Below are 70,341 nucleotides of genomic sequence, written 5' to 3'. Positions count from 1 at the left end.
GAACAGCCTGTTATGATGATAGCAATAATAGAACTATAGTCATTTTCAAATGAGTAATCACACAATCTGGTAATTACACAAATACCAGTGGCAACAATGTAGCGTGTTTGCTTTGAGTTGCACTGGTGATATGCCGGCCAGTTTGACTGACAGCTTTGTGTCTGTGTGTTTGTGTGTATGTGTGGATGTGTGTGTTTGTGTGTGCATGCATGTTTTTGTGCATGTGTGTGTGTGTTTATGTATGTGTGTGTATGTGTGTGCATGTATGTTTTTGTGTGTGTGTATGTGTGTGTGTGTGTGTGTGTGTATGTTTGTGTGTGCATGTATGTTTTTTTGTGTGTGTGTATGTTTGTGTGTGTATGTGTATGCGTGTGTGTGTGTGTATGTGTGTATGTGCATGTTTGTGTGTGTGTTTGTGTGTGTGCGTATGTGTGTGTGTGTGCGTATATTTGCGTGTGTGTGTGTGTGTGTGTGTGTATGTGTGTGTGTGTGTGCGTATGTTTGTGTGTGTGTGTGTGTGTGTGTGCGTATGTTTGTGTGTGTGTTGTGTGTGTGTGTGTGTATGTGTGTATGTGTGTGTGTGTGTGTGTATGTGTGTGTGTGTGTGTGTGTGTATGTGTCTGTAGCATACTCCTCGCCAGGCTCCACAGCTCCCAACAGGTTTGTCAGCATCGGATCACGGGACAACAACTTTCTGAACATCCCCCAGCAGACGCAGGTAGGCCTCTCCCTGTCCCTAACACTCTGATGCTAAAGCTTCTGTGCAGCAGCAGTCATTGCCCCAGCATCTTCTCCCTCCTCCTGCTTTTACAGAAATGTGACCTTTATGTACACAGGGCAGGCAGACTGAGCACACACGCTTATTTACAGCAGCTCCCGGCTACACCCTAACCTGCTCTCTCTGCTGTCTTATCACCTCAATGCCTTTCTCCTCTCCCTCCCCTCTTTCCTTTTCACCCCTATCTTCCCTCTGTCCTCTTTCTCTCCTTTCCCTCAGCTCTCTCTGCTGTTCCTCTGCCTCTGTTATCTCTTTCAGTCATTATATTGTGTTCTATATTCTAGCAGAGGGGGGATGCTTTCGACTTCTGTTAAAGAAACGCCTTGTGTAGGACAGGGGTGGGCAGCCTGTAGCGTAGAGGTTAAGGTGCATGACTGGGACCCGCAAGGTCGGTGGTTTAATCCCCGGTGTAGCCACAATAAGATCCGCACAGCCGTTGGGCCCTTAACCCGCCTGGGGGGGATTGTCTCCTGCTTAGTCTAATCAACTGTATGTCGCTCTGGATAAGAGCATCTGCCAAATGCCATTAATGTAATGTAATGGGTGGTAAGGCCATACAGTTTCTGAATTGCATGCCAAATATAGCTTTTATTTCATATAAATGTAATACCCAATCCTTCGTTTAAGTCTACATTTCAGTTACAGTGCGCTCCTTGATAAGCTCAGCTAGACCTAGATGTGTTTACCTGTATGAAACCTTTTAGACTGGTCTAAATGGCATTTGACGTATACAGCTAATTACCTAATTAAGTCAAGGTAATCAGTGGAATTGAAAATCTGCATACACAGCTGCCCACCGCTGTTGTACAGTGTGTTTAAGGTTCCAGCACGTTTATACACCCAAGATTGTGAGAGAATTAGGGTGAGTAATGATGGATCTGTAAAACCTGTGGCAACATAAAACAATGGATATTGCCATTATAATATCCTATACCAAAAAATAATACCAATAATGCCACATTCCAAATAGAGATACAGTAGTAATCATTGAGGACCAGTTGGAGATGTGATACAGTCCCTGGTCCGTTGTACACTGTCTGGGAATGTGCTGTGGAAACACAGCTAAATGCATTCAAAGGAAGACGTTTAGCTTTAGACTATTAAAAACATCCAGAGACTGTAGCAGTGGATAGGGCTGTCTGTTCTGCAGAGGGGGAGTCTGTGAGCCCACTGTTTGATTTACTGTGTTGAGAGGAGTGATTAGGTGAGATTAAATTAGTACTTTATTGTATGTTTGACTGTGTGGGAAGCATCCGGTTAAATCTGATGTGGAAGTTTTTGTTGTTTTTTGGCCTTGAGTTCTGCTACAGGTAATGATACATGCTGTTTGATCCTTTTCTTTGTGGTGACATGGGTGTATTTAAGGGTGTAAAATCATAATCGTGGCTGGTGAGGTCACAGGTTGATGGTTTGAGAGTTTTAAATGTCTCTGCAGGCCTTTTGTCAGCAGGTCAGGTTCTGTGTTTGATATGTAGCAGAAATAAATCTCTTAGTGGGCAGTTAATTGTTTTAAATCTGTGTTAAATATTTTCACCTCAATTTAATCCGATTTAACCAGATTACCAATGGAATTTGGGTAAAATAAATTAAGTAATTATGTTTTCAATTATATTGTTCTACAAATTATTTTAAAAAGTAGTCAAGCCAACAGTGAACTTATACTTCCCTCTCTCTTTATCTTTTTCTGTGTGTCTCTCCCGGTCTCCCTCTTTGTGTGTGTGCGTGTGTGTGTGTGTGTGTGTGTGCATGCATGCATGTGCAGGTGTGTCTGTGTGTGTGTGTTTGTGTGTGTGTGTGTGTCTGTGAGTGTGTGTGTGTGCATGTGACTATGTCTGTGTGAGTGTGAATGTATGTGTTTATGTATGTGTGTATGTGTCTGCAAATGTGTGTGTATGTGTGTATATGTGAGTATGTGTGTGTGTGCATGCATGTGGAAGTGTGTCTGTGTGTGTGTGAGAGTATGTGTGTTTGTGTGTGTATGTGTCTGCAAGTGTGTGTGTGTGTGCGTATGTGAGTGTGTTTGTGTGTTTGTGTGTGTGTAAGTGAGTGAGTGTGCGTGCGTGCGTGTGTGTGTGTTTGTGTGTGTGTGAGTGAGTGAGTGTGTGTGTGTGTTTGTGTGTGTAAGTGAGTGAGTGTGTGTGCGTGTGTGTGTGTTTGTGTGTGTGTGTGAGTGAGTGAGTGTGTGTGTGTGTGCATTTGGCAGCCCTGCTCTCCTAGGCTGTGCACTTGTGGAGTTGATTTGGGAGCGTTCTGCCCCAGCTCTGCATTGTCTTCTCCCTCCTCCATTACTGACTGCACTTTTCTCATTACGCTCCAACCACACTGCCTGGAGCCAGCTCAGCTCCAGCACACATGGAACCAATCTCAATTCCTCCCCACTCTCTCGCTCTCTCTCTCTCTCTCTCTCCCACTCTCTCTCTTTCTCACCCTCTCTCTTCTTTCTCTCTCTCTCCCTCCCTCTCTCCCTCTATCTCCATCTCTCTCTCTCTCGCTCTCCCTCTCTCTCCCTCTATGTCCCTCTCTCTCTCTCTCTCTCTCTCTCCCTCTCTCTCCCTCCCACCTCCCTCACTTTCACTACAGCCGGACCACAGATGTGTCTGACACTCAGGGGGTGACACACAGCCATGCCAACTCACTTGCATTTCCCCCCCTTCGTCTAACAAATCTGTCATCTTGCAAACCCCGAACGCAGCCACAGAGCTACTTTAATACACCGCATACCCTGCCGCCCACCCTTTTGAAATATTTGCCTGCTGAAAATCCCTGGAGATAAGAATGTAATTCCACTTATACACCGCCAAACTATACAAAGAAAACACCTATACACACTGTCCTTTAAAGTGCTGTGTTTTATGTGCTGCATTATCTAATGTTGCTTGAAAACCATTAACTCTATGAGCATGTGCAGTTGACAGTGGTGACCTCTTCACCCCCGTGTTCCACCGAGACACTTATTAATTAGAGTCTATGGAAAGGTACTGGGTCTTTAAACGGCCCGCACTCTTCACAGCACAGGCTAGTTGTGAGAGCCAGGGAGGGCTTCGCTACTGGAACAGGCAGCCGGCCAAGCGGGAGCGAGAAACGCTGTGCAGAGGAGCCCTCTGCTGGCCGGGCTCCGGCCCTGCAGCGGCCAGAGAAAGACAATTAGGGAAGGAGGGAGAGAGTGAAAGAGAAGTTTAAGCTGTGCGCTCCTCAGAGAAGTCACGTCCCGACTGTCTGGTTGCCCACAGCAACCAGACATGATGTCATAGCCAGTTGAACTTGAACTTGGAGTGGGGGGGTGTAAGAAGAGAGGGTGGTCACTACTGCCAAGGATTACTCTCAGAGCGAGAGAGAGAGAGAGAGAGAGGGAGAGAGAGAGGGAGAGAGAGAGGTTTGGAAGAGAAGGAGGAGTTAACAGTCCAGTGACTGCTGGGATAGAGAAGGCGAAAGGGAGGGAGGGAGAGACAAACTTTTTTTGTGACCTACAAGAGTCAAACAAAACAAAAGCTGTTTCTCCAGAGTTGCAGGGTTTCCAGGACTTGACTTCTAGAATGTTCATGTGTGCCAGTTGAGAGAGGATTGGAGTTCTCTACCCTTTTCGTTTTGAGTTTGTACCGAACAGGAGAGAACTAGAATGAAGAAACGGGTACAAACTGTCTGTCCACTCGGTGAAACAAAACCCAGAAACACAAACTGAGTCTGCAAATCTTACCATTCTTAATTTTAGCTATTTCGCTTTGTGTTAGTTGAATAGTTTTATTTGAAAAAAATACCAAATGTAGTTGTCAGCAATGACGATGACATAATTTCAAGTACCTTTTTACGATTACAAAGATACAGGTTTTAATAGGTAAAAAGAAGAGCATTTGACATCAGGTCTTGTGAGAAAGTTGATTGACATATTTGAATTTGCCAAGAAGGAAATGGGCCAAGTCTATTTTACACACTGCACCAGACTCCTGATGCAGGACCGCCCTCTACTGACAAAATAAGAACTGTTTGAAATAATTTAATTTTAGCATCAATAAATAAAATGCATATTACATCAGAGAGTATTAATTTATAATATTTTATTTGAATTTTTAATTCATACAAATACTTCACATACTTCCAAGTACCTTGCTCTAGGATGAAGTACATTTTACTCTACACAGAGTTCATATTAGTCCATTAAAAATGTATTTTTCATTTAGATTATTTTGGGAAAACTGTATTATCGTATATAGTCTCTTATTCCTTGTACACTAAAACTCCAGTTGTAATTGGTTGATTCAATTGTTAAATTGTTTTTTTTTGTTTTTGTTTTTTGTTCTACAGTCTTGGTTCCTCTGACAAGACCTGCGTGAAGCAAACCACAAAAATTCTGTATGGAAAATCTAAAGATAAATTAAACAAACCGCTCTCCTGCCCTTCTAGCACAGATGAAAAACAGAAAATACCTGCATGATTTTAACAGGAAAATAATCTCAGCTCCATGAACAAAGCAAAAAAAAAAACCCCAGAGGAAAAAACATTGTTATGAGAAAAATGTCATTCAGAAGAGGAAGAGGAAGATGAGGAGCCATCTTGGAGAGCAGTAAAAGCAACCGGAAAATCTCCCCGTTCTTTTCCTTTTAGTAATGAGGCACACTGGCTGAAAAATCCTGAAAACCCGCATGTGCAAAAGATAAAACAATACTATGGTCTGAAATACTACTATTCGAGGTTTTAAAAGAACCTCGAATTGAGAAAATCAGATAAGAGATAAATCACACAGTCAGTATTTGGGTAGCACCATTTTAGCTGTTCACTGTCATCCCTTCAAATACGCCACCGTCCAACAACCAAGTCCTGACGTGATTGGTTGGAGAGAATGAACAGCACGTCATATTTCGCTGCAGTTGAGAAGAACTCCTGAACCCCATTTTAATCAGCCAATCACGGCGGCATTTAATGTTGAGACACCTGCACTAATTGACAGATCTCTGCTTATCCGTCAAACAGTGATTGGCTGAATTCAGAATAAGTGACTGCAGAGGCATAGCCAACAAAAGCAGGAATGTGCCGCCACATCCACAACCCGCCACAACAAATCATGTTAACACTAATCGTGTGCAATTACATCCCTCCTCAAATGCACTATTGGAACAAATGAGGGATAGAAGCAATTTTGCACATCAGTGGGGGGAAAAAGCGATGATGTTAAAAGAGCAAACCTAATTAAACAAAGCTTTTTTTCTGCAGCGACACGCCTCCATAGCAACATTCACTCCAACCAATCAGCCGAGCCGCGGCCAGCCAGGTCTGGCACCTCCCCCCTCTCTGGGTGCACTCAGCAAGCACACAGTCTCACCAGCAGCAGGTGAGGCTCTGCTCCCATCCCCACCACTCAGGGCTGCCCTGCCAAGACCACCACACACACGACCCCCCGGGCCTCAGCCACACGCACACACACGCACACGCACGACCCCCCGGGCCTCAGCCACACGCGCACACACGCACACGCACGACCCCCCGGGCCTCAGCCACACGCGCACACACGCACACGCACGACCCCCCGGGCCTCAGCCACACCATGGAGTTACACCTCCAACACAACGTTAAACACACACACGCGCACACACACACACACACAGGCACGACCCCCCGGGCCTCAGCCACACGCACACACACACACACACACACACACGCACACACACGACCCCCTGGGCCTCAGCCACACCTTGGAGTTACACCTCCAACACAACATTAAACACACACACACACTCACACACGCACACACAGACACACACACACTCACACACATACACACACACACACACTCACACACACACACAAGCACGCACACGCGCATGTCAGAACACTAACCCAAGCCTTGCATTGCACTCAGATCTTCTCTCCTCCCACCAGAGTTGGTCTTTAGACGTCAGTACAGTACCACTGACTTCTAATAACTGGAAAGCAGTGCGTGTGGTGAGGCAAGTCTCGTACTTGCTTTTCCTCATGTAGTGTCGTGCCGTTGAGTAGGGCATGGCGCGGCTATGGTCAGCAGAACATCTATCTCCCAACATTACACAGCAAGTAGGGCATGCAGGAGAGAGCCAGGAGCAGTAGCGGAGCCCGGCTCCCCTCTGCTGCCCAAGCCCAGACTGGAACAGCAAGGTGTCCGCAGCTTCCTCACACAGGTTCTCCTTTCATTCGTCCTGATTGGAGTTTTTCTTCTTTTTTTCAATGCTGGATTAGGTTTTATTTTATTTTTTGCTTGGTTTATTGGGTTTATTTCACCTTAGATTTTCTCTTCACCGTAGTTTTATTGTGTTCTTTTTTTGGTTTAATTTGCAGGATGATACCATACTCTAAACTCACTTCAGACATCCATGTTTTGGTTTTTTCAGTTCATCTGCTCAGACTCCTCCCACATGCTCTTAGGAGCACCTCTCACAGCTCTGGGATTGGCCGGGGGTCAGCGGGACGCAGGGGCGACTGCTCTGGCAGCCAATCACATGTGTGACACAGGTGGGGCTTGTGGCAGCCTGACCGGGGGTCTCCAGGGCTGTGTGCTACAGAACACAGAGGGGGGGTCTCTGCTCTCACGAAGCCCCCCTCCGCCCCTTCTCCCCAGTAACGTTTACACTTGTTTACATTCCCAGACGCCCACGTTCCAAGAACTGGATGAAACTGTGGAACAAAAGCCTGTTTTTGATTTTTTTTTTTTTTTCCATTTTGTGAGGACAAAGTGGGAGATCTCTGAGTTGAATCATAGTTTATTTTCGGGGGGTTGGGGGGGGCTGTCTGCCGCTGCCCCAGGCCACACAGCGATTGGCTGTCACCGCGGTGATCCGCCCGTGCCCCCACGCCCTGCCCTGCCCCCCTCCATCGCTGTGTTTCAGAGAGAGGGGACCCCAAACTACCCTCTCTTCCTCTTCCCCTGTCGCCACCACTCACCCACAGAGCAAACAGCCCAACACAATCTCTCACAAACACACCCACCTCTAGCACAGCCCTGCATTGACTTGCCTTTCTCATTGTACCCAAACCACACACCGGTCACTACACACAGTTTAACTCACACACAAACCACACACTACACACAGTTTAACTCACACACAAACCACACACTACTGTTTCCAGCACAGTTTAACTCACACACAAGCCACACACCGGTCACTACTGTACCCAGAACAGCTTAACTCACACACAAGCCACACACCGGTCACTACTGTACCCAGAACAGCTTAACTCACACACAAGCCACACACCGGTCACTACTGTACCCAGAACAGCTTAACTCACACACAAGCCACACACCGGTCACTACTGTACCCAGCACAGCTTAACTCAAGACAAAAACAAAAACAAAACAGTCACAACAGGAAAATCAAACATGCGCACACACACACACACACACACAGACGCACACTTACGCGCACATACACACACACATAACCCTGAATCACAGTAGGGAAGCCTTGATTTTATTTTCAGTTCTCCAAACTGCCTTTTTCATTGATTTGAGATTTGTTGTTAGTGTGAGAGAAATTTTGAATGCTTATCTCATGAAAAGCAAAATAATCAAACCACTGACCTCACAAAATAACTGGACTGCCAAGCCGTGGGTTTTCATTGCAGGGACAGACTGCTGCCTCCTCAGCATCATAGAAAATTAGCTCCACTGCATAAGGATTATATTGACAATGGTGATTTCTTTTTTAATCTATGGAAGTGCCTCTGTATTCCCTTTATGCAATTTGTTAACATGAATTCAGGTTCTTTTTCACACATAAGCTATAGAGAATGGTCAAATGTTATGTCTCAGAATCACTGGTTAAACCAGTGACTGATCACTAAAGGAGATTGCAAACATCTTTATATATACATATATATAATATACATATATATTTATGAACATATACTCTTTTCTTTCGCTATATAAGCTCTACGGCAGTCTAGTTATTTTTTGAAGCCTGGCTTTGTCAGTCAGTGACAGCATCTCTCAATATCTGTTCAAATGTACCAGTACTGACCCACTGATACACATATCCACAATCTGCAGAAAAAGCAAGAAAATTCCATGGCAAATAAAAAACATTTCTTTGAAAAAAATTGAGGGTAGAATTGAAGAAAAAGAGTAAAACAGCCTACTTTGTTTTGTTTATTCTTTTTTTTTTGGATGGAAAGTATTATTATTGAAAAATAATGTATGTCGATTGAGCCATGTGCAATGCATTGGGTAGATAATTGTGTTTGTCTGTTAGAGATTTTTAAGAAAGTTAAAAGAAAAGAGAGAAAAAAAAATATTTTTGTTTCAAGTCCACAAGCTCCGGGACTCTAAATACGAGAGCGGAGAAAAAAAAAAAAGAATCCCAGTCTTTGTAAGTTTGGGGGAAAATTTTTTGAATTTTTGTTTTGTTTCATTTTTTTTCCTTTTTAATGTTTTATTTGTAATAATTTGTTTTTAAAATGTGGGAGGGCTGAAGGAACAATTTTACAAAACATCAAGAAATTATATATTGCTAGACGAAACTGGTGCTTTTTATGACATAAAGTACATTCAAACTCTATTATACATAAATAATAAACAAAAATAAGCGTTATCATAAAGCACATTTTAGGAAAAGAGCATTATTCTTCTTCTATTCCTCTTTTTGTATTTACTAAGGGGGGGAGGGGTTCATCTACTTCTAGGTTGTGACAAAAGGCATTTTTCCTCAACCTTTACCCAACTTAGAGAGAGGTCAGGAGAGCTTGCAAATTTAGCGCTATAATCCCCCATAACCACACAATAGAACAGAGAAGACTGTTTCAATAGCAAGCTAAACGTATCCTCCAGTGGCATGAGTGAACAATCCCAGAGTTCAGTGGGTCAAGTGTCTGTGATGAAAGCCAGGTCAGCATAGCCCATGCGTTGTGCTGCAGTGTTTGATGATCTGAGCTGTACCCAACCCATCAGTCATTGTTACCAGAACTGCCCTCCTCATATCATATCATCCACAAGAACACTGCCTGTCCATCTTTTTTTTACATTTGAAATGGTCCCCCAATGAAACACGCTGAGACACAGACAAGAGCTTCCCTGATTAGGAAGATGCATCAAAAAATGTAATCCTGTTTAAAATGTGCCAATAAAACAGAAAACTGATCTAAAGAACACATGCTTGGAGAGATGGGAGATGTGAAACGTGAACTGAGTTTTGGTAGATTTTGTAGACTCCCATCTCAGAGCAAGCATTGGCAACAAGCAAAAAAGAGAGAGATAATTGAATTTCACATTTCACATTTGGGAACTAAAAGCCCAAAAGATTTATTTTAAAAAACGGAACCCCCCTCCCTTCTCTCTCAGCCTTTGAGTGTAAATGAAAACTGAACATAAAGTTGTGTTTTGTGATGTAGTGTAGATTCTGAGCATTTAAAGGTTGTCCCTTAAAAGTGCCTTTTGTTCACAGACTCCATCTTGTAATCCAGAGCGCCCTTCTAAAAAACCAGTCCCCTCCTTCTTACTGTCCTATATCCTCTCCTAGCTTTTCAAAGCCGTATATATAGTACTAAAGGAAATTGGTGTGATTTAGTTCTTTTTATTGTTAAATGATAAAAAACCTAAAAAAGCAAAACAAAAAAAAAATGTATCTGTCCTTCCTTTCTTGCTTTCTTTCTTTCCTTCCTTCTGGCTTTTCTCCTCTCTTGGACACTGGAGTAGTCTGTAGCTGTGTGTCTGTCTCTGTTTCTCCCCTTCTCTGAACGGAGGGGGTTTTAAAAAAATGGCAAAAACTTTGTCTGAGCAGAATGCAGTTAGCTCACATGTTATTCTTGTCTGTGCGCTTCACAATGTATACCATACCAATCTCTTCAGCTTCTCCATTCAACAGCTAAAGTACGTGAACAAGTTACACCAGTGGGCTCCTGGGGGTGGCATGGGGAGGGTGTGTGAGGGGATTTTTCTGTGTTCGGGGTGGGGGGGGGCGGGCGGGTTGAGGACATATTGTCTGCTTTCAGGGGACGAAATAACACACAGCGATACTCCTCTGGTGGAGGGAAGGGGGTGAAGGGGCTGCTGGGATAGGAGACGAGAGGACAGCTTATAATTTCAGTTTGTTTTTATTGGGTTTTTTTGTTGCTTGTTTGATTTTTTTATCTTCAATTTGTTACTTTTTTTGTTTAAAGATTTTTTTGTTGTAATATACTTTTCATTTGCAAGATGTCGTAATGAGAATCGGATGCTAAAACAATGCATGGCACCTTTTTAGTGGTTGTAGGGAAACACCGATTTTATTTTTGAAATAATCTAATAAATGAAACCACTCTAAGCACCTTATGACAGACTGACCAAATGCCTGGCTGGGTGGAAGCTCAAACCAATACAGTCACATACAAGGACCTTTTAATGCCAGCCCCCCACATTACAATTTGAACAAAAAATATCCTACTGTCCTATCTGGTCTTACCGCCTGCAGCTTTGATCCGTGGAGTTAAATCCGGCACTATATACATCTACCTGCAAAACAACAGCTATAATTCTCCGGTTACAGGGGGTGGTTTACTTTGCTGTGATTGACTGTGTGAAGCCAGCAGCAGTATTAGTCGTGAGAGGCGACTGGCTCAGTTAAAGCTGCAGTGACCGGGCCTCTCGGAGGGTTGACCTCTCCTGCTGGGCGAGGGGCTTGGAAACGGCCCTTTCCATGGTGAGCAGCCCTGTCCTAGCTTTGTGCCAGATGTCCATTTTTCCATTTGTTTGGTATTTTTTTTATTTAGCGTGTAGCACCGCTGCCTTCGGGTTCTGTTTAGCACCGCACAGACTGATCCTCAGCCAGCCCCGGCCCCTCTCTGCCCAGAGCAGTGTCCATGTCTCAGAAAGCACACCCCCAGGGCTCAAGGTGAAATGCATGTGTTAATTACAGTTTCTTTTCCATAATAATAAAAACAGTTTGAAAAGAGCAGCACTTTTAACTGATTAAATAAAAGGATGTTCTTGACTGTAATGCCCTGCTGTCTGGAGTCTTTATTTGGCCTTTCCCTGATATTGGGAGTATACTTTTCTTCAAGGTCAATGATTCATACATACAGAAAATACACTCTTTATGAACTTCACCTTGACTTGATGTAAATACACCAATTCTCTCATTTAACTTCACATTGCCGTACCAAAAAATCCAATTAGTGGGTTATTTTGTTCTTGTTGCTTTTCTTCATATTATTTTTATTCATCTTCTTTTGCTTCTACCTCAACTTCCTGCATCAAACAAAACCAGTACACTTCAGCTAATCACAACATATGTACACCGATGTTAGCCAATAGCACATTAAAAGAATTTAATGAAAACTATGGCTGCCATTTTGTCTCCCCCTTCAGTTGGCAGGCTGCTGCTTTCTTGCTGGCAACAGGTAACTACACAATGAATACTACTGCTTACAGATGGATCATATCTGCATCCAAGAAAAATAAAATAATTTAGCAATCATTTTCCATGTAAACCTGCACCATATGGTTTCATGTCTACTCTTGAACCAAAAAATCAGTGTAGCCACCTGTAAAGACTCCAAGCTGATAATGTTATCGCTGGTATAGGTCTGTACAGCAAAACTATTCTATTGCTATCTTTTCTGATTCTCACATATGGAGGTTATTAGCATGTTATGTCTTGTCTCGTGGATAGTGCACAGTAGCTACCTATCATACATACATATTGTCAGCTGTAGCAGTATCAGCTTGATGCTGGTTTGCTCATGTCTTGTCACACACAGATTAGCTCTTGGCTCATGGCTCTTGTCACACACAGATTAGCTCACTAACTATATATATATATATCTATATATATATCTGACATGATTGAAAAAAACATATATATATATATATATATATATATATGTTTTTGATTGAAAAAAACATATATATATATATATATATATATATATATATATATATATATGTTTTTTTCAATCATGTCAGATACAACAGTGTAAGGCTGGACTGCCTCTGCCATGCATAGGCTGGTAGGAAACATTGATAAACACTGTGCAACATTTTCCCAGCCAGAGGAGACATGAAAATAAGATTATTAAATTCACCACTCATTTGTATTAAACATGACATGAGAAGATGCCATGCTTTGTGTTCAATGGGTTATGCATAATTTATTAATTTACTTGTTTTTTTCTATTTACTGTAGGTCAACTCAGTTGTAATTTGGAGTGTTAATGTGGGGCAGCAGAGAGGATAGGGAACGCAGAGCAGTGTGCTACCAGTAATGTTCTGTGGCCAGATGTAGGGCACAGCAGGATAGCACATTCAGTTTAGCTCTATTCCTGATTATCAGTTACAGCGCAAACATACATTGAGTAAGGCTGCACAGACACATTACGGATGGCTGTGCTTCTAGTACATGACAGAAAATGAGCAGTTCTTTCGCTGGGGCGGAGTATCAGACCCTGCTGGTGAGGGGCCCAGCAGGGTGCGTCTCTTTCCCAAACGGGACCTGATGTATCCGTAGCCATGCCAAAGCCCTGCTGCGCTTGGGGAGTGTCCTGACCAAGTTGCTGATAAACTGAGCAAACAGCTCCTCTTTGTGGCTCTCTTTCAATCTCAATTTGCTCCAGGCTTTGGAGGAAAGATTTTCCCCCAGCATGTCCTCTTACTGCTGCCCTCTGCCTCTTCTGGCTGGAGGGTTGCCCGGGCAACCACAGCCCGGATCTGCAGCAGAGCAGTGAGGTTTGGGTGGGCTGTCACGGTCCAGGACTGTCCAGCTGGTAGGCCTCTATGACATCCAAACCAAGTTTGTAATGTTTTCAGTCTTTCTGCCCATGTTTCTGTTAGTTTTTCTTCATTGTTTACACACATTTCCTTGAAACTATGCCCTCTTTTTAGGAACTATAAACACAAAACTCAAGATAGGCCTACGCAAAGAACACATGAACACAGATTGTCTTTGTCTTTTCGAGTTGCAGCACTGTTGGCTGTAGGTAACATAAAACAAAAATAAACATGAACAGTACTGAGAGACAAGTTTAAAATAAAATAAGATCAGGGTCCTGCCTTTGCTCATCGTCTGCAAGCTGTGTTCTCCCTGGCCATGTACCAGAACTATAAGCTGTGTTCTCCCTGGCCATGTACTGGAACTACAAGCTGTGTTCTCCCTGGGCATGTACCGGAACTACAAGCTGTGTTCTCCCTGGCCATGTACTGGAACTACAAGCTGTGTTCTCCCTGGCCATGTACCGGGGAGATACAAGCTGTTCTTGCATGAAGCATGCTCTCCTGATATGACTGGCAGTATATACCCATGCGCTTCCTCCACTGTGTAGAGTAATATAAAATATAATAATATACCATGCTGAGAAAAACTATTCTATTGAGCTTAGGAATGGTGAATATGGAGGACACAGAAAACACTGTGTTCATAGAGCCAGTTGCAGACCAGAGCAGCCTGCTGTAAACCTATGGACTGTGCTGGTCTTATTCTCTCAGATCAGGTGTGATGAGTTAATCATGGAAAGATTCAAAGGGCAATGCTGAATGGATCTTGTCTGGACTTGGTGATTGAGGACTCCCTGGTTGTGGTTTTGCATTTTTGGGTTCCAAGATGGAGCATCTAGATAAGGCATTATTTGATTAAGAGTTGCACGCCACCTCAGCCTTACTGTGCTGATTGAAGCCAGAAGACCTGTAAGGCAAGAATGTGCATGATCTGCAACCCCTGGGCATGTTGTGATCCCATTAAAACCATTTATACTACCGGTATGCTACGAAAGCATCCATATGTAGTTCAAATAATGCCTCCATATCCACTAGGTGGCAGGAGAATGCCATTTGACACAATAGATAGCAATACAACCAGTTAATCAAGTTTTTAACAATGTACAAGAATGAAATGTAGGCACATATGAAAATTTTATTTCTATTTCCTATTTTTATTTTGAATATATAATTATTATCAATCATTTTATTATATTTTCATTATCAATGGGACCAAATTGACATCTCAAGATTAAACTGTAAAAAATGTATGGGGAAGATTAGGAAATAGGAAGCACCCCACTGTAGTAGAGACCTAGTATCCATATCGCCTGGTGCAGGGTGAAGCCTGGCTAATGTAACTTATGTAGAAACCCAACCACTCAGCAAAGGAAAAATAAAATGGCTGAAAAGAAGGTGCAACAAAGAATGGGAAAAGGATGAAGATAAACAAAATTCTTGAAGCCACATTGGGGGGATAGCAGGAGATAAAGTTTACACCCTGGATGTTACTCTCCAGTGGCCTAGGGGGGCTTTGTCTCCCACATCCTCTGTGACCCTGTGGCAGCAGTGGGGGATAACAGACAGGAGCCTGGACTTATGACTCCATGGATGTATCCCTGATTCCAAAGTGGGGTGCTAACCTCTGAGTAAGGCACTGGATTAGAAGTAAATGTTTGGACTGTATTATATGGAGCTCTAAGGATTCCCACTGATTTGAATAAATTCCGTGTGAATTTTCAACAAATCAATGTCTGACTTTCGAGGAAATCTTTTAGACCTATTTTGGGTCTAAAAAAATGTATGTTTTTGTTAATTGCCGTTACATTTTGAGGCAGTCTAAAATTATTTTGTGCTTCTTTGTCCACGGATTTTGTCACTTCTTCTAATGACTATATCTCCTTGGATTTTCTATGGCTGTCGGAAATATATGTATTTTCTGCGCTACGGATTCTGTAAATCTTGTATATTGGTTGAAGTTACCTGTCCGCTTCCGCGACAGCGCCGTATAGTGTCATTTAAAGGGAATATTCCAACTTTTTGTCATGAGTTTTTGAGTAAGTTTTTAAATGACCCATATAACTTTTTGTGCGACGAAGGATATTTGACATATTTTCAAATACATTTCAATTCTGATGACCAACCCGCTTTACTATGACTGGTACAGGGACATTGTGGGACGTTAGTCATCTAAACAAGTACATTGCCTACATTTTAAGGGACTTCAAAGCAGCTTCTACAGCAACAGTGGACTATCCCTTTAAACGCGCATCGCAAAAGCCGACTGTTTTGAACTGCATCTTGACAGTGGTTAGGTGCCGTGATTGCAGTCGTGTACAATGGCGCTCTAATGTAGCTAGGCTAGCTACTGGGCCGAGATAGATAACGAGAAAACTCCGGTTTATAAAGACGTTAGTCGGAGCTTAAACAAACAAAAAAAGTAATACGTTGTATGCACTCTGCATATCAATGGTCCAAATAGAAAACATGGATTCGAAACGTAGGAGTAGTAACGTTAGAGGTAAAAGTAGCAGCAGCGAATCCCCAGATAGCTCAGGGCCTGGTGTCGGAAATTCTGCTGGGGGCAACGCTTTCGCCAACGACGGCAGCTTTATGGAGATGTTCAAGAAGAAAATGGAAGAGGAAAAAGAAAAACGAGACACTGTACCGGGACACAGCGACCAGGGCTGTGCAGAGGGAGAACAATCGACACAAGAAAAGAAGACTTTTAGCGTGACCAGCTTTGTACGGGATTTTGCATTAATATAACGAGAGTAACGGCAGCTAGCTGACTTTCGTCATTAGCTCGTTCGCTAGCTATTGATAGCTAACAGTGAGGATAGAGTTTGGTCCTGGCTAACGTTCGCTAGCTGGCAAACCATTTAGTCGGAGAGCTAACTAACCAATATAGACAGACAAATTGTTAACTTATTGTTCTAGCGTTGCTAACTTTACGTTAACTTGCTGTTTGGTGAAAGCGCCAACATGTAAGCTACAATTCGGTTGGCTGACTGGCAATCAACAAACACCAAGTCTTAGTTAATGTAACGACGTTAACCTAGCAACTTGCTAGTTGTTACAATTCGCATTTGATTCATATCAAATGGCCAACTTGCTCGACCATTTCAAATGTTCAACCAGCTAACATCATTCATGATTATTAGATAGCTAGCTAACAAGATATTGGAAGGTACTAGGCTAAGTTAAATGTATGGCCATATTTCACTTCTTATTTTCGAGCTAATGCTAATTTGCTAACTAGAATATAAATTGGCTAACTTAGTCTAGCTAGCTAGCTGAATTGACAATGTGGGTGTATCTAGGCTACTGTTTAGCTACGCTAGCTAGACGCTAGTTACATTGAAAGGCTGACGTGAATTTCTCAAGTTAATTAGCTTAGACTGGGGAAATGGTTTGCTTGCTAGCTATCTAGATTAGCGAACTAACATAAGTTAGCTAGCTTTAAGTTCCCTAACGTTACTCTTGAAACATTCCCCTGTTGAATTTTACTATTGCAATTTGCATCCAAGATGTATGGAGCCAATGCAATTCCCCGACTCGACATATTTTTGTTGGCTAAGGTTGAATGAAGTCAAGTGTAGATAGCTTCTATTTTTACTTGCAGTTGTGGTCATCTCCAACGCTCCTTGAAAGGGCTGGGATAACCGTTTTTGTTACTGTGTTTCTTAACCAGGTGGGCAAGCGGAGAGGTGGTGCCAAATTGGCTCTCAAGACCGGAATGGTTGCCAAGAAACAAAAAACTGACACAGAGGTAATATTTAACATCGTCCTAAATTTTCACCGTATTTTTTCAAAACACTAGGCTAGCTGTAGTTTCAACTACGTTCACACGAATGTTTTGATATTGAGTATATCAAAGTTCAGTAAAACCTATGACTTCAGACAGATTATAATCAGCTATTTAAAAGATTATAATCTTTTAAATAGCGAAATATGCAATGCATTCACTGCCAGAATGTTTACTTTCAGCGAAGCCTTACATTGAGTCCTGGGACACGGGCTGAACCTAGTTAATCTTGCTAACTAGACTTGTGCTTCGGGTTTTTGATCTATACGACACTCAACCAATATTTCTCCTCTACTTATAGGTTGAGCCAGGTAAAGGGGATGCTTGGACGACATACATGGCTGAGGTTCGAAAATATAAAGCCCACCAGTGTTGTGATGATGATAAAACCAGACCTCTAGTCAAATAAAACTCCTGAGACCTTTTACACCCACCTTCTGCCCTGAACACTCAGACTTCTCGGATAGCTGGATTTTCCTCCTAACTTGCCTTCTGCTGTGACTGATGGAACACTCCTGGGGTTTAGGAGGGCAGTTGCCTGTACTCTCCCCTGATAATTTGCCTGCCATATAGTGTTCATTTAAGCAGCAACAGACTGGCCTACAGTATTACGTAACACATGGGCTTCAGGTGTATCCTGATTTTTTTGTTGTGTAAAGCCTTTTTTTTATGTTTTGTTAATCCATTGTTTGGGGACATCTGCTGTCAAAGCAAAATGCAAAAAAACAATGTTTTTTTGTGTGTATGTTTTTGAATAATTAAAATATTTTTGCATAGCCTTTTGTTTTTGTATTGCCTTGTAGCATTAGTGTGATATTGTAGTTTTTTAACTGTATTTGTTGACATGAAGTTGGCCTGAACCCTTGTAAAATGTATATGCCCTTCTGTGGCCTTCTGGTCTGCATTGTACCTCAGATGCGCATTTTGTTCAGTTAGTGGTCTGGAACAGTGCTCTTGGAGAACATGAATCTAGCTGCTTTCACAAATCACTGTGCAGCCCAAGATGGAATGGCTGTCAATGGAAACCATGGACATTATTCAATCTCATGCATGAAGCAGGTGTTTTGGACATTTGTGTAGATTGATTTTGAGATTCTTTTAATTTAAAAAAAGTAATAATTTGGGAGAGATTGCCCACTGGCTTGTCCTGCACCGTGTCTTGCCAGGGAAACTTGAGTTTCAGTTTTATTAATTTCCTTGGTCTAATCCCCATGGTTCCCATAAACTGAAGGTATACACTTCTAAATCATTCTCTACTACAAACTGCAAAGAAAGAAAAAATTGATAAAGCACACCAACAGGTGGTAAGCTTATATATAAGCTTATATCTTATTTTAAATACAAAAGCCTCTTACTGTGCACATTTGCTGCACGATGTGTGAAATGATCCTTGAGTTGACTACACTGACAAATTCAATGAATTCCTCAGAATTTTTTTTTTGTCTGGTTCAAACGGCATTAGGAATAGATTGTTCATGATATCCATTATCAATTTACATTTTATTAACAAATACAATTTATGTAACAGTTACTTGCAATTTTCATATTTAATCAACAAATACACACATTACTCACACAAATACGTCCAAATGTATCAATGCAAACCCCATTCTATGTGCTTTGGAATATAAGTCATAATTAACAGTGTTTTTCACAGCTAAATTCCACAATAAAATGAGGGAATTATCATGTGACCTTAACTGAAGGTGGCACATTTGCTTGAATTGCATACGTTGAATAAAAGGCATGTAACACAGTCACTCCAGAATCATTTGGCATCCACCTTTATTGTGGCGAGTAGATCGTTTCCTAAAAGCCGTGCCGTTATTGCACACATCTAAATAAAACAAAAGAAAAATCAATATAGTAGTAAAAGCAGCCAGGATTTTTTCTATTTCCTGTTCACCATACTAACTCTTGCCTGTAGACACACCCTGGCATGTGTTTCAAGGTCAATCTTTAGCAAAAAAAAAAAAACACTAAATAACACGTTTAAGAGATGATTGTATTTCACAAAACTTTTGATAACCACGGACAATGCTTAATCATTTCCCTCCCCTCTAGCCATTCACAAGCCTGTATGCTGTACACACATTGACTTGTCCTTTGTTTAAAAATTATTGCAACAGCCATTTTTGGCCCAAACAATTCCTACTAAGATGTCATATTTCCCTCGTGATTGCACACGTCATTTGCCCTATGAGTCAGTAAGCTCCAAAATGCTTGTGATTACAATATTTTCTGAAATTGAATGGGTAAATGATATGACAGAAAAAAATATGCAAGTTATTTAATTTGTCTGACATTTAATTCAAACCATTGTCCCCAGCGCATCTCAGACCTGACTACAGATTGATGACTTATCTTGAACGTTACTTAATTCTTTTCACGGATCATAAAATATGCAAAATGCAAGGTAATTCTGAGGAAGAAACAATCAGAATAAACTTGAAACAGATTGAAGCTAGAGAATGGCTAGAGAGATGAGGATGTCTGCACAGTCTGGATTGCACAGCATGTTTGCTCTGAAAAGGGCATTTAACATCAGCAAAAACACAATTCCATATATCGTCTCAATGGCATAGAGCACAAATCCAAGGCAAAGCTCCTTAGGAACATGTAAATACATATATAAAGGCTAAACAAACAATAAACAGCAGCTTTGGGACAACAAATTAAATCACAAGGACAACTATAACACACACAAAATAAATAGAAATGAGATGGCATGACTTGTCCAAAATTTTCATATTCATGAATGCACTTTTTGGATAAAAGATTTGAAATTATTCAAATTGCATTCTAGTATGGGGCTCTGTGCTTTGAGATGCCTTTGTGCAGAACCTTAGAGGCACTCATTTGCACCCCCGTCCCTACAAGAAACTACAAGAAATATTTCACACTAGCTGGTCTAGTCAGTCTTAAAAAGGGAAAGCCAATTGTCAAACAGCAATATTTAGGCAAAGATTTACCCTTTGACCAATCGGAACCTAGCAAAACTTCATATTTGTCAGTTACTCATTGCACCTTTGATCTTGGTGGTACGGTGCAAGCCACGTAATAAAATAAAAATCAGGCACATGAACTGAACCGATGAGTCCACCCCCTCTCCACCACTACCTATTGGTAGTATATGTTCACATAGGCTAAATGTTTTCACATTTGTAGTTGTACATTTCATCCTTCATTGATGACTTTGTGTAGGAAGTGTAAGCCAGGTCTTTGGCTTTCAAGCAAAGACACAACACTTCAGTTTCAACTGATCATCCCGTTCCTATTCTGCACCGCCCACCCCTCAATCGAAAAATGGCTCTTGGCATGCTCCATCCCCAAACACACACACACACACACACACACACACACACACACACACACACACAAACACATATACTCTCCTACTGCTCAACCCCTCCCTCCATGCATCAGTCCCTCCACCCCCAAACAGCTCGACTGTGATTTCAGGGGATGTGGTGACTAAAGAGTGGGGCTGGCTCAGTTAGTCTCGTATGAGGAGAGCAGGGCGGCATCCACTGGCTCCATGCAGGAGGGGCAGGTGAAGGAGCGCATGAGCCAGGCATCGATGCAGTCCACATGGTAGATGTGCAGACACGGCAGGAACCGGATGGGGTCCCCATACTCGAAGTCCATCATGCAGATCACACACCTGGGGATACGAGAGGCCACAAAATGGAAAGATAAATGGATAGGATAGGAAATGGTTCCAACCAAAGATGAGATTATTTGTTACTGTTAATTTATTTATTTTGAATCAGGTAATATACACACACAACTAGTCTAGAGCAGGGGTGCATAATCCAGTCCTGGAGGGCCGGAGTTTTCTGACAGCTCTATAAACTATGCAGACCTGATCTACTCCTGTACATGAAGACAGTAAAATCTTTAGGATACACTTACAGTGAAATTAAATGTCATATACGGTTGAGCTAATTAAATAATTAAGAGCAGATGTTGTCATAAAAGCCTGAAACGGATCGGCCTTTGCTGTGCATCCCTAATTTAGAGGCATAATATCACAATTCAAGTTACTTTGGAGTTACTGAAAGTGAATTAAAAAAACATTTTGAAGTGTTTGAAAATATATATAAATTTGAAAATATATATCACAAACAAAAGCTATTTAAACCAATCAAAAACATATTTAAATCTGACATATTTTAAAAAACTCAAATGAACTATTACTTTAAATAATATGTATTCTGTTGATATTCTCTAAACATCAGAGCTTCAGAATTTAAAATGCTGGTCATGGATTTTGTAATTTTTCCTGGTTATGGCAGGGTGAAATTTGAACTCACCACTCTACAATGCAAACCAATCGCAGTGTTTTGCTATGAAGAGCAGTCATTTGATAGGCCCACAATATTGATAGCTCCACCCATTGTTTAGTAAGCCACTTTCTTCCCATTAATAGCCTTTGCACCCTTCAACTAAAAAGTAGGAAAAAATATTAATAAATCAATGTAAATGAGTGTTCAGATCCTACGCAGAGAACCTGCACTCCAGAAAATATATTTCCACAGATTAAAATTGCTTAAATAAGTATCAACCAGTGATGGAAAACTGCCACTCACTCCTTAACTTTCTTGTCAGAGGGCTCTGAACCAGGGTCAAAGATGCCGCGGGGCAAGTGCTGGATGAGCCCAATCCTCTGGGCTATACGGATCTGCTCCTCCTCTGTCAGCTGGGTAGCCAGTCGAGTCTGACTGGGGGTAGGATGGTAAACTGGCACTTGGACTCGCTCCTGAGAAGGGTATATTGTCACACAGTTCAGACATATTCAGATACACAGTCAGTCGCAGACACACATGCATATACAAATAAAGGCAGTCATTCACACAAACAAAGGGAGAAAGATGTGAAAGAAATCATCAATCCCAGTACATCTCAACCTTGCAGTTTTAACCACGCTTGTATATTCTACAAATTACATTTTGCTTCACCGATCAGTAATTTCAGACATACACCAGTCGCTAACAGATTATTATTATTATTATTATTATTATTATTATTATTATTATTATTATTTGTGAAGAATTTTAACTTCAGAGGCTCTTGATCAGGTCAATTTTCAACGCATACATCACAGAAAGTTTACTTCTTAAACAAAAAAAGTGGATCACATTGCTTGTGGCAAGCAAAGCCACTTTTCATTATAAAACTACTTTAGACAATCATTGAAACCATGTTATTTCGACCGTAACATCTTTCTTGCCTTGAACAAGTATTACCTCGTTCCAAATTCAACTATTGCATGGGCAGTACCAGAGTTTGACTCCACTCGTAATATCAGTGTCCTATCAGAGGCAAGTATTCTTATAAAACATGGTCAAATAACTTTAAATAACTTTTGCAGTTTTGCTTGATGCATTCAACAATATGCCTGCTTTTTAATTACAGAATAGATACCGCGTCTTAAAATGTAGGATCGTAGTCTAATGATTCGATAAATTGTACGACATTGTGAGCGAAACCGTTCCACAAATATTCCTCTTCCTATTCTTAACTTTACATGGACATGCATTTCTGATAGACAAGTTGATCATACTTTTAAAAAACAGGTAAATATAGCTAGTTAACCAGTCTATGTATGCACATACATGTATGCAGAAACAGTACCTCACGAGGATAACAGCCATCGAACTGTTACTAACCATTTAAGCCTTCGTTAGTTCTAACATAGGTGTTATAAAGTTAAAAATCTGCGTCTTACTGTATCAACATAATTAGCAAGGTAGCTAACTTTGTTGCTAGCCATGTTGAAAATTCTCGCTTGTTTGGTTTTGCTGGCATTTACTGCATAGTGTGGTGTTAATTGGTGCATTTGAACTGCAATTATTTTTTCCAACTATAACCGTCAGTTATACTGGTATTAATCCCCGAGGTGGATTTGATTCGTTCCCCCTTTCCGCGCACCTGATAAGGCGGCGGCGGCTCTCCTGGTAGACTGGCTCCCTCTGACTCGTTTAGCAGCGACAAGTCATCGGCGCCCTGCGAGGACAGACAGTTCCCCATTGAACCGAACCAGTGATACGGAGGACGATTGCACACAGGCTGCGCTCCCGGTTTGCCAACCCAGACGGTCACTACAGATCGGATTCGGCGCTGGAATAGTCTGTTTTCCTTCTGTTTTTGGTTTGTAAAGGCACTCCGCTGACCAACACGCCGATTCACAAAACCACAAATGTTACTATCGGTCGGTTGGATTATTATAATCCTAGAAATTACTAGTATATGTAGAAAAGAAACATTCAACGGCGTATATAAAATAAAATATATTTAGCTATTTATCTATGACTGACACAAGTTCTTCGTTGATTATATAATGTTTTAGGTGAGACCTCTTGTCGACTCCATCTCTCCTTTCGCTCTGTTTACAAACTCCTGGAACGGATGTGCCGCATCCGCGAGGTATACTGGGAAGTGTAGGAAATGGGAAAATGACGAGCGCCTGGACTAGGAGCTGGGTGGCTTTCTCCGTCAGGAGATGACGGATACGGCGTATATTGTAGAGGAAGAACCTGCAGGTTCTGGCAGTGAAGGATACTTGTGGAGCCAGGGTGAGGCGGTTATCAAGTCACCCCAAGATTCTTGGCCGTATGGGAGGAGGATACTACAAAGTCCTCAACAGTCAGTGAGAGGTCGATTGTCGGAGAGGACTTAACTATATGTCACAAGTCTCAAGAGAATGTTTGTGAAAGAAAAAAAAGTTGACAGAGAATTGTGCGAAAAACAAAAAACATCCAGAGAGCAGCATTTATGCAGGCAAAAACGCCTTGTTAATGAGTGACGTAAATGGAGAAGGGCCAGACTGGTCAAAGCTGACAGGAAGGTGCCAGTAACGCAAGTAACCACACATTACAACATTCGTATGCAGAAGAGTATCTCTGAACACACGCGCCAAACCCTTTAAGTGGATAGGCAACAACAGCAGAAGGCCAATAAAAAAAAGTCTAATAAATGCCTAATAAAGTGCACACTGAGTGTATATTCCGCAGACCCTGTCACGGCATGCCATGAGCTCATGTTGCGTTTGAAAATGGTTGCCAGGTCTGCCTTTTTATTAAGCACCAGAACCTTACACATTATTCCATATTAACAAAGATATACAATGTCAAGAAAGCGGGCTATTTATGAAACGTATGTTGTATTTATGTTTCTTTGGGTACTTGGGTGTTCTCGGTCGTTTTATAAAATGAGTTAGCGTATTTACAGTTTTTTATTTCGGACGTGCAATGTCATTGTTTTGGTGGCTTTGCTTTGCCTGTCACATGACGTTATTTTGGGTTGGGATAAATCAACCTGGCAGCCGTTTTAGGACCAGGCTGGTCTAGTTCAACAGCGTTCGAACGGCTATGCCGCCGCCAAACTGAGAAACCAATCATTTTAAACGAAACCAGGGAGGGAAATAGGTAAATCATATCTTATAAGAAGAGCGACTAACAATGCAGATCACACTAAAGACATTGCAGCAACAAACTATACAAATTGATATAGATCCCAACAAAACGGTAAGTCAAGCGCTTGTTAGCCAGGTAACAGTTAGCCTAATGTTAACGATGTTAGCAAGCTTGCTAAGTGGGTAGACAACTTCTACATTGATCCTTAAATTCTAGGTAGTAGCTAGGCTATCTTGCTAGCTAGCGCATAAGCATAGGCTGAAAAGAACGGCTGATATATCGAGGAAGTTTGACCTTATATTCATTAGGCGTGGCTGGTCAGATAGTTAGCCAAGATCACTTTATTCAGTTAACTAAATTAAAATTTTAACTGGATTGCTTGCTTTGGTAGATTCAGGACAGTTACACATTGGGCCAGTTTCAGACACAGATTAAGCCTAGGCTAGTCCTGGACTAAATTAACATACATTTTGAATTGTAATATTATGTCCGTAACATTACAAAACTCAGTTTAGTCCAGGACTAGATAAACTTCATCGTGTTCGTAAAGCCGAACCATTATGTTGGTAATGTGCGTTAGCTAACGTTAGGTTATCTGTAAATCATAACGTTAAGGTACACGAGTGGCGAGCTAACGCTATCTTAATCAATTAGGTCCGTAGCTACATTAGGTTTGTTGCTGTCCAGGAATCAAGACTGCTTAACGTTACGACTTCTTTAGTCTACTAACCTTAGTCTGATGTTGAAAAACTGTCACATCGGATAACGATTAATTTCATTACTATGTACAATAAAACCGACATGTTTTGTGCCGTTTTGGCCGATGTAGGTGAAAGCCCTGAAGGAGGCGATTGAAACCGAGAAAGGGAAAGAAGGGTTTCCTGTTTCAGGACAGAAATTAATCTATGCCGGCAAGATCCTACAGGATGACACACCCATTAAAGAATACAAAATAGATGAGAAAAACTTTGTTGTGGTCATGATATCTAAGGTAAGCAGTGTCATATTTGATGTTTTGGGTTAAAGTACCTGCATACTTCATTGTGTTTTAATGTAGTTGTCTGCATCTGATTAACAGCAGTTTGGGTTTTAGTAGCATACATAACAATCCAATGTCTTCCTTTTTTAATGTGCAGTGACATCCTTGTGTCCCTCTCTCAAAGTATGGTATCTGCCACGAACATATGCCATACAATACAAATAAGAAAGTTATCCTAGATCTTACTTTGGTGGATACAAAGCACAGCATATGGTGTACTGCTGAAAACATAATGACAGTGTTGCTGCTTGTTATTTTAATAATTTGTGACAGTATGAGCATCGTATCTAGATCAAAACAAATGGATTTGGATGTGTTGTCGCGGTGTGTCCCAGGCTAAGTCCTCCCCTGCAGACATTCAGTGCCCCACTGAATCTCCCACGGCTCGCGTCCCAGAACCAGGCTTGTCGCCACCGGAGCCAACCCATGCAGCAGTACCCATTCCAGCCAATGAGGACGTGTCCCCAAATGAGCTTCCTCACACACAGAACCAGGGTCCTTCTGGGTAAAAATCCTAATTGCGAGACACACATGGCAAGAAGCCACATAACGCTCACTAAGGTGCACATTCAGGAAGATTGTGACACAGATCACCTTTCCACTGTAATCCCCTACATGTTTCTGTCTGTAGGTCAGGCCCTGCTGAGACTGCTCCAGAGGAGGATGTGTCCTTAGCCCTGGGTATGTGTTGGCTGTGCTCCCATGGCTTTCTCTGTGGTCTGTCTGTTTCCCTTTGTTGTGTCTCTGATGATTTGTCCTCTTTCCTGTATTTACTCATGCAGTGACTGAGCCAGTGTGCGAGTCCATGGTGGCACAGATTATGTCCATCGGGTACGAGAGAGAGAAAGTGGTGGCGGCTCTCAAGGCCAGCTTCAACAACCCTGACCGTGCCGTGGAGTACCTCCTCATGGTGAGACCTTTGTTAATCCAGACATGGTGTCTTCCATTGCTTTTAACTTCCAGTTTTGGATATCCTACGTAGTCTTAACAGGTGAACATGTCAAGCACAGATTGCTCATTCAAAGGTATATTACCAATGTCATCTGGTTCAGGAACACAAGGTCTGTCTGACTCTTATTTTCATGGACATGGACAGGTGACAGAGTTAAGTGAATGAGGGAAAAGATGACACTTTAGCAAGGTGTGAGCAGATTGTATCAATATTTTTTGGTTGGTTGTTACAATGAGTGATGGGGTGAAGGGATTACCAAAAGTGTTGCATGTCTTTGTGACAACGACTGGATAGTATTGGCAGGTGTGAAAAAATGTGGGCACTTTTTTTATTATTATTATTATTTATTTTTTTATCTTGTTAAGTGGCATCATTTTACCAATCATCATTTCAAAAGATCATCAATATTCAATATTCATGTTGGGTTTCATGATGACGAAGAACACAAATCTTGTTCTGCTGATATCACCATATTCACTATATATGGCCCAGGGAAATAAGCTGAGTTTATTTTAAATGCCATTAGAAATTATGAGTGTTGGAAAGTTTTATATAGTCACTTTACCAAGAGAGTCATTATCAGAGCTCTGTCCGCCAGCATTCTTGGACAATATGCTCGTGGAAAAAAACCGAAATATTGAACACTGATACTGTCTCCACAGGGGATCCCCTGCACACCCATTCAGGACAGCAGCCCTTCAGCAAGTATTCCTACTGTTGAGGGTGAGTCTCAAGTATCATATATTTACATTTTTTAATTACTGTTTATTTGTTGTTTTTATTTATTTCAAAGGAGCAGTTCACCCAAAAATGAAATGAAAGTATGTTTATACCTTTTTCTAGATTTTACTACTTTTTTTGATATAACAGACTCCTAGGGACTGCAATGCCTCTTTCCAAATATAATAACTATTTATTCTACTGTGGGAACTCACCAAAGTAATTCTGCTGAAGCACACCAGTATTATTGGGCTAAGTATCCATGTCTTCTTCATTGTCCACCATTGCAAGCTAAAGGTGTTTCTAAAACCAGTATTGGTACTACAATTCACAGTGTAAAGTGTAGCTTACACATACACTTTAATGTTTTCACATGCATGCAAGCAAATTACACTTTTCCCCCAGAATACTGGTGTGCTTCGGCAGAATTACTAATGCGTGTGTGGAAACAGACAAGTTCCCACAGTAGAAGAAATGGTTCTTGATTTTTTTTAAAAAGGAATTGAGCTCTGATGATGTTTGTGAGTAACTAAGGGTAAAGGGCAGGCATTTATATAGCGCCTTTATCCAAAGCGCTGTACAATTGATGCTTCTCCATTCACCCATTCATACACACGCTCACACACCGACGGCGATTGGCTGCCATGCAAGGCCCCGACCAGCTCGTCAGGAGCAATTGGGGGTTAGGTGTCTTGCTCAGGGACACTTCGACACAGCCCGGGCGGGGGATCGAACCGGCAACCCTCCGACTGCCAGACGACTGCTCTTACTGCCTGAGCCATGTCGCCCCACTATGGCATTATATGACATTATATTTGGAAAGAGACGTTGCTGTTGAGTTTTTCAAATGTACATTTTTGTTCATTACCAGAAACAAAAAAGTGCATAGAGATCCATTGTATCACGGTGAACTGTGCTTAAAAAGTCATCAAATCTAGAAAATGTGTCACATCTTAAGTTGAAACTATCTGGATGGATAGATAGTACTCTGGGTAAATGGAAACATTTTTGGGTGAACTGCCCCTTTAATCTTAATCTGTGAGTTTCTACTTTGAAGCAGGCCATACTTGGTAGAGTTTGGAGTGATTGATGGGGATCCATGTATTTCTGTCTGTGTGCCTGTTCACCAGGAGAGAACCCTCGGCCACAGCTCCAGAACATGAGGCAGCCAGCTGGGGAAGGCGGTGAGGGACCAGAGGCAAGGGAGCAAGGAGCCTCCGTGGAGGTCGCGCCAGATAACTACATCCAGGTCACGGCACAGGAGAAGGAAGCCATAGAGCAGGTGAGAAAGGGTTAGAATTGTGAGCTTGGGCTATGAAGAGGCAGTAGCTCATTGGATGAACACTATCTGATGCATAAATGGAGTGCTGGAGTGGAATGCAGGAAAGAAATGAGGCTCAGGGTCTGTGACTAGGATAAGCTAATGTCCATAAATCCAATTTCATGCTTTCATAAGGGGGTATCAGTTATGACGGCACTACACTAGAGATCCTATTTTCCAAAAGTCATTAAAATATGTGTATGTCAGTGTGTGTATATGGCTCTGCCATATTGGATTTTCAGTAGAAGGGGCATTCTCTGAAATGCATGCAGCCAGCCATTACTTCTATTTACTCTGCAGTCCTACTCACAACATAACCTAGGCAGCTGCCACCGGCAGACCACAGGTGCTGTTGGGGCTTTGTCGAAAGTGATATTTACCCTGAGTAGTCTGACCATGTTTTTAGTTTGCTTGTTTTTTTTTTTTCCCCCATCTCTCTCTCTCTCTCTCTCTCTCTCGTTCATAGTTAAAAGCACTGGGGTTTTCAGAGGCGCTAGTGATTCAGGCATTCTTTGCTTGTGAGAAGAATGAGAATTTGGCTGCCAACTTCTTGCTCAACCAGACCTCTGAGGAAGATTGAGACCCAAACGCCAACTCTCCTCCTGTCTTCAGTTCAAGCATCATATCCATGACCAGAGACATTACTATTTACTATAGCCGGAGAGAAAAAATGTTACTGAAATTATGGGGTGTTTGAGCAGAGGGGAGGTTGTTGTGAGGGTACCATGATACGAGGTGGGACTGATAAATAATTAAATCTATTTAAATTACAGTGGACACACATGGATTGCTGTCGGGGCCTTGGTGGAGATATGGGGGTTGCAGACTGGTATATATGAACATACACACCAGAGCTGTGTCTAACGGGAGAGACTCTTATACAATTGACTACTGACCAGGGCCAAAAATGGTTACTCTGCATTAACTGAACTATCATACAGTTTTGTTATTTTATTTAATCTGCAGCATGGTGTCTACCAGTGCATTTGTTTTAGACCTGGTTGAGGGTTATAAAAGATATTAGAAAAACAGTCGCAGCCTTTATAGTGCCTCAATTGAAGCATAGTTAACTCTTGGATTTAGTTTGCAGTGGCAGAACATACGCAAGTTGGTGATTTCCATTTTTCTGTACTTTTTGTCCCAAGTTCTAAATAATTTGACTTAAGTCATTCAACAACAACAAAAAGATTAATAAAATGTCGTTAGATGCTGCTCCCTGAAATGTAGGCATTTTGCCTGGTATTATTTAATGCTTTTCTCACCTGAAAGATTCAGGACTTCATGAATTTATTTGGATTGCACTTCTGTGAGCATACCCTGCTGTGCAGAATTGAGTCTAGTGGCCAGAAGACCTTGTGTATCGCTCACTGTGCAGTAAATGCACTTAGAAACGGGCCTTTGGTCCTGAGTTGTGCGCTGTTGATTGAGGTTGGTTGACCATATCAAGGCTTTTATTATTAACACAATGTAATGGGAGAGAATCAAACTTGAAAATAATATTTGCTTGGTAAAGAGCTATTTGTAGTTGTGCTCCTTGTAAGTATCAGGGAACTTTCTAGAAACCACCTTTTTGATCCTTCTTGTGATCAGACACTGGCTTGTTTCTCAAATCCTTATTGGAGTAATTTGCTTTTGGTTTGTGCTGTCATTTTCAGGACTGTGTTTTGAGTTTTTATTCCGACAATATTTTTGTTTTACCCATCAACTGCTGGCAAGATGCTAAACAGGACTCTGGAGATCCTTGCCTCCATGTAGATATGTTTTTATATCTGATGGCAGGATACATCGAAGGGTATTCTTTCTGGTTACTGTACAAGCATACCATTTTGGCAGTAAACACAATAAATACACATATCATATTTTGACTTCACTGCAGAATTATTATTACAATGGTTTAGCTTGTTACTGAACCATTCTAAATGCAAGGTTTATAATGGAAAAAAATAAACTCTTGATAAATCATGTTGACCAATGTCTGGAGTAGCTTAAAAGCATAATTGAAGTAGGCATTATCATTGGAGGGACGTTTATATAAACAAATAAAAATATAATATCAGTCCAATTGTTCGAACGGTACACAATGCCCAGATTACTATAGTTTTAAATGGCACAACAAATACACAGTGATCCATTCTTTGTATTGCTACAAGGCGCCATTTCGGCTCAGGCCGACATTTTCATAAAGGAAAAAGGAGTATATAGCCTGTTTCGTTGGAGCCAATATGGTGTGCTTGCTTTTCGGCATTTCCGTACGCCCCTATAACTGTTCACAGTTTGGTACGACCCAATTTCCGTTCTCAAGATGGCAGCTTCAGTAGAAGATGAATTTGAAGATGCACCAGATGTGGAGCCACTGGAGCCGACATTAAAAAACATAATTGAACAGAAATCGTTGAAATGGATTTTCGTTGGGGGGAAAGGTGGTGTTGGGAAAACGACGTGCAGGTAACGTTACGACATTGTCAAGGAAAGTGTTCTTTGATTTTTCTTTGTGCTAGCACGGCTTGGTCGTCAGCTCGGCTAGACACACGTTATATGTGTTTATTAGCACCAGCGGCAGCTTAAACCAAAACCGTTGACCCGTTTGTTAAAGTGCTTGTTGGTTGACTAGTTAGTTATCCTGCCTAGCTAACTTACGCTATAAGAACGTAGTTGTCTCTAACCTGTGTGCACGTCCATGTTACTCAAGCAGTAGAGATTGTTTCGATTATGATTAAACGTCTTGCTACGAAGCATTTCACTTGGCTGGATTAACGGCTGTCGATTAGCTGGCTTGATCACGATTAGCTTGCTGCCGTTGGTTATTCGCTAACGTTATCCAAGCTGGCTTGTTTAGTAGCTCATTTTTACTAGGCTAAGCGATTTCACGACACAGAAGTTTTGCGAAAGAACTCCGTGGCATAGTGAAGACCACAATGACTCATCTTGGATTGCTAACTAAATTAGCTTGCTAGGAAAATGACTCGGTGATGTTGCTTTCTTGATCACCTTGTCACCATAGAAATGGAGGTCTCATGCTCACCCTGTGTTACACAGCTGCAGTTTGGCTGTACAGTTGACATCGGTGAGAGAGAGTGTGCTCATCATTTCCACGGATCCAGCCCACAACATCTCTGACGCCTTTGATCAGAAATTCTCCAAAGTGCCCACTAAGGTCAAGGGCTATGACAACCTGTTTGCTATGGTCAGTCATATCTACAATGATCTCTCTGTTCGCTATGTCTTGTTCTTATTCTGAGACCTTTATATTTTGCCAGGCCAATTTGTGCGCTGTCCATTGAATAAAACGTTTACTAATCTGGCTTGTGTTCTGCGGTATGAATCTAATTTTTGAAACCGCAATCAGACTCCTCCCAGACTCCGTACTCAATAGTCAATTTGTTTGATAGAACAGTACTCTTAACATATCACATGTCATTATTTAGGAGTTACCAATGAACCTTGCACATGTGTCACAGATAATTCATTGTAATCCCTATTTGAACCCAGTGCCCCTTCAACAAAACAGAAAGCTGGAATGCATTTTATCTTTCTCATACATTTAACTGTCTAAAACCCGCACACAATAATGTATGTTAGTTTCTCTAGCTTTAGTCTTAAGTGAGTGCTGTGAAATGTTTTTAGTTTAATTTTATTAATAAAGACTGTTTTGTCTGTCAGTCTATGTAAATCTCTTCCATCCAGTAATTGTCATGTCTGGATGTTTTTTTTTTTTTTTTTTTTTTTTAATGTTGGGGTTTTGTGTGCATATGCAGGAGATAGACCCCAGCCTAGGTGTGGCAGAACTGCCTGATGAGTTCTTTGAAGAGGACAACATGCTGAGCATGGGGAAAAAGATGATGCAGGAGGCTATGAGCGCGTTCCCCGGCATCGATGAAGCCATGAGCTACGCTGAGGTCATGAGGTCAGCCATCACCGCAGCACTGACGCCCATAGGCATCGCGCTCATTCCAATCGCTTATTTTTCCCTTCCCTTGCTCCTGACCTCGAAATCAATCAGGGCCGCCCATCTTTAAAGACATTCCAACCCATTAAGTGTTCCTTCTAGAGCAGTGGTTCTTAACCTGGGTTTGATCGAACCCCGCGGGTTCGTTGATGCAGTCTCAGGGTTTCGGCAGGGGTCAAGACACACACAGACACTAGTCTCTAGACTAGTCTCTAGACTCTAGACGTCTCTGGTACGTCGCTCTGGATAAGAGCGTCTGCCAAATGCCAATAATGTAATGTAATGTAATGTCTCAACGAACCCCTGGGGTTCGATCAAACCCAGGTTAAGAACCACTGTTCTAGAGGCTAGAAGTTGAAGTTAGGAACTCTCAATCTTTCCTTTGAGCAAGGAGGAAATCTCAGTGGATTCTGCTGTTGTGGAAGCAATTTTTTGGAAGGCCTGATGTATAAATGATCAACCTGTGGATCCACCTCTCCTCATCTGCAAACTGATGTGGCTTCGAAGTGACGTTTGAAGGAGCAAGGACATTCCATTTACCTAATTCATGCCTGAATTTAATTTCCTTGTCATTTTTCCTAGACTATTCAGATGGGTGGAGCTGGGAGTAGATAAGAGCGGAAAAAGATTTGGAATGAGCCCACAGACTATGCACTTGATCACCATGACAATTTTGACAGCCAACATTAGTTGCGTAATGGATAAATATGGCCTGTTTGAAAAAAATAAAATAAAATTAGGCACCCAAAAGGAAACCTATCATTTAGCAAGCTGTTTTTCTCTTGGTAATGTCAGCAATGTAAACTGATATATCTGAAATAAAGAGCATACAATGACAGAAAAGAAATGTATTTATTTTATTGTAAAGCTAAAGAAATTGAACAATTTCATGTTTTTATTATTTGTTTAAATGATTGCTTTATACTTATGTATACGTTTTGGCTTTTGGCATTTTTACGTAGTTTATCGTGAGTTGGCTTGCTAACAGTACCTACTGTCACTGACTGGGTCGACAGAGTGAGGAATGTTAGCTAGTGAATGGCACCGGAATGAAGCGGCTAAATCCAGGTTGTGATTTGGTCTGGTAGGTACTGTTGATATGGGAACCGGTGCGGTGGTGGAACTGGGTTTCAGTGCCCAAACATAGGTCGTCAAACAAGGACACCGGAAACCGAGCTGTGTATCTGATTGTTTGTAGCAATAACATGCATCGTAATAAACGTGCAGTTTAACTGAGTTGATGATTGTGAAGTGTTCTCTTGACAGGCTGGTAAAAGGAATGAACTTTTCTGTGGTGGTGTTTGATACTGCCCCTACTGGCCACACGCTGCGTCTGCTGAATTTCCCCACGATCGTGGAGCGAGGGCTCGGCCGTCTGATGCAGATCAAGAACCAGATCAGCCCCTTCATCTCTCAGGTTAGCACTCCTTCAGATTCACATGCCAGCCAAGCCTCTGTTCTTTTAAAATGAGTTACAATTTTGTTCCTTCCCTGGGTGCCAAAGAGTGCTGCTTTTCTAAGTAACAGTTGGTGCGGATGTTTTTTAATTTTGTTTAAATTTGTTTTTTCATTGTTGGAGGATATTGTGAGGCTGGACTAGCCAGCTGTATTGGTCACAGCCTCGTGTATTCTTGTGTGCTAGGGTTAGCACACTGAATAATAGCCTCTGAACAATGCAGGGTGCACTTGACACCCTCCCTAAATGTGTAAATACGGGTCCAATAAGTACATGCGTGTACATTTGGGTTCCACTTGAGACATCACAGAGATGGCTGCCATCATTCGGGATGACTTCATTATTGCCATGGCAAAAGTTTAGTTTAGTGGTATTTTACTGTAAACTGGTCATTGTTACTCAGTTTCATACCTGTGTGGGCAGAAATGGACATTTAATTTACTGTATTTCCTGCTGGGAAATAGGAAATAGGAAAGAGGTTTGTGGATTGGTTCTGTTTTCATTAATGACTGTGGTCACGACCACAAGCTTGTATCTTTATCTCAGAAATCTTTTCTGTGTTTCATTTCAAAATCTGTTTATTTGACCGTTCCTTATAGCTGTATTGATTGTGCAGGTAGTTAACTTTACCCAGCAGTGTCACCCTTGGTTAGTCATTTTCAATGTCATTTTGTGTTCATGTAACCTTATTGAGCAACGTCAGCCCCCCAGCTAGCCGTTTCACTGTAGCAGTCTTCAACTGAGAATGTCCTTCACGCTGCCTGACTGAATGTCCTCACTGGAGGCAGCACTGTGAGGCTCCAGCTAAATGACCTGTGAAACTCTGAGGCTCTTAATGAGAGCCCAGGTTGAGAATTCACTCTGCTGGAAGTACAATCCCTGCAATTCAATAGGTCAGAGTGCATCAGTGCTTCCAAAGAAAGATCTGTCCGGGGTAGTTTTTTTTTTAAAGAGGGCAATGGGCAAACTTACGGAACGATTAACTTTTCATTGTTGCCTTCATTAGTCTGAAGAAATGTCCAAAGAGGCACAATAGCTCAAGGTGCAGGGTAAAAACCAGTAGCAACAATGAAACACTGGTAAAGGCTTGGTATGGCTGAAACATCAACCCTGTGTTAGGATTAAAACTTTTTTAGCATTATGTCAAGTGTGTGAGTCTTTGCTTTCATAGCCTTCATTAGTCCAACTTGTAGAAAATGTATTAATATTGCTGGCTGCCTTATATGTTGCTGATTTCTCACCTGCTAGAAGTGAGTTTCTTGAATGGTCTGGAGTGGTTTTTCTCCTTTGCTCGCTGCAGATGTGTAACATGCTGGGGTTAGGAGACATGAACGCTGACCAGCTGGCCTCCAAGCTGGAGGAGACTCTGCCGGTCATTCGCTCGGTCAGCGAGCAGTTCAAGGACCCGGTGAGTGACCTCACTGGGCACGGACTGGCCTGGCTCTGGGGTAGCTGTGCCCTTTCAGCGAGAAAATCTTCAATATTGTCCTAACGCCAACATGACTGTGGCTTTGTAAGGGAATTATTTATTCAGTGCATGATATATCACTAAACGGAACCTGCTGTAGATGCATTCTCAAAGACAAAAAAAGCAGGGAAAGGGTTCAAATTGATTTCAGATTCACAGCAAGCCTGTGGATCTACAGTATGTATTAAATAAGGACGGTCGTACGAACTCTTCTTTCTTTTTTTGCGGCGATGTATTCCTTGGCTCTGCCTATTCCCTCTCTCAGGAGCAAACCACCTTCATCTGCGTGTGCATTGCCGAGTTCCTGTCTCTGTACGAGACCGAGAGGCTGATCCAGGAGCTGGCCAAGTGCCACATCGACACGCACAACATCATCGTCAACCAGCTGGTCTTTCCTGAATCTGACCGGCCCTGCAGGATGTGCGAGGCCCGGCACAAGATCCAGTCCAAGTACCTGGACCAGGTGAGCCACATCAGTGCAGAGTGCAGCGGTGTCAGGACGCATTGGACAGGATGCTGTTAGTCTAGAGAACCTTCAGGAAGGTTATGCACATCTCTTACACGTTGCCCCGAAAAAAGCAGTACAGTCTGGGATTGTACTGACGCTTCATCAGCGGAAGCAGTGATGGAACGGTGAATGAAAGGGGAATATTTAAATGATAGCAGTTTTGCAGTTCCATCTCAAACTGTTTTTTTACCCCTGTGTAAGTTCCTGTTGTGTGACTTCTGTGTTTCCTTCTCGTCTCCTCACAGATGGAGGATTTGTATGAGGATTTCCACATTGTCAAATTGCCTCTGTTGCCTCATGAGGTACGAGGGGCAGAGAAGGTCAACACCTTCTCCAAGCAACTTCTGGAGCCTTACAAGCCCCCCTCCAAGTGACCCTATCTGCCCCTCCACCCTACCTCAGCCTCCCACCCCCACAGAACAGCTACACCATCCTCAAACGTCAAAACAGCTCCAAGTTTCGCTCAAGTCAAAAACACTGGAATTTCACTCAACCACTGGTACTGGGGGGACACTGGCAGTCACAGAATGTCTACCTGTTTTTGCTCTTGGCCCTTTTATCCTCAGTCAGTATTGCAACTGGGAGAAAAATATAAAATTCTCTCTTAGTCTATTTTTCTTAAGGACTGTGAATGCCATCTTCTAAGTTCTGTTCAGTTCTGCTGTCATTTGTTGAATTTATATTTTTGCTCTTAACTTTTTTTTTTCTTCTTTTTTTTTTCAATTATTTGATGGTAATATGCATCTTGCTTTCAGTACTCCGGCCTAGTGACGTATTATTGACAGCAAGTACACAGTAATGAAAAATGTATTGAATGTCATTGAGCCTAGGGAGGGAGCTCTGATTGATAATGACAGTGACCGAAAGAGCTGTGATGGCAGCCAATGTGATATGGTTGAATTAAGGGGGGAAGATTCCAGTCTTGTTTTAAAACTATTCCACTCTGCAGCTCTCTCTCTGACTCATTTACTAGCCCACACCAGCTAAGGTTTATAGAAGGCAGGTATTTGTGTCTTTTCTTGCAAGTACAACTGTTTTTCTCTCTCTCTTTCAATGCTCCATTCTCATTAGTCCTCCTCTGGTAATTTTTTCCTCTTCATTTGCCTGCCTAAATTTTTCTGCATCCTACCAGCAGTTTTAACACTCAGATGCACACTGGCACAAGGGAACTTCTTGCTCAGTGGACGCCTGTCAGACTTAATCAGGGCTCGTTCTGTATATTACTGCTTTTCAGTGAATCAGGGAGATGACTGCTGTGCCACAAAACTGTCCTCAAACTCTCTAGAGCGTTATATGTGGAGAGAGGTCGGCTAGCGCAAATTAAATTATTGCCTTTTCTTTAGCAATTTATTGCCTCTTGGTTGTGTTCCTTTTTATAGAAGCTAAAGTATGTATGAAATAACTTCTAAAAATATTAAAACAAAACCCTGAACTTGCATGTCGCATGTCGACACGAACTGTTGGCTTGTGTATGTTAGTAATAATTACTGCGTTGTGCATGTTTGTAGCTACAGCCTGTTCACGGACACAACCGTCAAAAATCGGTGCAACAAAACAGCCGATACTCTGGCGCATGAGACACACGCACACTTTTCATGGAGCGCAGGGGACTTATACAGCGAGTCTATCTGCGGGTCGGTTTGGGTCGACCAGCAGCACTCCATGCCCGGCTGATCCAGATTCACAGTGACAGACTTCAAATTAGCGGCAGTCTTTCATCCACAATTTACAACCTGGACAAACAAGCGTCCCTGTGGAGACGGCACAGTGGATTAATCAAATTAGTTGTTGTAGGTTCTCGGTAATAATGACGAGGGACTTCTGCGATATACACGTTTTAGGAGTTCGTTTGGCAGTAGTGTTTCATACAATAGTTGACGTAAAATAAACGGCTGATGCCGTACTTCAGGTGCCGTTCAGTTCCCTGTACACCGAACGTCAGTGGTGAAGTGCGTGTAGGCCTATTTTAACAGTGGTCTGGTCTTTTGTAGTTAACCAATCACACGCGCTGTGCAGTCATGTTTTAACAGTGGGAGGCTGCGCTAACGAGCTCATAGGTTTTTCCCCCGGGGCGTTCCTACCACTGAACGCACTGCTGAAGTTCTGGGGATTTAGGTGGGGTTTTTTTGTCTCTTTTTTCACCCCCCTAATGTTATATTTCCAGGTAGATTTATACTATAACTTCCAGATTATTTCACAACTCAATTGACATTATTGCTTAATTCTGATAATTCTGACCACAATGCATCAGTTCACAAAACTGTTTTAGAAGGTTCTTTCCCAACAGGTTGTCATTCATAAAAGTTGCTCTCAAAAAGACGGTGTAGGCTATACTCTTAACTTGTTCCTTACATAAAGGCTTATCGCAACAAACACCGTTGCACAGCTATACATGTTTTTCCAAGTTTCGTCATTGAGTATCTTCCGCAAATGGAAAGGTGAATATTAAAGCCAGGCTTTTCCCCTAAGAGGTTGATTAACCAAACTTTGGAAATACCACTCATCGGTTAACTGCTATAGTCTCAGCCCACATTTGATTTCACAAAACCAAACCGCACCTCCTGCTACATAGACGCTGAATATATGCAAACGCGGATTTGGTGAGGTGGCCATTGTTTGGGGGACCCGTGCAGAGAAGAGCATTTTAACCCAATAGAAAGTTGGAGCAGGAACGGGGAAATCCCAAGCGGCAGGTTCTAAATACTGCCAATAATAAAATCCCAATATTAAACCTAATTATTTGGATGTTTGGAAATTGAAAGAATCTTCTATAATTGGAATGTCCCGGTAAGTGGATGGGGAGTATAGTCAATTTAACGAAACAGTGACGTTTAAAAATGCGCGGTTGTTCATTAATAAACATATATAACTGATATTTTTGCGGGCATATGCAAGGAATAAAAACCAAAACTACAAACGTGCGTAGACGAATACATGTAATGCATTTTGTTACTTAAGAGACAGCAAATTCCCTACATTCCGTACCTCTTAACTACAAATATATATATAATTGTCATTGCCTAACTAGAAGCGTTAAAAACAGTTCGCTCGGTCTCCGTTCCTCCCCCACAAAAGCTGCATCTCACTGAAAAATGCTGTTGCGGGGTAGCCTATATGATATTATTAATGTGAGACTGCATTGTTTTTTTTTACATAACACCGCATCCTATAGTATGAACCATCTAATTATGGATATAATTTTGGTAGGCTATTTGTGTACATTATGGTCAACAGCTATAGTTGGCCTAATAAGGGTTTTATATAAAACGACGCGGATCGTTGTTTGTAGCCATTTGCAGCCTAAAGCACAAATGAAGCTTAACATTATTAAACACGCCAGTGTGTATTGTGATATCTACTTTAAAATGAAAGTATGAAAAAAAATGTATCATAGTGCCAAGTGCTTGAAGTTGTTAACATTCTTTAATTGCAACTCTTAGGATAAATTGCAACTTCCTCTCGCCAACCCTTATCACTATTGTGCAAACCTTTCTGTCCAACAGAAATTAGCAAAATAGCAGGAACTGATACTGGGATGTCTGCGACAATTTGAAGCGCTTTGACACCCAATGCACTGTACGTTTTTGGTGCCTGGAACGACTACTGACGGATCTGTCCTGCCTGAACCTACATCCCTTCATATTCTGAACTTCTGGCATTTTAATCATGACTGTCACCTACACTGCAAGAGTGGCGAACGCTCGCTTCTGTGGGTTCTCTAAGCTGCTACTGGCGTGGAAGGGAAGTATTTACAAGGTATTGTACAAGGAGTTCATTGCGTTTTTCGCAATGTACACCGCTATCAGCATCTCATACAGGTGAGTCATTTCGTGCTGTCTGACCCGATGAACAATACAAATAATGTAACGCAATGAAAAGAACGATGAACAGTTCTTTGAACAGTATACAAAACAACACGAGTCATTTTAACACCATGTGTGGTTAAGGACAACACCTTTTCTATTACTTTCAACACGGTTTGCTTTTAAAAGTCCCCCTTTGTAAAACATAATTTCTGTATTTGTAACAAAACATAGTAACTTTGAGAATGTGTCAGCTCATGAAAAGTGTAGGCTTCTGATGACAAGACAAATTAATAGAAACGAAAAGATTTATCTGGCATGTATTATAATACTCTAACCAACAACAGATTTAAGGTTAAATAAATATAAATATGTACAATATATACAATGTAAAGTGTATAATAAATACAATATAAAATTGAACTTAAATCAATCTCCCCTTCTCTCTCCTCTCTTGTGTATCTGTGTGTTTGTTGGGACAGTAACCACATATTGTGTGTGGAGCCCCTCTCTCACACATGGATGTGGATTCATGTATAATCATGCTTAATATATGTATAATGCATGTCATGACATTATCAGTGACACATTAAAATCAGTGTGGTAACCAACCTTACTCACACTGGGACTCACCTCACTGATAACATGTTGTTACCCAGCTAGAGACTTTCAAATCTTAAATTGAAATGTAGCCGACTCCTACATTTATTAGCCTACCTGGCAATAATACACATTTCCAATATCTCTGTCTAACACAGTTTTATGATACATTAGTATGAAAACATGTAGTTTTGCAATGAAAAGTAAAATAAAGATGTTTTAACATGATTGATGGGTGCAAGAGTTCAAGAAAACAAACATTTTGATGTTACATTTTTGTGTCTATGACCTTCAAGGGGCCAGAAAATAGTTCAAAATGTGCCAAACAACCCCGGTCTAGAATTTGACATTCTGCAAGGCAGTGAGCACAAGTCTTAACTAACCAAGTTAAATGTTTGATTTAGATTTTGTCACAACCGACAAGAGCAACACATTATCTGAGAAATAGTTCCATCAGAAACCCTATTATTTGATCCTATCATTGGCTACTGTGGCAAATGAGCAGAATATGGCTGTTATCTTGATTGCCTTCTGTCCTCCCTCTCAAACTCAGATTCTTTCTCCTGGATGATCATAAGAGGTACTTTGAGAAACTGGCCATATACTGCAACCACTATGCAAGCCTTATCCCCATGTCCTTTGTGTTAGGTGAGTTGTCTCCCTCCCCATCCTCTCCCTTTGCGCAGATAGTGGTATCTGTTCTTGTAGAGAGCAGTGTTATAAATAAAAACATTGAGCATGAGATAAAATCAGAACAAATATCAGAGATAAAAAAAAAAAAATCCTTGGTAAATCCAAAAATGAATTGAATAAAAAAAGGGATAGAAAATTAAGTAGATGAAATGGGATAAAATGAACGCAAGATATCTAGCATCTACCTTCCTCAGCCCCTCACTCCCGCTCACTCTCGTAGGTTTTTATGTGACATTAGTCGTAAACCGCTGGTGGAGTCAGTACACCTGCATCCCGCTACCTGACCGGCTGATGTGCGTGCTCTCGGGCGGCCTGCAGGGCGGCGACGAGCGCGGCCGGCTGCTGCGGCGCACGCTGATGCGCTACGCCAGCCTGTCTGCCCTGCTGATCCTGCGCTCAGTCAGCACCGCCGTCTTCAAACGCTTCCCCACCATCGACCACGTCGTGGAAGCCGGTAAATCACGTTGTGTTTGTGTTTTTTTTTTTTTTTTTAATCTGTAGAGTATTCGAAATATAAAAGCAGCCTACCTACACACGGTGCTTAGCTTACGTCACGAAGATAAAAGGTAGTTTCCAATTCTTTTGATGTTAAACTCGCCTACTTATTGAAGCCATTACACAAGCAAAGTTAATTCTCCCATCTTTATCAGTTCTTGTTGTCAGCAGAGAAACTGTAACAGTAGGCTACACATTGATTTTAGTAGGACATTGATTTAAAAGTAGGCCTAGCATTGTTTCCCTCACATACTCCCTTGTACTGTCTTGTTGAATCATGAAACACAATATCGCGAGCTGAGAATTATAAGGTTCTATCTGTGTTCTGCGTAGCCTACTTTTTAGATATCGAGCTTCAAAGATTCCAAAATGAATGCGCTCCAAGTATATACGACTTTTCAATTTAGCATTTTTAAATACTTTTAAATAGTATTTTTGTATGAAATTTCACACATGTATTTAATGCCCTATAAACAACATATTTATGACATTATTATGACAAGTTTTTGTCAAAAATGTCAGTTAGCACCTTAATTCTCAGATCGCGCTGTGGCAGTGCGTATAGACTTCCTGTTACTAAATGGTTTGAATGAATATGAGGTCTTTTGTAGGATAAGAGAATGCTATTCAGCGGCTTCCTTGAGTTCAAAAAGACCACAAAGAGAAAATTTCAGTATTGTTTCGCAGTACCTTCTCACACGTAAGCTACAGTAGTAATTCTGGTCTTACGCTCTACCTTTCGTAATTGTTCAACGCTTTTAATCCTGTCAGGGTTTATGACGAGGGAGGAGCGAAAGAAGTTTGAGAACATGCAGTCGCCTTACAATAAGTACTGGATGCCGTGCGTATGGTTCACAAACCTAGTGGCTGTGGCTCGCTGCGAAGGCCGGATCAAAGATGACAACACTCTGAAACTGCTGTTGGAGGTAGCGAGTCTCCTAAACATGGATAAAGAGTATGACCAAAATAGGGAATAAGATCAGGCAGAACACGAGGATTATTGAAATAATGATGCACTGGGAAGGTGTTAACTTCAAAATATATATTTCTATTTAAAATCTTTCTCCTAGCACAAAGAATAGTAATAGTCGCAAACTATATAGAATAGAATTAATAAAGTCCCATTATAATATAGAATAGATAATAGATAATATAATAGAGCCTGGCTCAGTGTAAAACCTTTTCAGCAGGCTTTCTGTTCCTTCTCAAGAGCGGCATGAAGAATAGGAAAAGAGAAGGGGAGAAAAGACATGAGAGTGCTAGAATATGAAGAGTAGAGAAAGATTGGTTGGAAGTCAACTGAGGCTAGCATCAGATCGCAAGGCAGGCCATATAGTAATATGCTTGATTCCAATAAATACATACAATGTGTAAGGAGGTGTGCTACTGTTGCAGGGCACGTGTTTTTATATGGAACCCTAGTTTGTGGCAGCTGGCCAGAATTGGCACCACCCACAATTTATTTGGCTATTTTCATTTTACTTAAAAAAAGATCCAAGGTCTTTCAAGGTGAACCGCCTAAAAACACCATAATTTCTATGTGTCTGTCCACAGGAGCTGAATGCCTTCAGAGGGAACTGCAGCATGCTCTTCCACTATGACATGATCAGTGTGCCTCTGGTCTACACGCAGGTCTAAGTGCACAGGCTCTTTGAATCTGAGGAAATGAAAACAGCTCCATTTCTTTTGCTATTTGAAGAGGAACATACTTTTGTTCCAAAGAAAACATTCTTTGTTGAGTTAATATCTACCCGAACATTACCTGAACATTTTCCTCTCGTCTTCCTGCAGGTGGTGACCCTCGCAGTGTACAGTTTCTTCCTCGTTTGTCTGATAGGCCGGCAGTTTCTCGATCCCACCCAAGGTTATTTGGGTCATGACCTTGACCTGTACGTTCCCATTTTCACACTGCTGCAGTTCTTTTTCTATACGGGCTGGCTGAAGGTGAGACTCACTTCCTTTAACGCTAGTGCCAGATTTTCTGGGAAAGGATTAAAATGTTGATCTCTCTCGTCTCTTCAAACTGCCGCCTAGGTAGCAGAACAGCTAATTAACCCCTTTGGTGAGGACGATGATGATTTTGAGACCAACTGGTTAATTGACAGGAACTTCCAGGTACATGTTCCTCTGTGGCTGTTCGATCGGTTTGTGTAAAACCTCTGAAAGGGGGACAGGTCTCTGTTGAGTTGATGCCTTAAGGCTCTCCTTCGTGTCTTAGGGGCAGCCTGTAGCGTAGTGGTTAAGGTAAATGACTGGGACACGCAAGGCCGGTGGTTCTAATCCATAATGAGATCTGCACAGCCGTTGGGCCCTTGAGCAAGGCCTTTAACCCTGCATTGCTCCAGGGGAGGATTGTCTCCTGCTTAGTCTAATCAACTGTATGTCACTCTGGATAAGAGCGTCTGCCAAATGCCAATAATGTAATGTAATGTAATGTAAATAAGAGTGTCTGCAAAATGCCAATAATGTAATGTAATGTAATGACGGTCAGGTGTCCATGATGGCTGTGGATGAAATGTATGGAGACCTTCCGGTTTTGGAAAGGGACCGATACTGGAACGACTCGAACCCTCGGCCCCCCTACACTGCTGCCACTCTGTTCGTCCTACGGAAGCCCTCCTTCCAGGGCTCCACGTTTGACATGGCGTAAGTCTCTAAACACGACAACTCTGCCACCACAGTGGAGGTTTCCCCATTGACAGCTATCCCACAGTTCATACTTGCACATAGACATGAATATATGACTATCCCAGTCTGGCCAAAATATTCCACATAAACGGAATTACTATGAACCAAAACAACCTGATGCGAGGCCATTTATGCCATGCCAATTAGGGGGCCATATTTCTGTCCAGAACCACAACCACTGCAAATGTTAAGACTGCACTAACTGCAATAGTACCATGTAGATTCTCATACACCACAGAGTTGTAAACTCACGCCTTTGGCACTTCTGCTTCACATGCCAAGCTCTGCGACAGCAGAAAAGAGCTCTGATACACCATAACCCTAACCCTCATCCTCTTCCCCTCAGTGTTCCCAAGGAGGAGATGCACTTCCAGCCCCTGGAGGACATCGCAGAGAACCTGGAGGAGTCTGGGAGCAGACACCCCAACCAGGCCCTGCTGGCCCGCCTGCTAAACTCCGCCCCGTCCCCGACCAGCCTGATGGGCGAAGCCTTGCGTCGAACCTCCGCCCAGCTCCAGAGACTGACGCGTCCGCCCAGTCCGGACCCCGAGTCCTCTGACTCCATCGGAGACGACGATGACGGAGGCTCAGTCCGTTCCGCTCAGGGCCAGGACACGCAGAGCACCATCTGCAGCTGCGGGGAATTCACCGGCCCACGCCCGATATCGCAGTTTGAGGGCGAGGAAGAGAAGGAGGGTGTGAACCTCTGGCAGAGGCGGACGGAGAAAGAAAAGGTGGATGAGAAAGAAGAGCATGAAAGCAGGAGAGGGGCATTCCAAATAAAGTCCCAAGATACTCCAGCACCTCCACCTCCCTTTCTCCCTCCGCCTTTAAAGCCTCAGGATTCAACCATTAACACTCCAGCACAGGCCCCAGGGCTCTTCCTCCACCCACCCCAGAGACAGGCCTCCACCCAGCCCAGAGCCATCCCCTCCAGCTCCCCTGTCCTCAGAATCAACTGCCCAACCCCTCCATGCGGCACAAGCATCTCAAATGAGGAGTTCTTCTTCAAGCCGATCACTGATCAGCCCAGGGCCACACCCACTCTCACAAAGCCGCCCAATGGGAACGGATCAAGACAGTCTCTGCTTTCAGTTCCAGCATTTTACAGTGAAGGTCTTCAAGAAAGAATGTCACCCCCGATAACAACCTGGTCAGCTCCAGCCAATCACAGTCAGCGTTTGCGAAGCCTGAGCATGGGGTCTGCGGTCCACGAGAGGCAGCAACCAGCCCAGTTATTTTCCACTGATGAGAACAACCATTAGTGCACATCAGTGGAAATAAAATGTAATTATCTTACCAAAGGCAGTAAGGCAACGGGCGTCAAATAGACAGTTAGCAGACTAGAAAATGAAAGGCTGAATCACGACTTCTTCAGTGATCCGTTTCAAGCCCATTTGCAGACTGCAGTGGATGTTTGCAGCTGAGACTGTGTACTGTTGCATTTAAATGTGATTGCCAAAGATCAGTGTGCACTTCCGAAAGGGAGACACTGGCATTCTAGCTGGAGATGTAATAATGGATAAATAAGAACATGGTAAAGGTACTAATGTAACAAGCTGTTGTGTATAGGATTCAACATATTAATGTATTAATTCAAATTTGTTCCAGCATGAAGATGATTATGTCACTTTTCTACATGAATTTTTGAAGTATATACTATAAAATAAAAAAAATAAAAAAAACATTAAGCAGTTTTCCATTGATTGAAGTTGTAACTAAAATGGGTAGCTGTTTTACACATCCAAAGATAAACAGCAGAACAATGACACATTCTGGTACCCAATGTCTGTTTTATTTGTAGTGCAAGAAACAAAACAGATGGACTGACTAAACCTAGAATTTGCACACGACCCCTCTATTCCTGATAACCAATTTCTAAAATAATAAAACAAAGTCAGAAGTCTAAGAAACAGAAATCCCTAGCAACCCCTTGGCCTTGTAGAATGGGTTACAGAAGTACAGCTATACAATGAACTTGGGTTTCTTACCAAAAGAGCTAAAACAGTGTGGAGTTAAATCAGTTTCACACACACAAACACACAGACGATACGGTCAGTTAGTAGGGATACAGATTTGAAAATTAAAATGAAACCATTAGCACAGTTAACCCAAATCAATGTTTGGAAGTATACACTTTATCCAGCACTTGATATCATATCATACTCGATATCAAGTACGATATCCAATATGCAGAAACATGTTGCGGGGTTCTCAGAAGCTCACTCATATATAGTTCACTAATGGGTTTCTAAGATTACGATTGGAACCCCAATGATTAACAAGCATTACATGGAAAGACAAATAATTTTACAAGAACAATATTTTAAAAAAGCTAATTACAGGAGTTGGGAAGAGCAGTTTTTGCACATTTCAGTCCAGAGAAAATACATTACAGAAACCAATTTAGGTCTGAACAAAGCCAGGTATCATTGGTAGTTTTCCCAAAGAATTGTCAAAAAAAGAAGAAAAAAGCAATGGATGTTAGGGTGTGACATTCATCTATGTGCACGAGGTACAACATGGGTTCAAAGCAAGGTTAGCTTCAGTGTATTTGCTACCAAACCGAGCATAGCACCTGTAATTATTGTAGAACAGTACTCTCCCAGGTAGTTTAAGTACAACAGCATTCTCTGAGGAACTCAGACCGGACTTTGATCCAGTTTTGCACATATACATTCATATTCCAAATGGTCAGAAGTTCTGTACACAAGGAACAGCCTCTATCATGCACTTCAAGCTTATCGGTGCCATCAAGTGTTCAAATTATCAAAGTAGCTAGGAAAAAGAGGTGGGAGTCATAAAAGCACGTCTCTCCATTAGATCAAGTTAAAAGTGCCCTTTGTTTATCGTGGGGAAGTTTACTAATCACTCAGAAGTGCAAGTCTAAAATAGGTATGGAGGGACAGTGACTCATCTGTACCACACATAATTTAGTGTCAGTGTACCATATACATAATGTAGTGTTAGAGGAGATACATAGAGGTGCACAATGGAACATCATGCTCATTTGTGCAGGCCTGTGCAATACCTGTTTTGTCCACTAAGCAGCACAGATTTCAGTTGCACACAAAAGTTCTTGAGGAACCTTGAATTATTCATTCATAGCAACTTGGTGAAAATGTTTTTTTTTTTTTTTGTCTTTTTTTTTTGTTTGTTTTTTTTTTTGAGAGAGAAGTTCCGCCAGCGTTTCAACTCCGTTTCAATGCAGTTTTACAAGACAGTGTGACCACTTCAAAACACACAAAAGGACAAAAGTAAAGACGACTCAAAACAAGTCAAAACGGTGGACAGCAAAACGGACCGACTAGCAGAGTTCCTTCTCATCTTAGGATTTTAAAGGCCTGTGGCATTTTGTTCAGACAGCCTGGTAGTATGACCACCAGAGTGAAATCCACAGCATCGCACATCACTTCAGTGAAATGGGGATGACGTCTTGATCAGTAAAATTCATAGCAATACACAATGTAATCAGAGTAAATAAAATGGACTACATATTTCAACATTTTAAAAGATTACCTCCTAGTAGAGTGCAGTGTCTAAATGAAGGTTTTTCTCCAGTTGAAGCGTATTCTGTGCTGCAGGCATTGTTCTCTTCGAACCTCTTTAATAGTGGTCTCGCCACCATTTAGCTCCAAAGAGGGAGCGACCATTTGCCTCAGATTAGCGTCATTCAGTCCCCCTTTTCCCCAATTATAAAGAAATTTAATTTCCATTGATAGAAACGGACTTTAAAAAGCCAAGAAACAGCAGGCTGGTTCCTCCTGTAATGTCTGTCACATCAGGCACAATTAATCAGTGTGATTAGTGTTCCAACATTAAGGCCTTTCTGTTCGGGCTCTCTACACTGTGCACTTCTTACGAAGGGCCGTTCAGACCACACCTATAATAATAATAATAATAATAATAATAATAATAATACTACAATAAAAACTATTTACAGTTTAAAAAGACCAAATCACAAATAGATGCACAGGAAATATGCAAGATTCTAATCGGTGTGCTCTTGTGAGATATTCTATATCACAAATTTATCATAAAAAAAAAAAAAAGATTAAATCCTGCAAGCTTGAGGCGAGTATGCGTTTGTTTTCCATGTTTGTGACCAGCACGAAAGATTGAAACATTTTCTGCAGGAATCAACCATTGCCAGTACCAGTATGAACCTGTAGAGGGAGCCAGTACCATGCCTGGAAAAAAATTAAAACCCAGAGAGCAGAGATCGTAGAAAAACACTGATGAACAGCAGGGGCCGCCAGAGAGAGCGAAGAGGAGCAGAGAAAATGGCCGACACAAACAGGGACACTGTGCTGCCATTCCTTCGCATGGTGCTGTACTGAGGCCATAAACCACTGCTCATCCTCCGCCCCGGGTCCTGGAGCCGGGCCGGCTCTTATCTGGGCTGCAGTCTGGAGGCCAGGCCCTTCCTGGCGTGGGAGGACTGTCTCTGCTGGGCCAGAAAGGACTGAGCCTGGCCCGGCGAGCCCGAACGGTCACCTGCCACCTTCTGATGCAGAGCCATGCCCTGCAAGACCAAGCAGAGCCACGCTGCACTGAGACTATGTGCAGAACAGACCTCCTTCATGTGAAACAGGCACTTCCCACATTGAGGCGGAGATGCTTTCATTAGATGTCAGGAGAAGATACAACGGGTGACAGTGTAACGCTGTTCAGTAGCACTAGCATAGCATTTTACGACAGCGGTTACGCTTTGCGGATTAGGTCCGAACTCAAGAGAAAATGAGACGTTGTATGTTGTGGTCTTCATGTAAAATGCAAGGACCTGACATCTCTGACTGCGGTCGCGCTCCTGAGTGAGCACTTACCATGTTGTACCAGGCACTGATGATGAGCTTCTCCTCCTGCTCGTGCCTGGACTTGGACTTCTCAAAGTCATGCTGCAGGGAGACAGCAGACAGCCAATCAGAGGCAGCGCAGAGCGCAGTGTGGCTCTGGGAGGGAGCAAAGGGAAGAGAGGCGTCTTACCTCCAGGTGCTGGATCTTGCGCTCCTTCTCGCTCAGCTGGTTCTTCAGGGTGAGCAGCTCAGGTGATAAGGAAGGGGACTGCTGTTTGGGGTCCAGCGTCTTAATCACCTGCGGACACACACACAGACAGACACACACACACAAAATGAAACTCCTGCACACACAGTCACAGGGGAGAGCGTACCCAGCGGGCCGTGTGGCTGGCTCACCGTGCGCGCCTTCTCCACGTAGCGCTTGTAGCGGTCCTCCATCTGCTTCATGTCCTCATCCTTCTTCTTCAGGATCTCCTGCAGCTCGCCGATCTTCCTGGCCACTGACGGACAGGGAGAGGGAAAGAGAGAGAGAAGACTGGTGTAACGTGGCCCATGCATCCAGCTGTGAAACAGGCGTGAACAGGGTCACATCTCCACACAAAGCCGTAATGGACCCTGGCAGAAAGGTGGAGCGGTGCTTACTGTTGTCGTCTACTTTGGGCTCCAGGTCGTCGATGTACTCCTTCTTCTTCTGCAGGTCTGAGTGGGCCTCGTGCAGCTTCTCCCTGTGTGGAGCAGATTAGGAGTTACCCTGGGACCGGCCCCATGCTGGCTGTATGCTCAGCAGCTCTGCAACAGTGGACACAGAAGGCTGCGCTGTGGTTCACCCTGGGGTATCCCAGGCCCCAGGCCAGAGCTCGCTCATCCCATGCTCACACAAGCATATGTTCACCCTGGGCTAAGCCTCCGCCACATCCATTTTGGCTAACCCCAAAAAGCCAGCTAGCCCAAAGCTAGCACTTTAGAATGTGGAAAGTGCGAACATTGGCTTAGCCCTGGGCTAAAGTCCCTCTCAGCCCCGGGCTAAGGAACAGACCTATGACGCCATACTCACAGATGCTCTTCCAGCTTCTTCTTCAGCAGGGATGACTGTGGAGACAGAGATACAGCAGGTTAAGAGCGCAGTGAGCCGTGCTCACAGCACCACACGCACCGGCAGGGCTGAGCTCTGAAATAATCAACGCACGTGCAGGCAGCGGTACTTACGATGGCCTGAGAGCGGGCCGGCGATCGATCGGGGGGGGGAGGAGGAGAGGAGACAGAGACATGCATGCGTTAAGGCTCATTTCCACAGCACGCCGGTTAGGACGTCCCACACGGGGAAATAATCAAAGGCCACAATCAAGAGAGAAATTACAGTCCCAAAGACCAGGGGGATCTGCTGGACGTTTCATTGAACCAGGATCCCTGTGGTCTGACGGGACCGGGCAGCCCATCAGATGGCAGTGCAGATGTTCACTAAATACAATCACCCTTACATTCATCACCACAAGCCTTCATTAGGGATGAGATTAACTGTAGTTTTTGTAAGAAGATCATCATGATCAGGGTTTTGAGATCAGGAGTGAGATCAGGGTTTTGAAATCAGGGTTTTGGTGGGACGGCTGGATGAAGGGGGCTTGACTCACATCCTCGGCCTTGCTGCCGTGCTCCTGGAGAGCCCTCTGCATCTCCTCTACCTGACAGCGCAGCTCAGACACCTGCTGCTGGCTCAACCTGGAGACAGAACGAGAGGAGGAGGGATGAGAGGGAGGGAGAGGGGGAAAGAATGAGAGAGGGGGGAAAGAGAATGAGAGGAGGGTGAGAGGGAATGATAGGGAGAGGATGAAAGCGGGAGACGGGCAGTGAACATAACCCACGTACAAGCTGTGGCAGCTGTCAAACTGGCACATTGTCCACCGCTCTCAAGCACATGCAATGTTCTCCACGTCATCTCAGTATAATCTGGCCCAGTGCTGTCCAACCCATCACACACCAGCAAAATCTCATCAGGGAAAGTAACAAGAACTCACACACACACCTGTTCTGGGTCTCCAGGGTGTTCTGGCTGCGCTGAGACTGCTCCAGCTGGCCCTGCACCTCCAGCAGCTGCTGCCTGTAGCTCTCCTCCTGTACACACAGCATGCGGTTCTCACTCTGCAGACGCGCCATCGTCTCCCTGGGAGGGAGGGAGGGACAACAGAACAGGAGGGAAGGAGAGGGGGCCAAGCCTTTAAACATCCACAGCAGATACAAACATGCCAGCCCTGCACTTAATGGACTTCCTCTCCAGACTCCTCGGGGCCTTGGCACTCTCGGCAGCCATTTTAATTGCTAAAGTCACATTACCAAAAAACTGAACAAGCACTCCAGACAACCAGAAAAATCATTGAGTACTTTCACGACCAGTGCAGTGCCACCCTTAGTTAACGGAACAGGCCTTGCATGGATATGCAACATGTGAAACAAAAGCACCCTATACAGGCACTCACTTGAACTCTGTGGGCATGATTTCAGAAGCCAGGTTTCCTACGGTGCTGGAGTCATCTTCACACAGGCCTCCTACAGGGGGTGACAGAGAGCAGGAGTCAGTGGAGGGCACATGCACTGCAACAGCTGCACAGCTCTTCATGTCCTGTAGGGCGCCCCCCATCTGCTCTCAGGTGGGCTTGTGTGGGTGGAGGCTTTCGATTCAGCCATTCAATTCAATGGACTGAAGACCACGATGGCCACTTCTTTTAGTGCTGGACATTTTAGTATTATTTAGGACTAAGACCCTGCTCATACCCCACTCTCCACAGGACTAAGACCCAGGTCATACCCCACTCTCTTCAGGATTAACACCCTCCTCATACCCCACTCTCTTTAGGATTAAGACCCTGCTCATACTCCACTGGGAGGCTGGGAGGCTCACCTGCTTGGCTCAGGCACTTCTGCTGTACCTGAGCACAGCGCAGCTCCTCGTTGTTCTCGCGCAGTGTGTCCCTCTCTGAGATCAGCCGCTGTGGACACATTTTTCAGAAAATATGGAATAAACCAAAGATCACTCCAAACTCCCCCTTTTTATCTAAAGCTTTAAAACCATTTGTGACAGCATATCAATACCAATTGTAAAGAAACATTTGCAGTCGATTTAAAAAACCCACCAGACACACACACACAGACATATACAAGTGCGTGCACACACATACAAACACACACTGACCTCCTTCTCCTTCTGCTGGGCCTCGTACTTGTCGTGCAGGTTCTTGTACTCAAACTGCCACTTCTCGGCCTTCAGGGCCTCAGATGAGTGTTTGGTGTGGAGCTCATGGACCTTTAGCACACACAGAGACAAACACACGGTCCCACACTCTTAACACAGCCCGGCCTCCACCAATATTCCTTCTATGTGAAAGAGCACAATATTTAAGCCCATCCTGCTCATATACCTGTATAATAATACACCGTTAATATCCGCTAACTGAGTTTGCCACCAGTTCACGCGCCCATGGCCATGGCTCAGACACTCCTCTGTGTTCACCAGGTCAGTCACTGGTAAGGCTTCTCCCTGCTTCATCTCCTGCTCTCTGCTCCGCCTCCCTCCCCTAACTCACAGCTTGCATCTACCAGCTAGGTGCGGACATTGGGTGCGAGACATCGTACACATCACAACATTTTTGTGTCATTACCATTTATACACAAAGTATGAAAGGACATGATTAATGAACAGATTTTGCAGTTTCTGTAAGGACATTGAGGGGGAAAAAGCATATGTAAAGGACCCTCTCTGGCTGAAACTAGCAGCGGTAGCCCCCGGCGGCTCACCTGTCTCTTGTAGGTGTCCAGCTGGCTGCGGACGGCGTTGGCCCGCCGCTGCTCCTCCTCTAGCTCGCAGGTGCGCTGCATGTACACGGTGTTCCTCTCCTCCAGGAGACGCACCTGCCTGCGCAGGTCTCCCAGGTCCTCCAGCTTCCGCTTGTACGTGTCCACCAGCGCCTCCAGCCGGCTCACGCGGTCCGAGGAGTGCCTGCGTGGAGGTCACAGTATTACTATATTGTCCAAATTACAACTTAAATTGGAACATGGGGAGACGTTAAATTAAACGCCTATACTGGAGCCGTGCACACTGGCGGAAGTGAGTAACGTCTCTTAAAACCAGGAAATGAGCTTCAAAAACGAAGTCTGGTTTTGGCGGTTTTTGTGGGGTACGAGGCGAGGGGGAGCAGGGGGTGAGCCTCCCCGTTTGTTGCCCTCCCTGTTGCCCTCCCTGTTGCCCTCCCTGTTGCCCTCCCTGTTGCCCTCCGCACCTCAGGATGTCCATCTCGTCCTTGAGCGTCTGCGCCTCCTCTGCCAGGCTGGTCAACTCCTCGTTGCGCTGCTGCAGATCCGAGACCTCCCTCTCCAGCGCCTCCTCGCGCAGGCGGAGGTCGTCTCGAGCGCCCTCCAGCCTGTGGAGGGACGACACACAGCACTGCATTGGTATAGTCTGTACACTATGTAGTACAGCAAGTTAGATTAAGCAGCATGTAGTGTAGCACAGCCAAGTGTGTTGATACAGGCAATCTGTTTAGCACATGGCATCAGTATAGACATTGGTTTTGTAGTACACTGTGGTGGTGTAGGCGAACGTTGTGTAAGATCGCACCTGAAGTTCTCCTCCTGCAGCTGCTCCATCTGGCTCTGCAGCAGAAGCAGCTTCTTGCCGGTGATGGTGGAGGAGGCGTTCTGGGGGTCCGAGGAGGACAGCCGCTCCTTCAGAGAGAGCAGCTCTGCAGCCAGCAGGGCCTTCTCCTCCACAACCACCGAAACCTGAGGGACCACAGACACAGACACAGACACAGACACAGACACAGACACAGACACAGACACAGACACAGACACAGACACAGACACAGACACAGACACAGACACAGACACAGACGAGAGAAACGAGTGAAAAAGCATACTGAGACGTACAGAGACTTTGGACCGAATGACAGGCAATTACTAAACAGAAAGCGAAAAATAACAGCATGCTCCTCTGTACCCGATAAACAAGAGGATGTGACCTGTATTTCATTGGCAGTCAGTGGCAGCTGGCATTCACTTCCAGTACTGCTGTTGTGTTAGAGCAGGCGGGGGGGGGTCACACACAGACCCTTTTGTTCGAGCAATTAGTAGAGGAGACGAGACTGGGACAAATCCCACCCCAGTCAGCAGCAATGCACATGTGATTAAATGACATCATGCCTGCAGGTTTGAGTTCACGCAATTCTGACTTTCAAAAGGGGAGGCCGAAAAGCTGCTGCCTCATCATAGCCCCTCCTTCGCATTTAGCATTAACATGCTTTGCTTTGAGCCCTGAATCAAACTGGTGCGTTATTGGTCATGCCATTACAGTTCAGAGTGATGACAGATGAAGACTCTGGTAACACATGCGAATACATCCAATGATAGGCCTGCTCTACTTGAACTCTGAGGGATTACGCAAACTGGTGTTGGAATTCTAGCTGAGAGGGTCACTCACCTTATGGACATCTCAGCAGCCTGAACCCTCCACAGCCCTACACTGAACAACTTCACAGGACAAACGGCTTGCTTTAGCATCACACAAGTCACACACCAACTGCAAGCAGATGCTTTATGATACTAGTACAGTGAGTTTTCGGAACACAACCACACCAGTCATCTACCCAACGGCCACACTAAAACACTAAATATGCCTGTGTTGGAAAACATGCATGGGAACACAGATTTCCATATGCACTGGCTAGAGGTACAGTTGGCAGGAAAGGCAGGAACAGAGATTTTGGAAAAGTGACACACAGCACGGTACAGGGCAGCAGGTCCACGCACTGAGCATGCCCCATGCCCTCTGACCTCCTGGCCAGTGAGGTCCTCTCCCATCTCACCTGGTGCTCCAGCTCCCGGCAACGCCCACTCAGGTCCTCCTTCTCCTCCACCTCTTCGCTGAGGAAATAGTACTTCCGAGACTGTAGGGACAGGCAGAGGAAAAACAGGAAGACAAAACAGAAAGGGAGATGGGCAGATTAACAGATGCAGACAAGTTGCAAGACAACTTAGATAAGCAAAAAAAAAGAATGCAACGGAGATAAAATTCCACAGGCGAAACGAGTCTGTTCAAGAAATACAGCATGTAGCACACAAGTCTGAGTTCAGCACTTTCCTCCAGATTGTAAGCTCAAGGCAGAACAGTACAGAGCCTCACCTGATAGTCAAAGTCTCCATACGTCTCAGGGCTTCCTGGTTCTACAGTCTCTTTAGTCAGCAACTAGAACACAGCAAAAACCAATATCACCAAAAACCCATACTATACAATACTGAAAGTTCTATGGTCACATAGGTTTTCGAATAACACTTTAGACATGACTACGTACTAATGACAGAAAAAAAACTTCAGGGAAAAACCTAAACTACATTAGCAGCAAAAGAGGACGAACAGAAACTGTTGGGTATAGCACAGGATCACACAAGTGTCGAAGAGGAGTCGTGACACTCTCACCTCTTGGATGGCGGTCATGACAACGTGCTGGACAGACTCCTCCAGGGTCATAATCTGCTGGATGTGCTCTGGAGGAAGAGACCAGCCGTGACGAGCAGTTTCTACAGCGGAGACCGACACCCCATCTCCCCAGGCCCCCAGCACCCACACAGCACCAATCACAGGCTCTGAGCCAGCCCCGCGCTCTCCAGCTCTAACGCGCTCACAAAAGGGCCCCGTTTTGTTTGGAGATGAAACAAAGCAGAGGTGGGCTTTACTGTCTGTGTTCAGGACCGACCTTCGCTGTGCATGGTGGTCATTTCCTGCTGACTTCTGCAGATTCAATAGTGAACCACTGAACACAGGCTTTTGTAGGTACGGCCTGAAAACGCCAAAAAGTATTTTGTCCCGAGTTATCATGCTAACAAGAGCACACATTTCAAACAGACAGTCCTCAAGTTCGACCTGCTGAAAACATCGTCACGTCACAGAAACTAAAGTGCACTTTGAAGTAAGGTGTGAGAGATCATTCCTTGCTTACTTGACTGCGGGACCTACCACACATTTCAAACATAGTCCTCAAGTTCGACCTGCTGGAAACATCGTCACGTCACAGAAACTAAAGTGCACTTTGAAGCAAGGTGTGAGACATCATTCCTTGCTTACTTGACTGCGGGACCTACCACACATTTCAAACAGACAGTCCTCAAGTTCGACCTGCTGAAAACATCGTCACGTCACAGAAACTAAAGTGCACTTTGAAGCAAGGTGTGAGACATCATTCCTTGCTTACTTGACTGCGGGACCTACCACACATTTCAAACAGACAGTCCTGAAGTTCGACCTGCTGAAAACATCGTCACGTCACAGAAACTAAAGTGCACTTTGAAGCAAGGTGTGAGACATCATTCCTTGCTTACTTGGAACCAGTACTGACCTACATATATACAGCCCTGAAGCCCTCTCAAAGCTATCCCAACTCACCTTGTTTCTTCTCACAGCTGACAGCACAGCCCAGCACCAGCTGCACAAGCTTTCCTAGTTCAGTTACGTCTCCCATCTCCCCAATCAAGCAGACATCCGGAAGATGCTCATCTGACACCGGGTGGCCCAACACCTGTGCAAATGATAGAGTTCAGGCAGTTAGCGGTGGGCAGCGCAGCGAGATCATACCGCAGTAAATGTCAAATACTTTCCTATGGTAAGAGTGCAGTAAATGGTTGGCATTTACATAGTGCCTTTGTCCAAAGCGCTGTACAATTGATGCTTCTCATTCACCCATTCATACACACACTCACACACCGACGGCGATTGGCTGCCATGCAAGGCATGCCTGGCAGCCGACCAGCTCATCAGGAGCAAATGGGGGTAAAGTGTCTTGCTCAGGGACACTTCGACACAGCCCGGGCGGGGGATCGAACCAGCAGCCCTCCGACTGCCAGACGACTGCTCTTACTGCCTGAGCCATGTCGACAGTGTGTGGCTTCAAGCAGCCGCTGGTGTGAAGATGGGGGTGCCATTAAGCGATACTCACGTCGTGGTAATACTCCAGCATGCTCTGCAGGATCTTCTTCAGGTTGCTCACCTGGAGAAACGGCAACCAAACGTCTGTCTGAAAACGCTTCCCAACAACAGCTAAGCTAACTGCAGGCCGTAGTTCCGCCACAGACTGACTGGGCCTGGCTCGGTGAAAACAAAGCTGCTCGTCTCATACCTTGAGTCTCCAGTTGGCCCCACTCTCCTCCTTGATTCTGCCCAGCCATGTCTCATTGAACCAGGAGGAGTCTCTAAAACACAGGGCAAGAACCACACGATGAGCCAGAGCGGTCATTTCCAACAGATAATCGAAATATAGTGATATTCCAACGGTTAAAAAAAAATTAATTGGCAGAAACAGAAAAATAATACAAAGAAGCACATCTCTTCATTATGCACATCTGAACTATGCCTTTGGTAAAACATGGCAGTTTCATTAATGCCGATACGTTTTAATGTTTTTAGAAACATGCCTTGAAAGTGTACTTCTTCATTTTCATCAGCACAAGTTGCATTCACCTCCACACAACTATAATATAAATGCAATATGCAATGTTTTGCTTATAAATGCGTGTTTAGAGTAGAGTGTTTATTTAGAAAATCGAATGCTGAAGTAATGCCTGTATTCACAGCATTTTGTGTTAGTCTGAGCAGAAGACTGCAAAATGTCAGGTGATTTACACAAAATGGCCCAAGAACAGAGTCACATGCAGGGCATTTTTGTTACCATTTCTAGAGTTAGGTCTAATCAGAGGACTGGATGATTTGCCTTTATAGGCTGTACCAGATTCCAATGGATTAAGTGCAGCTTTATATTACCAATATTTGGGGCTGGACCACAGTGCCTTCTCCAAAACTAACGGAGCTTTCAAAATACAGAGGCTCTCTGACAAATGTCCAAAATAAAATTACTAGAAAACATGATGCCACACTTCATCATGTCCATCAAGCTTCCAGCAACAGTCTGTTCAAACCTGAATAACCTTGCCTCAGTGGAAATCACTGTATTTTGAGGAAAACTACAACTCATTTTCCACACTTGCTGTTTTGTGGGCTTTCTAGAAAAGCCTGGGGGAATGTGGTTGACCACTCGCTCCCTCCTCAGCTGAAAAGCAGTCCGTGCGGAATTCCAACAGCCCCCCAGTTGACGGGCTTACATTCTGTGCAGCACGTGAGCGATGGCCACCCCACTGGTCAGGTCCTGCTTGCTGCTGCAGCAGGGAACCTGAAATGTCTGCAACTGGGATATCGGGAGACAGGGAGAAGGGCAGATAATTCCACAAAGAATTAGAAGAGAAAGGTGAGAAATTCGTGGAACAGTAAGAACGACAGGAAATGGGAAAATATACCTGTACGTAGATAAATGATGTTAGGTGATCAGGGGCAAGTTAAACGTAACGATACTATTTGGTTGGCTACGACTAGTACGCAGTTTAGTAGCTAACAAAGTAACTTAGAGGAATCAGTTTCCTCCTAGGGAGCAAAATAAACACTGCCAGCTTGATAAGTTAAATGTAATATATATTGCTTGTATGCAAGTTAAGTTAGTTGAAGGCTTTGTTGTCCTGTTAATTAAACGAGGAAAAAAACATTTTCTGCTCGGGCTTCTAGTATAGATAGTTGTCTTGCGTGACACTGTTAGCTACTCGATCCCACTGTTCGAGAAGCAAAAATACCCCCACGTTAATGCTAGCTAACGTTGGTGTTTTTATTACATGTCTATCGTCATCAAATTATAAAAAAATAACAGATGCCATATCGTTTATAGTTAAGGTTAGTTAACGTTATATAGCTATCCATTATTGAAAGTGGAAAATATCGCTCTAGTTGGCGAAGCCAAGACCAGCTGTAGCAACATGTCAAATGTCCCCGGCTACCTAGCAATTTCCAAAACGAGTTATTCAGCTTGTCAACTTTTTTCAGTTTCCACAGCAATTTTTATGTTGTTCACCACCAACAAAGAATCCAACGATAGGATTAGCCCAGCCACCTGTTCCTGAAAGCAGGCTAGCAACAGAAAACAGCCACGGAGAGCAAAATTGAACCAGTTCTATTCCCCAACGTTGTATCGATATTATAGATGATTGCCTTACCCAGTTTAGTAATGAGTCGCAAAGCTCTGCTTTATTAAGACTCATCGTGGTTCGTCTGTGAAATATGTAGACAACTTAGCTAGCTTACTAGCTACTTAAGTTGCTACTTTGTTTTGCTTGCGACCCAGTCCAGGAATGGCCTCCCCTTGCGTAATTTAATACCGTGTACTTGCACTAAAACCCCACATGAAAGGGGTGTGTTATAGAGTTTTGGCCATGATTTGTGGCTGCTGATTGGATCTCGACAGTATGGTCTTCTTGACCTCTTGTGGTCATATCAAAAAACACAAAAGCCCAACTCTCGCGTTTTTCCTTCGTCAGTAAATAAACGATGTGGCCTTTGTACACGCAATTGCACCGTGGAATTCACCATAGCAACAGATTTGATAAAGGTGACCGTCTACTTGCCTATATAAAATTTGCTGTGGTACCCCGAGGACCAAGGACTGACAATCCCCGTGAAGCTCGCAACATCCAGTTGTTACCGGAGGTAATGCAATTTATTAAGCATCTGGTGGCAAAAATGATACTATTCATAATACTATGTACAAGCCGCGCAAACATTTTTCAATGACTTCACGTATCCAGTGCGCATGCTTGGGGCCAAAAAAGCCCCATAGTCAAACATGGCAGCCTCCTTGACTGGCTTCAACCGCGAATCCCATATGAATCCATGGAATTCCCAAGGTACTTCCCTTCCCTCAGCGAAGCCTGGAAGGCAGTTATTAGAACCTCAAAACTAATCGCGATGGGTTTAGCAACAACGTAACACAGATACAATAAAAATGCATTATACTGTAATTATAAAAAAATATTATTTGTATATTTTAGAATTGGTTTTATAATTAATTTCCCCAATTTGTATTTTGCTATATAAACCGTTACATCTGATAAATTAGGGGAAAAAGCAAAAACAAAAAGTAACATTTAATTTATTCCATTGAATCTAAGAGAACATAAGTGTAACCATGTGAGCAAAAAACTATATTCCTTTTATCATTCCCTTTACAAGAAAATATCTTTACAACGGAAATGTTTTTACAACGAAACATTTTCGTTAGACCCAGTGCGATGTTGTATCATAAACACAAGGCTGTGATGTTCTACAATGTTGCCACACTTTAACAGACATATTCTGACCTGTTCTGTTTGCAATTTTATTTAATGTACCTATAGCTGTTACAGTACTAGGTGACCACCACATTAAAACCCTTTCCCAGTCAAAGTTATCTGTTTCTTAAATGAGAAACCTACTGAAAATACTTTTTCTTCTGCACACCAAATCAAAAAATAAATGAAATCTAAATCTAACTACACTGTTCAAAAAAATTAAGGGAACACTTAATCATCACAGTGTAACACCAAGTCAGTTTAACTTCAGGGATATCAATCTGTCCATTTTGGAAGCACAAGTGATTGTGAATAAATTTCACCTGCCTTGGTGGAAATGAAAGTGACAGCAGGTGCAATGGAGATGCAAAAGCAAGAGAGCCCCCAAAAAGGTAATGGTTTTGCATGCAGTGGCCACAGAAAATTGCTCTCTCTTTACCCTCCCTGACAGATTCTTCTCGAGTTTTGTGTTCTGCTAGTGTCCTTGTCATGACTGGTAGCATGAGGCGGTACCTGCAGCCCAATCAGGTTGCACAGGTAGTCCAGCTCCTCCCGGATCGCACATCCATACCTCACATTGCAAGAAGGTTTGCTGTGTCTCCCAGCACAGTCTCTAGAGCATGGAGGAGATACCAGGAGATCGGCCGTTACACAAGGGGAGCTGGACAGGGCTGTAGAAGGGCATCAACCCAGCAGCAGGACTGGTATCTGCTCTTTTGTGCGAAGGAACAGGAGGAGCACTGCCAGAGCCCTACAAAATGACCTCCAGCAGGCTACTGGTGTGCATGTTCCTGACCAAACTATCAGAAACAGACTCCATGAGGGTGGCACGAGGGACTGACGTCCTTTAGTGTGACCTGTGCTCACGGCCCAGCACCGTGCAGCTCGATTGGCATTTGCGAGAGACCGCCAGAATTGGGAGGTCTGCCATTGGCGCCCTGTTCTCTTCACATATGAGAGCAGGTTCACACCGAGCACATGTGACAGGCATGAAAGCGTCATCATCCAGCATGACCGGTTCGGCGGTGGGTCAGTGATGGTCTGAGGAGGCATATCCTTGGAGGGTCGCACAGACCTCCATGTCATAGCCAACGGTACCCTGACTGCTGTTAGGTGCCAGGATGAAATCCTCAGACCGATTGTCAGACCTTACGCTGGTGCAGTGGACCCTGGGTTCCTCCTGGTGCAGGACAATGCCCGGCCTCATGTGGCCAGAGTGTGTAGGCAGTTCCTGGATGAGGAAGGCATTGATGTCATTGACTGTCTCTCACGTTCCCCTGACATAAATCCAATTGGGCACCTATGGGATATCATGTATCAGTGCATCCGACACTGCATGGAGCATGCCAGACGTTGTCGGGAGTGCATACAGGCGCACTGGGGGGTCATACACACTACTGAGTCACATTATCAGTTGAGTCGGTGTGATTTTGAATCCAGCCCTCAATGGGTTGATGATTTTGATTCCTTTGACTGTTGTTACGTCATTTAGTTCTCAACAAATTATACAATGTACATCAGTAAGGATTTTCAACTCAAATAAATCGTTCATCACGATCTGATGTGTCCCTTAAGTGTTCCCTTAATTTTTTTAAGCAGTGTATTAGAGTAATTACTAATGAGTCTTCAAATGAGGTGAAGATGCTGCGGACTTCTGCCAAAAAGCCGAGTTTGGCCGGAATATATTTTGAAAGTATGAAAGCTGTCTGGAATATATATTTTCTAAATATATTTTAATGCAACAAATATACACTCCATGATCACTTTATTTGGTATTTATTAGACTTTTCTTTAAACTTATTGGTCTTTTGCTGCTGTAATCTATTCACTTAGAGGTTTGACATATTGTGTGTTCAGAGATGCTCTTCTGCATACCATTGTTGTAATGTGTGCTTATTTGCGTTACTGTCACCTTCCTGTCAGCTTCGACCAGTCTGACCCTTCTCCTCTGACCTCTTTCATTAACAGTGTGTTTTTGCCTGCAGAACTGCTGCTCACTGGAGGTTTTTCCCACATCATTCCCTGTAAACACTAGAGACTGTTGTCCGTGAAAACCTGTGGAGATCAGCAGTTTCTGAGATACTCTCTGGCAGCAACAATCATTCAAGGTCAAAGTCACTTGGATCACATTTATTCCCCATTCTGACATTTTGTCTGAAAATCAGCTGAACCTCTTGACCACATCTGCATGCTTTTATGCATTTAGTTGCTGCCACGATTGGCTGATTACATTTTTGCATTAACAAGCCTAATAAAGTGCTCACTGAGTGTATATCTGATATCTTTTCCTTCAACTGATGTGTGCCATGTCAAATAATGTAAGATTTGTAGCTATATTAAATGTAAGAAATTGTTATGAATGGACTCAAGATGTGGTCTGTCTGATTTTTTTGTTCCCACATACTGTCCGTCTTCAAAAAAATTTGTTGGCGTGACTTCCTGAGAGTTATTTGTTGGGAGATGGGTGAAAAGTTATTCTCGGAAGGTGGGTGTGCTTATCAACTAATCTGATTTCTCAAGTTCCTCTTTTCTCCAGAAGTTGATTCCTTTTGCATCGTTTACTGTGAATGTGGCCACAACCACATAACCACCGTGACCAACTTCCTGCTAACGAACACCATCAGCAGTAGCAGATCAAAGAAACGAGAGAGATGGAGAATTAAAGATAGAGAGGACCCGATGCCTACGGAAGAGTCCCTCAAGGCTGTTGGGCCCAGCTGCCTACATTCGTAGAAGCGGTAGAGGGAGAATGAGTGATAATTCCTGTCAGTGTAACATGTGGTAGCGTCTCTGATGTGAAACCTGCCTCCCACTGCTGCAGGTCCACTTTCCCATTTCGTCTCACTCTACACAGTCATATCAATAACTAAGAAGTTATGGGCTTCATTATGCATATTCAGTTAACATATTAGGTTATCGTAGTACTATTTTTAGTCATAGGTAAATAGCGGTTGTAGTAGTGGTAGCAATAATGCTAGTAGAAGTGGCGGTAGTGTTGGTAGTAGAAAATCTACCAAGGGCAGGACAGATTTTCTAGGGAAAAAGAGTCTCAGACTAGAGAATTACAGTGCTTAAAATTACAAATATGTGGCCACTGCAAGATATTTTAAGCTGAAGGTGAATATCATGGTCGGTGCCTTGCATGGCAGCCAATTGCCGTTGGTGTGTGAGTGTGTGTATGAATGGGTGAATGAGAAGCATCAATTGTACAGTGCTTTGGATAAAGGCGCTATATAAATGCCAACCATTGACCACCATTGGTTTTACATTGTCACAAAAAGAATGTTGGTTTGCAAAACAAAATATATATTTTCAGTACAGCTTTGTAATTCAAGTTGCTCTCCTGTTTCTCATCAATCATTAAGAACATGTATTTTATGTTTTCTTGGCCAGGACTTGGCAACACCAGACAATATGATCGTTTTGCAAAAGTTTGTGTCCAGAGCAGTTTACAAGAAGTGCAATCACGTCATTCTACAATGAGAAATAGTGCCATGCCTCTCCACCAATAACTCCAGACCTGCAAGTAAAGATCACCTAACATTCGGGCACTTTAACTATGCTAACCACAGTCTCGCATCAAATTCAAAACATTGGTGCTAGCCTTCCAAGCAGTTAAGGGGTCTTCCCCAGCTTACCTACAAAAAATCATCAGACCCTACACCCCTGCCAGACCTCTTCGTTCTGCCTCCGCAGGCCGCTTGGCACCTCCCCCTCTCCGAACTTCCACCTCACGCTCACGACTACTGTCTGTTCTGGCTCCATGGCGGTGGAACAAACTCCCGTTGAGGTCAGAACTGTAGAATCTCTTCCCACCTGAAGACGCACCTCTTCAAGCAGCACCTCTCCCCGTCCCTCCCTACCTCCCTGTGAACCTTAATTGTTGTCTTTCTGTGATTTACTTTTTTGTGTATCAGTATTTTTAGTTTGGCGAGGTAAGCAGTGTTTGGCTAGTTAAGGGGTTTGGTCATACTTTTGCTTTGTTTGTTTGTTTGTTTAAAAAAACAATAATAATAAAAGAAAAAATTCAAATAGGCCCTGGTCCTTATCTTTGTTGTGCAGGTACCAGTTGAAATTGTACTTCCCTCTAGGGTCTTTCAGCGCACTTATCCCTGGTTATGGGTATGCACTTTGTTGTACGTCACTCTGGATAAGAGCGTCTACCAAATGCCATTAATGTAATGTAATGTAAATACACACAGACCTCATCTATAACCAGCCCTAAGAAAATAAACAAGCATAAAATATAACATAAAACCATAGGAATACCAAAACTCAAATTAGCATAAAAGTGCCATGCAGTGGGGATGGGAAGGATTCAAGATGTATTGCCTTCAGTCAGAAGATAAAATCAATAGTACATGAAATATTATCAATTTCAACCTTGACCCCAAAAATGATATATATATGTTACTGATTTTATATATATATATATATATATATATATATATATATATATATATATATATATATATATTTTTTTTTGTGGTTATAATAACCTCTAAGCAGCCTACAGTAATTTGTCTGAATAATTCATAAAATCATAATAACTATTTTTACATGCCAGACTTTGTCTACTTAGTATCTGTGCTTTGTATCTGAAAAACCATTTGAAAGAGCAGCAAGTGAATGTGTGATAAACCACTCAGATAAAAATCTACACTGTCTCATCTCTGCAGACTCGTGGCTTCATACCTTTTAAAATCAAATGTACAGTTCCCTTCATATATATTATTAGCAATAACACGGTTTATTCAGTGATTTATTGGAAGTTGTGAATACATTTGACTATTGAGATTAATTTAATTGTTAAAATGATTTTTTGGCAAAAATGGTATGCAGTCACTGGAAAAATGTGCCGTTGCTCTGCAGGTTTATAGATTTCCTTTATTTTCCCTTATTTGTACAAAAAATTGACTGCTTTGTTTCCTCTGTGAAATAATTTCCTAATTTTATTCCAAATTGTAATACATTTTATTGAGAGCATCAATAAATATGGAAAACACTGTGGTCACTTGTGCCAGTTGCATGGCCACATACACAAATTCAACTAGTGCAATTCAGTGTCTGAACATATGGTGGCACAATTGAACAAAAGATAAATCTGCTACTGCTTTTGGTGTGGATAAGTGATATTGACAATCAAATAAGATTTGAAAAGATGGGCTGCATTTGATTATTACATTATCCTTATGCCCTTTTCATCTACCATATTATGTTTGAACTATTCCTACTAGTCAGATCCATTTTTAGAGCCTAATACAGCATTATGACAAGGCTGATGTCATCTCAGTTATCTCAGCAAAAATGACATCGGAACAACACAGATTATATTTGTGATTAAAGACCATGATGATTATTTTAACACCTGCTGTATTCAGTTCAGTTCAGTTCAGCGCTGAATCAGTGTCTCACAAGGAATATGAAACATTTAATGTAAAGTAATCTTTTTAAATCATTTTTGTTTTAATAAAAGGGCCTTTTTTCTATAAAACGCAGCCCTGCCACTGGCCTTTCCCTCACAGGTAAGCAGAATTAATGCAGCGTGAGCAAGTGTGTGTACAGGAAACGTCTCACACATGTTCCTCTCGCCCTGGCTATCTTTCACACACGTGCACGCATGTTCTCAGTCGCTCTACAAACTCAGCTGGAGATCAGCTGTCCTGTATAATACCGTTTTGTTTAAGGATTTGTATGTGTCCTTCATAAATATATATACAAAAAATTTTTTTTGGGGGGGGGTGGGGGGTGGGGGTTTAGCACACAGTTGTTGTTTGTTCTATGGCTAATGGAGTCATGTACATACATATGCTGTACCTCTATCTCTCTCTCTTTCTCTCTCTCACACACACACACACACACACACCCCTTATCCCCACACTACAGAGCTTGTACTGTATTGTACAATATCTCTTCTAGTTTCCTGGTTGGTCTAACCCCCCCTCCCCGATCTCTCTTCCTGCCTGACTACCTGAGGACCTTTGTGTCCTGACGTCTGCGCCACTTCCTGTCTCTCCCAACCCCGCCTCAACATTCAGGTATCCGCCCCAAACCGGTCTGTGGGGTTTCTGTGTACATGGGTGTGTCTGTACGTACATCAATATGTCTGTCAATGGCTCTCGTTTATATAAGACTGCCAAAGCACCTACAAATCCGCTTAACTATATTTTTCAGTCAGTGTGTCAGCAATTGGCTACCTGTCTTCCAATGTAGTCCAGAACCATCTATCGAACCAAAAGTACATTGCCTGTAGATGAACAAATGTCTTGCACTGTATGGCTGAAAACATGGCCTCTGATGCAGTAACAATCACTATCTCAATCGAATCTCGAATGCATCTCATTAATCACTGGCCTCCCCTGACCCCAGCCCAGTAAGGAGAGCAGTGTGGCTGCGCTGTAGTGCTGGGGAGGGGGAACCCAGCGTGTGTTGGGCCCAGGAGGAAGTGGGGAGAGGGAGCTGCCTTAGTCACGCACGGAGGGACCAGTCCGCTGACTAACACTGCGCGTCTGTGTCTGTGTGTGTTTGTGTGTGTGTGTGGGGGTGGATGTGTGGGCTCGTGTGCGGGTGGCTGGTGAGGGTTGGCAGGGCCAGAGGGGTGACTGTTTTTTAAAGAACGCCCCTGGCTGAATTCCTCCTTTTCATCGCTTTTGTTGTTCAACAGATGTGTTTCCTTCCTGAAAATAAATGTGCCACTTCTCTTCTCCTTTCCCTCCTGCAATACAAATCTTTGGAGACTGAGTGGGGAACATTCTAGTGATTTGTGTCTTTTTTTTTGTTACAGGCGGGACATGTATACTCACACTGCTATGCTCAGAGTGGATTTAGCGTGCTTTGATTTAGTGCTAACCATTCCATCACCAAGGGGTCAACAAAAGTTTATCTATAATGATGTTATCCATTAAATCCATGTTAATGGTTTACAAGTATATCTACAGTTACCTTTGGTAATTGATAGGTAAACATTAAAGCACAGAAAAACCAGTTACTTTAGACTAAACGGTCAAAACCTCACTGTGTGTTTGACACTTACTTCCTGGTTGAGAGACGTTGCTTACTATCACCAGTTTCAATGCTATGGTAAGTCAATGGTAACAATACGGTTAAAATACAAAGACAATGTTGCGCAATAGATGTTTCTTCTTCATTTAGTTCTCTTCATGTGCCAAGATGATAAATAATTGTGTTAATTGGACGATACAGTAATATATTGCGGACGAATCACGGACACTGCCGAGTCACTGTATCTCACGCGCTTAGTGGAAAACCCAGACTCTTGCCCATATAAGGGTCCCCCTTATCCCTACTGGACAGTTTCTGGCTCCAATTTGTACAACATGGCGGCGGCCAAAAACTTCACTTCCGTGGTGTCATAGCACATTTCACAAGCCAAAGGACAGTCAGGACATATTGGAGAGTAAAAGGCTTGTTCGGAGTGTATGGAAGAACTCAAGCCTGAAAGACTTGTAGTACCTTATATGAGACTCCTACCCAGACAACTTTACAGGGACTAGTCTGGAATAAGAGAAGGTGGTATAAACTGAGTTCAGAGAAATACACTGTTTAATGAACAGAGGAGACATTTTGACGCCTAACAACATCCTCAGAGTCAAAAACAGAAACAAGGGCATTTCTATCCACATATATAGAATAATAGTATACATGATATGACCAATGTTACATAAAAATTTTACATTGGTCATAAAACAAAATAGAACAAACTAGATCAGTGATGTGAACATTCACTGCAATGAGGCAGAGGAATGACAGGATCAGTAGGTGATTAAGAACAGTGGCTTTAATAAGAATAATAATTAAGGCTAAAATGCCTTTAACAAGCTGTCCCTTTAAATGAAGAGGCAGGAGGAGCTGATGGAATGCTGGCACTGTGCCTTCCACCCACGGCCCAGTCCCAGGTGTTTAAGATCCCAGAAAGAAAACCACAGAGGGAGAGAGGACGGGCGCCCAAATTTCAGACATGAGGTCACGTATAGGTGTACTGAGCCTGGAATAGTGAGCTCATAAAAAACAAAGTGTCTCAACGTTCTTCCCCCTGCTGTCAACCACAGATTTATTGCAGTTTGCATGCTAGGCCCTTACCAAAGGAGAAAACCATGAGATGCAATTTTGCTGCTTTTATATGCTTTAATATGATTTCTTCCTATTAATAGCACCTCTACAACCTTTGTCTGTAGCCATTGCACACAATGTATTATCTAGGCATTGTAGATAATCTCTCATTTATGTAATGTTTTATTTTGTTTATGTTACCGTCTGCTATTGTTATTGGTTAAGTGTAACTGTATTCATAAAAAATAAATGTTATTTGTGTAGCACCATTCAAGCAATATAATATGCAATCCGGAGGAAGAGCAGATATCTGAAAGTTCTGCCACAGAGCTCCAGGCATGGGACAGAGGGGGAACCACCGCAGACCAGTTCCCCCTATGTTGCTGCAGCCTTGAGGGGCCTTGAGGAAGAGCAGGGCCCTGTTTCATGAAGTGGGATTACTGAGCTAGCTGGATGACTGCGTTGAGTAAAACCATAACCATAACGGAAAAAGTCAAAAGAGCTGTTGCAGGTTTTACGTGAGTAATCCAGCTAAGTCAGTAATCTGGAGGACAGCAGTCACCGCAGAGGGCTGTCCTCAGATACGGCATGTCCCGGCGTCTCCCCCATGTCCCCCAGTGAGACACCTGTTATCATGCTTCGTATATTGCTGCTGAATAGGCGTGATGACAAAAACAGATCTAATTCAGTTTGTAATTATCAGTGTTAAACTCCTCATTAACACCATGCAATAAAAATAACCCAGTGTAATGTTGCATTTGTCTGTGTCAAATCAGTTCATAAGTTCATAAAAAGGTGAATAACAACAAAATAAATAAAACACAACACTGAAGTAATACATTTCACCAATCAAAACAACAACGTCTCACCAAACATCTCACAGTAGTATACTTCCGCTTACAACAATACGGATTGAACTATATTACACATATTCAGTTTCCATTGTCTTTGTTATGGAAATAGAACGGCGTGAGCTAAATGCACATGGCAGAACAGTGCCTGAGTTAACCTCTCGTTATGTGAGAGCTAACCCAGTTCGACCTTTGGTAAGGTTGGGATAAACATAGCCCAACCCATAGATAAGACTCAAACAATAGCAGTTCTCCACCCTAACGCCCAGCACTCTAAACTGCTGTGCATGCATACGCCTGGTCTCACGATAGTGCTAGGAGTTCCCACAGGGTTACTGCGGTCCAGTAGAGCCACTTATCCCTTGATAAGAGTGTAGAGAGTGGCACAGGAGTTATCTTTGGGGATGGGAGGGGCAGCGTGGCTGAACCTGGCAGTGGCCACGTTTCCCCTTTCGGAGGTCGAGCAGGAGGAAGTACAACCACAAACCGCACGTCAGAAACTGGCATGGGCCCTGTTCCTGTTTTCACAGATCCGCTCCTGCTCATTGTCAGCACCATGCCAGCACAGGAGAGATATGAGTGTGGCATGCAACTGTGTACAATATGCTGGTGCGGAAAGAAGAACAAATGCTATACTTCATGTTTTCCTGGGGAAATGTCTCTGTGTATGTTTATAACAGAGTGAAGCATTAGTCATTTCCATTATGTAGCAAGCTATAAAACATTTGTTTTCTAGAAAGTTCACCATGACCTTTCCGACAACAGACAACCCTCTATCTAGTAAAATAAGCTATTTTGCTGCTCAGGCCACAATGAACACTGGCAGCATTTTTTTTTTATTTTTTTTTGGTGAATTTTACCAGAAACTGTTGGGGCAAATGAATTCAGAGGACAAGCAGAGGTGTGTAGGCAGTATTGCGAGCTATCACAAACTTCCACACAAAACCGCTTTAGGATTCTAGAAGCACATGATGTATTTGAGTTTCCAATCTCATGACGAGTTAAGGATAACGTTTTCAATACTTCAATTCAATAAGTGTAAATATTTCCTCCAAAACCAAT

General features: G+C 43.0%; 6 protein-coding genes across 22 annotated transcripts in view; 4 read left to right on the top strand and 2 right to left on the bottom strand.

Moving 5' to 3' along the window:
- LOC133122141 (nuclear factor 1 X-type) overlaps positions 1 to 10,568 on the top strand; it is a 142,549-nt gene extending 131,981 nt beyond the window's left edge. For 14 of the 17 annotated variants that reach the window (XM_061231898.1, XM_061231890.1, XM_061231892.1 and 11 more), the window contains 2 exons: positions 627 to 718; positions 5,078 to 10,568. In XM_061231898.1, coding sequence (XP_061087882.1) covers positions 627 to 718; positions 5,078 to 5,092 — 107 coding nt within the window. In that variant the 3' untranslated portion in view covers positions 5,093 to 10,568. The remainder of the gene's footprint in view (positions 1 to 626; positions 719 to 5,077) is intronic. The other 3 variants (XM_061231887.1, XM_061231897.1, XM_061231899.1) reach the window with 2 other exon arrangements.
- Positions 10,569 to 18,756: 8,188 nt separating this feature from the next.
- rnf11a (ring finger protein 11a) lies at positions 18,757 to 23,708 on the bottom strand. Its single transcript, XM_061223215.1, has 3 exons — positions 23,206 to 23,708; positions 21,864 to 22,033; positions 18,757 to 20,935 (listed from the first exon to the last, which is right to left on the bottom strand). The coding sequence occupies exons 1-3, from the start codon at positions 23,302 to 23,304 to the stop codon at positions 20,764 to 20,766; spliced, it is 441 nt and encodes a 146-aa protein (XP_061079199.1). The 5' UTR covers positions 23,305 to 23,708; the 3' UTR covers positions 18,757 to 20,763.
- An 867-nt stretch (positions 23,709 to 24,575) lies between these two features.
- rad23aa (RAD23 homolog A, nucleotide excision repair protein a) lies at positions 24,576 to 30,683 on the top strand. The gene is made up of 8 exons (XM_061223204.1): positions 24,576 to 24,800; positions 25,519 to 25,680; positions 26,064 to 26,233; positions 26,360 to 26,409; positions 26,511 to 26,638; positions 27,343 to 27,403; positions 28,531 to 28,682; positions 29,188 to 30,683. The coding sequence occupies exons 1-8, from the start codon at positions 24,735 to 24,737 to the stop codon at positions 29,299 to 29,301; spliced, it is 903 nt and encodes a 300-aa protein (XP_061079188.1). The 5' UTR covers positions 24,576 to 24,734; the 3' UTR covers positions 29,302 to 30,683.
- Positions 30,684 to 30,983: 300 nt separating this feature from the next.
- On the top strand, positions 30,984 to 37,556 carry get3 (guided entry of tail-anchored proteins factor 3, ATPase). Its single transcript, XM_061223191.1, has 7 exons — positions 30,984 to 31,166; positions 31,758 to 31,905; positions 32,477 to 32,625; positions 33,934 to 34,084; positions 35,424 to 35,531; positions 35,857 to 36,054; positions 36,345 to 37,556. Exons 1-7 carry the CDS (start codon positions 31,024 to 31,026, stop codon positions 36,471 to 36,473), a joined length of 1,026 nt encoding a protein of 341 aa, XP_061079175.1. The 5' UTR covers positions 30,984 to 31,023; the 3' UTR covers positions 36,474 to 37,556.
- A 2,209-nt stretch (positions 37,557 to 39,765) lies between these two features.
- Positions 39,766 to 45,375, top strand: best2 (bestrophin 2). The gene is made up of 10 exons (XM_061230496.1): positions 39,766 to 39,917; positions 41,056 to 41,150; positions 41,416 to 41,649; positions 42,462 to 42,616; positions 43,245 to 43,322; positions 43,482 to 43,634; positions 43,725 to 43,805; positions 44,182 to 44,336; positions 44,725 to 45,112; positions 45,331 to 45,375. The coding sequence occupies exons 1-10, from the start codon at positions 39,766 to 39,768 to the stop codon at positions 45,373 to 45,375; spliced, it is 1,536 nt and encodes a 511-aa protein (XP_061086480.1).
- A 776-nt stretch (positions 45,376 to 46,151) lies between these two features.
- LOC133121597 (protein Hook homolog 2-like) lies at positions 46,152 to 59,433 on the bottom strand. The gene is made up of 22 exons (XM_061230888.1): positions 59,249 to 59,433; positions 58,313 to 58,395; positions 57,334 to 57,406; positions 57,154 to 57,204; positions 56,604 to 56,736; positions 55,641 to 55,708; positions 55,347 to 55,409; positions 55,030 to 55,110; positions 53,784 to 53,947; positions 53,446 to 53,586; positions 52,964 to 53,165; positions 52,362 to 52,472; positions 52,071 to 52,158; positions 51,649 to 51,718; positions 51,198 to 51,335; positions 50,806 to 50,893; positions 50,232 to 50,266; positions 49,820 to 49,902; positions 49,574 to 49,677; positions 49,365 to 49,472; positions 49,205 to 49,276; positions 46,152 to 48,903 (listed from the first exon to the last, which is right to left on the bottom strand). Exons 1-22 carry the CDS (start codon positions 59,291 to 59,293, stop codon positions 48,772 to 48,774), a joined length of 2,133 nt encoding a protein of 710 aa, XP_061086872.1. The 5' UTR covers positions 59,294 to 59,433; the 3' UTR covers positions 46,152 to 48,771.
- Positions 59,434 to 70,341: the final 10,908 nt, after the last annotated feature.

The sequence above is a fragment of the Conger conger genome, chromosome 2, assembly GCF_963514075.1.
Source record: "Conger conger chromosome 2, fConCon1.1, whole genome shotgun sequence".
NCBI classification, from domain to species: domain Eukaryota; kingdom Metazoa; phylum Chordata; class Actinopteri; order Anguilliformes; family Congridae; genus Conger; species Conger conger.
This window is presented reverse-complemented; position numbering and strand designations above follow the sequence as displayed.

Bases quoted from the DNA above. Each gene is read 5' to 3' on its own strand.
- rnf11a (XM_061223215.1), bottom strand. From the start codon at position 23,304: ATGGGGAACTGTCTGTCCTCGCAGGGCGCCGATGACTTGTCGCTGCTA. The intron at 22,034-23,205 runs GTGCGCGGAAAG...TACCCTTCTCAG, and splicing joins AGCCGCCGCCGCCTTATCAG to GAGCGAGTCCAAGTGCCAGT. The intron at 20,936-21,863 runs GTGAGTGGCAGT...TCGTATCCCCAG, and splicing joins TCTGACAAGAAAGTTAAGGA to GTGTGTGATCTGCATGATGG.
- rad23aa (XM_061223204.1), top strand. From the start codon at position 24,735: ATGCAGATCACACTAAAGACATTGCAGCAACAAACTATACAAATTGAT. The intron at 24,801-25,518 runs GTAAGTCAAGCG...TGGCCGATGTAG, and splicing joins ATATAGATCCCAACAAAACG to GTGAAAGCCCTGAAGGAGGC. The intron at 28,683-29,187 runs GTGAGAAAGGGT...TCTCGTTCATAG, and splicing joins AGAAGGAAGCCATAGAGCAG to TTAAAAGCACTGGGGTTTTC.
- get3 (XM_061223191.1), top strand. From the start codon at position 31,024: ATGGCAGCTTCAGTAGAAGATGAATTTGAAGATGCACCAGATGTGGAG. The intron at 31,906-32,476 runs GTCAGTCATATC...GTGCATATGCAG, and splicing joins ATGACAACCTGTTTGCTATG to GAGATAGACCCCAGCCTAGG. The intron at 36,055-36,344 runs GTGAGCCACATC...GTCTCCTCACAG, and splicing joins AGTCCAAGTACCTGGACCAG to ATGGAGGATTTGTATGAGGA.
- best2 (XM_061230496.1), top strand. From the start codon at position 39,766: ATGACTGTCACCTACACTGCAAGAGTGGCGAACGCTCGCTTCTGTGGG. The intron at 42,617-43,244 runs GTAGCGAGTCTC...GTCTGTCCACAG, and splicing joins CTCTGAAACTGCTGTTGGAG to GAGCTGAATGCCTTCAGAGG. The intron at 45,113-45,330 runs GTGGATGAGAAA...CCCTGTCCTCAG, and splicing joins GGCGGACGGAGAAAGAAAAG to AATCAACTGCCCAACCCCTC.
- LOC133121597 (XM_061230888.1), bottom strand. From the start codon at position 59,293: ATGAGTCTTAATAAAGCAGAGCTTTGCGACTCATTACTAAACTGG. The intron at 55,709-56,603 runs GTGAGTTGGGAT...CTCTTCCTCCAG, and splicing joins CAGCTGTGAGAAGAAACAAG to AGCACATCCAGCAGATTATG. The intron at 55,410-55,640 runs GTGAGAGTGTCA...GCTGTGTTCTAG, and splicing joins TCATGACCGCCATCCAAGAG to TTGCTGACTAAAGAGACTGT.